The sequence below is a fragment of the Bufo gargarizans genome, chromosome 2 (assembly GCF_014858855.1).
Source record: "Bufo gargarizans isolate SCDJY-AF-19 chromosome 2, ASM1485885v1, whole genome shotgun sequence".
In the NCBI taxonomy this organism is placed as follows: domain Eukaryota; kingdom Metazoa; phylum Chordata; class Amphibia; order Anura; family Bufonidae; genus Bufo; species Bufo gargarizans.
In genome coordinates this window covers 12534858-12606946 of record NC_058081.1, presented here as the reverse complement: position 1 = coordinate 12606946, position 72089 = coordinate 12534858, and the positions used below count along the sequence as shown (strand labels likewise).

Sequence of the window (72089 nt, the reverse complement as noted above, 5' to 3'; positions counted from 1 at the left end):
GACCAAAGCACAGATTTGCACTGGTCTAATGTCCATTCCTTGTGTTCTTTAGCCCAAACAAGTCTCTTCTGCTTGTTGCTTGTCCTTAGCAGTGGTTTCCTAGCAGATATTCTACCATGAAGGCCTGATTCACACAGTCTCCTCTTAACAGTTGTTCTAGAGATGTGTCTGCTGCTAGAACTCTGTGTGGCATTGACCTGGTCTCTAATCTGAGCTGCTGTTAACCTGTGATTTCTGAGGCTGGTGACTCGGATGAACTTATCCTCCGCATCAGAGGTGACTCTTGGTCTTCCTTTCCTGGGGCGGTCCGCATGTGAGCCAGTTTCTTTGTAGCGCTTGATGGTTTTTGTAACTGCACTTGGGGACACTTTCAAAGTTTTCCCAATTTTTCGGACTGACTGACCTTTATTTCTTAAAGTAATGATGGCCACTCGTTTTTCTTTACTTAGCTGGTTTTTTTTCTTGCCATAATACAAATTCTAACAGTCTATTCAGTAGGACTATCAGCTGTGTATCCACCTATTTTCTCAACAACGCAACTGATGGTCCCAACCCCATTTATAAGGCAAGAAATCCCACTTATTAAACCTGACAGGGCACACCTGTGAAGTGAAAACCATTTCAGGTGACTACCTCTTGAAGCTCATCAAGAGAATGCCAAGAGTTTGCAAAGCAGTAATCAAAGCAAAAGGTGGCTACTTTGAAGAACCTAGAATATGACATATTTTCAGTTGTTTCACACGTTTTTGTTATGTATATAATTCCACATGTGTTAATTCATAGTTTTGATGCCCTCAGTGTGAATCTTCAATTTTTATAGTCATGAAAATAAAGAAAACTCTTTGAATGAGAAGGTGTGTCCAAACTTTTGGTCTGTATTGTATATATATATATATATATATATATATATATACATATATACACACTCACCTAAAGAATTATTAGGAACACCATACTAATACGGTGTTGGACCCCCTTTTGCCTTCAGAACTGCCTTAATTCTACGTGGTATTAATTCAATAAGGTGCTGATAGCATTCTTTAGAAATGTTGGCCCGGGGGGGCGGAGCTAGCCACAAGCCGAGATGGACGCCTGATCTCAGAGCTCCTCACAGACGCTACTGCTTTTCCAGCATAACTGGTGCTATATTCCCCTAACATGGTGAAACCTAACAAGGACAGAAGCGACACGGCCTCAGGCACACAAAAATCGAGTCATACCCAAGCGGAGATGGACCGTTTTCTCAAAAAGAGAAGTTTCTCCCCGGCACACAGATCTAAGATGGCGAGGGAGGGTGCAAGAGATGCCGCGCAGACCGAGGATTCGGATGGCGAGAGTTCATGCGCCATGTCGGAAGGAGCAGAGAATGTGGATCTCCCGCTGTCTAGAGCCTTCTTTAAAGGGAGTCTGTCACCACATTTGAGCCTATTAGACAGATCCAATAGCGTTATATGTGCCACCCATAAGTTTAAAACTGTACCTTTGTTGCATATACCGGAGTCTTGTTTCAGCCAAAAATGAACTTTGTAGGTTCTGTAAATGCGCCCTCTCAAGTGCCCAGGGCGGCGTCTCAATCTTCCGAGCCCAAGACCGGACCTCCCCAACGGCTCATAACCCTGCCCTCCGTGTGCCTCTGCCTGCCTGTTTACGCTCCTCCTCTCTCCTTTTCCACTGCGTGGAAAAGGAGAGAGGGGGAGAGTGGGCGGGCAGAGGCACACGGAGGGCGGGGTTATGAGCCGTTGGGGAGGTCCAGTCTTGGGCTCGGAAGATTGAGACGCCGCCCTGGGCACTTGAGAGGGCGCATTTACAGAACCTACAAAGTTCATTTTTGGCTGAAACAAGACTCCAGAATATGCAACAAAGGTACCGTTTTAAACTTATGGGTGGCACATATAACGCTATTGGATCTGTCTAATAGGCTCAAATGTGGTGACAGACTCCCTTTAAGAAGACGTTATATAAAGCGCTACAACCCCTGCACAAAGACATTTCGGACATCAAGACAGAGGCAAAACAAATCGGGGGGCGCGTCATGGCACTAGAAGAAACGCAGGCGGCGATAGTCACTCACGGAGAAGCCGTCCGAAAGTTCCTGCAAGGCCATAACTCCTACATCACTTCTGCTCTTCTCCACTTAGAAGATCAGGAAATTAGAAGCAGGCGGAAGAATGTCCGCATAAGAGGGGTGCCTGAGGATGTTCCCCCCGGGGAGATCACCATCGCGGTTACTGCCATTTTCGCCTCACTAGTGGGAGAGGACAAAGCCTCCCAGATAATAATCGAGAGAGCCCACAGGGCCCTGAGGTCAAAACCGCCTGATAATGGTCCCCCTAGGGATATAATTTGCGGACTTTTAAACTACCTGGACACTGCCTCTATATTAAGGGCCGCAAGAGAATCAAAAGAGATTTTATACAACGGAGCCCGCATACAATTTTACCAAGACTTAGTATCCAGCACCTTGGCAAAAAGTAGGGCGCTAAAACCCGTCACTGAAGCGCTCAGATCGCATAGGCTTCCAGTAAGGTGGCTGTTTCCCTTCGGCCTGGCCACTTCCAAAGCAGGGCAACAGATTGTTATCAGAACACCGCAGGACCTAACGGATGCTTGGGACAAACTTGGTATCGCACCTGTAGAGGTCCAACCTTGGATGCCTGTGCCAGAAGACCTGGGTATCCCTGACTTGCCTGAGATTCTAACATGGCAGGTTGTTAAGAAGCCGAAGTCTCCGAAGAACAGGAAGATCACTTGAGGAACTGTGAAGCATTCCATAATATCTTCTCTACCATCCCATGGTCACCCTGTACTGCTGACCACAGGGGGTCATTTGGCGACCCTCTAACAGTAACTGCTCTAAAGGTTCCACACGTTATGGTCTAACAGTTATACATATGTGTTCTATGATTATCATATGTTCCAGTTGACAGGTTGCACCTGTAAGCTTGCGGTTGGCCCCGAGCTTGCTTGCCATCAATGAAAGATGGTGGGAGGGCCTGGGAACACATCTGCATTTACCCATCGGTGACCTACCCTATATGTAAAAGTCTTAAGTGCTCATAATGACTTTTTTCACCTTATTAGGTTCACCTGTACTTGTTTTCATGTTTTTCTCACCCGTTATTCAATGAGGTGTATTATTCGATATATGCATAAGGCAGCCAGTCTAGATGCCAAAGGTTCTCGTTCCCTCTCAGCCGGGGTGGGGTGTTTCTCCGGGACGGCCCTGCCCTCCTCAATTTCTTTTTGGGGTTGGCATGGTTGGGTCCAAGGAAACGCCACCACCTCAACTACTGATCACACTTCTCGTAAATGCATACACCTTGTTCTTTACCGAAGTTTTTTGTAAAAATTGGTTTTCCCCAGTTATCCACTTCCATAAGGCTCTTGGTATGCAAACAATTTCACTGGTCTTAATGCGGTATGGCTAGCTTAAAAGTCTTTTCCCATAATGTGAATGGGCTTAATGCCCCTCAAAAAAGAAGACATATCCTCAACCTGCTATACAAACAAAAGGCTGACATAGTTTTATGGCAGGAAACTCATTTCCGTCATAGCCACATCCCTTCTCTACCCAAGTCCAAATACTCCCAATGGTTCCATGCTACTCACTCATCAGCCTCTAGAGGCGTATCAATTGCTATTAGCCCATCTATTCCATTCCACCTCATTAAATCTTATATTGACCCAGAAGGCCGCCTTCTCATAATCCAAGGTACCATCTTTAACTTTAAGATCACAATAGCAAACGTCTACACCCCCAATTCTCACCAGGTCCCATGGTTGATTAAAACGCTCAAGAGGATCAAAGACTTCTCTGAGGGTATGCTGATAGTAGGCAGTGATTTTAACATCTCGCTTGACGCCCCCACTAATAAACCCGCCAGCCTGGCTAGAAAACAGCTAGTGAGACTGATGACGGCTTTAGCAGAGTTGCACCTGATTGATGTCTGGAGGACTATACACCCTTCAGAGAAAGATTTACAATTCATACAGTAGGATAGATTATTTATTTTTACCAGATTCCTATATACAATGTGTGCAGGGTACTGAGATAGGGAACTTAGTGGTGTCAGATCATGCTCCCATCAATATGTCTCTCTCCTTACAGTGCCTCCCACATAAGGTATGGTCGTGGAGGTTAAAAACCACACTTCTGGAATCACAAAACCACATAGATGCATTAGGTTACAAATTAGAGAATTACTTCAGATATAATGCCACTCCTGAAACTTCTACCCCAATATTCTGGGAAGCCCACAAAGCCTATATAAGGGGGGAGTTGATAGCTTTGGGTTCATACGTTAAAAAGATATCAACAAAAGAACTATTGTCTTTACTCTCTCAGATACAGACACATGAAAAATTGCATAAACTAACACACTCTGAAGTCCACAAAGAGGCCCTGACAATTTTAAGACGTAAGGTTATAGACCTTCTCAACATTAAAGAAGCCAAGTCCCTTTTACGCTTAAAGAGTAAAATATATGAACATGGGGACAAGGGAAACAAAATGATGGCCCACTTAATTAAAAAGAGGAGGGAGAAAACCTTTATCTCATCAATTAAGCGCGACTCCTCCTTGAGAGTCACTTCCACTCCCCTTATAGCCAAATCTTTTCAGACGTTTTACTCTAATCTATACAATCTCTCTGTGCCAAATACTGATTTAGATCCACCAGGGAAAACCAATATGAAGAATTTTTATCCTCAATTAATGCCCCCTCTCTTTCAGATGAAGAACGACAGACGCTCCTTAAACCCTTTTCCATACCTGAGGTGGATAGGGTCCTTGGCTCTATCCCCATAGGGAAGAGCCCGGGTCCTGACGGCCTCCTTATCATTTATTTCAAGAAATTCAAGGAGCGGTTACTTCCCCACTTCACTAATTTATGTAATTCACTGTTAGAAGGTGCATCCCCAGGCTCCCCAGGCCTTAAGGGCACATATAACTATCTTACACAGAGAAGGAAAGGACCCTGAGGAATGCGGGAGCTACAGGCCTATCTCGTTACTAAATTGCGACTTAAAATGGTGGTCTAAATTACTAGCGTACAGGATTTCCCCTTTACTTAATAAACTTATTCACCCTGAACAAGTAGGGTTTGTCCCGGGAAGGAAAGGGAAACACAATATCTGGAGGTGGATCAACTTAATTTACAACGCCCAAGTCACAAATACACCTATGCTATTATTGGGAACAGATGCTGAGAAGGCATTCAACAGGGTAAGCTGGGATTTCATGAGAGCCACTTTGCTGAAATTTGGATTCCCCCCGATATTCGTCTCGGCCATTTTTTCGCTGTATTCATGCCCCACGGCACAAGTGTTGGTTAATGGGACCCTGTCGGATGCCTTCCCCATCAAAAATGGGACCAGGCAAGGTTGCCCCCTTTCACCCGCCCTTTTCATCCTATGACTAGAAATGCTCCTCCTTAAAATTAGGCAATCAGACAAGATACAAGGCATATCCCTTGGTCAATATCATCATAGGTCTGCAGCATTCGCAGATGACCTTTTAATAGTAATTTCCAACCCTGAGGAAGCACTTCCTACCATTATGTCTTTGTTTGATAAATATAGTGCAGTGTCCAATTTTAAGATCTATTTTTCCAAATCAGAAGCCTTTTCTATCAACATACCAAATAATGTTTTAACTACACTAAACGCTCCTCTGTGTTTAAATGGCCCACATCATCAATTAAGTTTTTAGGTGTAAATGTCCCGGCCAATTTAAACCTTTTGTTTAAACTTAACTATACCCCATTACTCTCTAAAATTAGATCCTTCATCACCTCCCTAAAAGTACCTTATATGTCATGGTTTGGAAGGAAAAACCTTCTTTCTACATTTGTCCTACCCTAATTTCTATATCTATTCCAGGCCCTCCCGATACATATCCCTGCTTCCTATTACTCTCAAATCAGAAGCATATTCTCCTCCTTCCTGTGGAACACTAAGAGGCCTAGACTAGCATATTCTATTCTCTCCCAGAGAAGGCATAAAGGGGGTATATCGCTACCGGATATGGCATTATACAACAGAGCCATTCAATTAGCTAGATGGGCACTCTTAACTAATGACAAAATAAATGCTCCTTTTCTAGATATTGAGAGGGCGATGCTCGGGATACACAGGAATGATATCTTGTTGTCCCAGGAGGCTCCTCTTTCTCTTTGTCCGGAGATGGGCGTACTAACCAAAGATATGCTCCTTTGCCATCGCAACTCTCCAGTAGCCCCCCCTAAAGGGTGTAAATTATCTAAATTAGCCCCGCTTGATGTGCTTCCTTACCTCTCTGATAAGATGGGTGGTAGGGTTAAAAGCTGGTGGCATTCTTTAGGAGGTGTTAGAATAGGTGAGATGATGGAATCTAACCACATTCTGCCTTTGGAAGACATTTTCGCCAAATTAGGTAGAAAACCACCCACCCCAATTCAAATGTGGGATTTTAGAAACACCTGCAAGAAGTATGAGAAAGACCCAGATTTTAAGCTCTCTGAACCAACGTGGCTAGAAAAATTTTCTATAATACCTAATCCCCTGAAGAGGTCACTTTCTATCACGTACAATAATTTATTAACCATGTCCAGTAGAACAAAACCATATTTCTTACGTCAATGGGAAAAAGATTTAGGGAGATGCTTTACTGATGTTGATTCTTCATATATTCTGTCTCATGCAGCTGGGTTCTCCACATGTATTCGCTTTCAGGAAAACTCTTATAAAACTGTCACAAGGTGGCATAGAACCCCAGCGTACTTATCCTCCATAGGTCTTTCCCCCAACAATCAGTGTTGGAGATGTCATGCAGAAGGCGGGTCTATGATTCATATCTGGTGGTCTTGCCCTCTATTAACGCAATTTTGGAAGGATGTTGAGAGGTCTATCAATTCGATCTGTTCCACCTCCATAACACTTTCTCCTGAATTAGTATGGCTATGGATTTCAACACCTGATTTCCGTCCTTCAAAACATAACCTTCTCACACATATGATCGCCACAGCGAAACTGCTTATTCCCACTAAATGGAGGGATACTAACCCCCCAGATCTAAAAATGTAGTATGACAGAATGCATCAACTTCATAGGATGGAGGAATTAATGGGCTGGTCCTATGGCAATAGAATTAAGTACTTAGAGGTATGGTCTCCTTGGAAAAAAGCACAAGAAGTGAGGGATACCGAGATTCTAGACCAGTTAAGGAAATGATAGAGGTTAGGACCGCTACATCACATTAAATGGGATAACTACCTTGATACACTATTTCTTCTCTATATGCTGCACACATCAGTGAACTCTTATGGCAACATCACCCTTTAAGGGTCAATTTTTCTTTTGCTCAACTCCAAGTGCCTTATTCTCCTCTTGTCACCCCCCCTCCCCCCCCCCTCTATATGTTTTTTACTCCCTTTGTTACATTCCCTTTGTTTTTGAATGTACTCTGAAGGTTTACTGAATTCAGGATATGATTTGTCCATATACTGCAACTATTGCAATTTTCAATATTGTACAATCCAAGTCAATTTTATGGAATGTCATATTGTGATCTTCTATTTGCTATACTTGAAATAATACAAAGAGATTTACAAAAAAAATGAAATGTTGGCCCATATTGATAGGATAGCATCTTGCAGTTGATGGAGATTTGAGGGATGCACATCCAGGGCACAAAGCTCCCGTTCCACCACATCCCAAAGATGCTCTATTGGGTTGAGATCTAGTGACTGTGGGGGCCATTTAGGTACAGTGAACTTATTGTCATGTTCAAGAAACCAATTTGAAATGATTCGAGCTTTGTGACATGGTGCATTATCCTGCTGGAAGTAGCCATCAGAGGATGGGTACATGGTGGTCATGAAGGGATGGACATGGTCAGAAACAATGCTCAGGTAGCCCGTGGTATTTAAACGATGGCCAATTGGCACTAAGGGGCCTAAAGTGTGCCCAGAAAACATCCCCCACACCATTACACCACCACCAGCCTGCACAGTGGTAACAAGGCATGATGGATACATGTTCTCATTCTGTTTACGCCAAATTTGGACTCTACCATTTGAATGTCTCAACAGTAATCGAGACTCATCAGACCAGGTAACATTTTTCCAGTCTTCAACAGTCCAATTTTGGTGAGCTCGTGCAAATTGTAGCCTCTTTTTCCTATTTGTAGTGGAGATGAGTGGTACCCGGTGGGGTCTTCTGCTGTTGTAGCCCATCCGCCTCAAGGTTGTGCGTGTTGTGGCTTCACAAATGCTTTGCTGCATACTTCAGTTGTAACGAGTGGTTATTTCAGTCAACGTTGCTCTTCTATCAGCTTGAATCAGTCGGCCCATTCTCCTCTGACCTCTAGCATCAACAAGGCATTTTCGCCCACAGGACTGCCGCATACTGGATGTTTTTTCCCTTTTCACACCATTCTTTGTAAACCCTAGAAATGGTTGTGCGTAAAAATCCCAGTAACTGAGCAGATTGTGAAATACTCAGACCGGCCCGTCTGGCACCAACAACCATGCCACGCTCAAAATTGCTTAAATAACCTTTCTTTCCCATTCTGACATTCAGTTTGAAGTTCAGGAGATTGTCTTGACCAGGACCACAACCCTACATGCATTGACGCAACTGCCATGTGATTGGTTGACTAGATAATCGCATTAATGAGAAATAGAACAGGTGTTCCTAATAATTCTTTAGGTGAGTCTGCAATAAGACAAGGAGGTTTATGTAGTAAAATACAAAGACCTAATATTGTCTGCTTTGGAGGGTTTGTCCAATAACCCCGATCTCACCATCAAGCCCGCAGATTAGGGTGGTGGAATCGTAGTGATGGACACCTCCAAATATATTGGGGAAATCTATAGTTGAAAGATAGTGAGACTTATGAACATTTTCAAAATGACCCTAGATTTTCTATAGTTAAAGATATAGGTAGGTTATTAACTAAAGCTGAGGAATTGAAAATTATTGATAAACAATTGTATCTCCAGTGACTCCATTGCCATATATATTGCCAAAGATTCAAATAAGGTTGGATGATCCTCCGAGGCTTCTAATAATATTAGGCAAGAATTCTATCCTGTCTAATATCGTTTTTTTTTAGATAAGGTGTTGCGACAATATGCTTCAGTAACTAAATCACATATCAGAGACACTGGTGATTTAAAAAAAAAAAAAGGTATCAAAATACCATCGGGGGTAGTTTTGTTATATACATCTATCAGGCATAATAAAGATTTACAAGCTGTAGAAAGGGTCTTAGAACAATCTGTATATACAAATGATACCAAGAGATTCATGTTGGATCTTTTGGAATTGATGCTTACTTGTAACTATTTTTCTTTTCAAGGAAAATTCAATTTGCAGGGGGTGAGCGTGGCAATGGGCTTGAATGTCGCACCCACTTATGCAAATATTTATGTACGCTCGACTGAGGAGCGTTTTCTCTGTGTGTCTCCCCACTTCAGACATGTTCTGTCGTGGTAGAGGTACATCAACGATGTGTTCCTCATTTGGACTGATACATTTGAGACACTCACTGATTTTCATCATTATCTGAACTCCATTGAGGACCAAATCAAGCTTACCTTGACAGCCTCAGTGGAGAGAGTTCAACTTTTGGACACACAAGTATATATAGATAAGAACATTTTACATACCGATAGAAAAAATAAAAGAAACTGATAAAAATACATTGTTACTTTTCACCAGTTGTCATCCGAGGAAAAAGGTGAATTCACTGCCATTCAGTCAGATAGTGAGGGTTAGGAGAATTGTACAAACCGGATTGATTCCCAAAAAGTTGGGACACTAAAAAAATTGTGAATAAAAACTGAATGCAATGATGTGGAGATGGCAAATGTCAATATTTTATTTGTAATAGAACGTAGATGACAGATCAAACATTTAATCCGAGTAAATGTATCATTTTAAAGGAAAAATACGTTGGTTCAAATTTTCACGGTGTCAACAAATCCCCAAAAAGTTGGGACAAGTAGCAATAAGAGGCTGGAAAAAGTAAATTTGAGCATAACGAAGAGCTGGAAGACCAATTAACACTAATTAGGTCAATTGGCAACATGATTGGGTATAAAGAGCTTCTCAGAGTGGCAGTGTCTCTCAGAAGCCAAGATGGGTAGAGGATCACCAATTCCTACAATGTTGCGCAGAAAGATAGTGGAGCAATGTCAGAAAGGTGTTACCCAGCGAAGACTTTGCATCTATCATCATCAACTGTGCATAACATCATCCGAAGATTCAGAGAATCTGGAACAATCTCTGTGCATAAGGGTCAAGGCCGTAAAACCATACTGGATGCCCGTGATCTCCGGGCCCTTAAATGACACTGCACCACAAACAGGAATGCTACTGTAAAGGAAATCACAGAATGGGCTCAGGAATACTTCCAGAAGCCATTGTCAGTGAACACAATCCACTGTGCCATCCGCCGTTGCCATCTGAAACTCTACAGTGCAAAGAAGAAGCCATTTCTAAGCAAGATCCACAAGCTCAGGCGTTTTCACTGGGCCAGGGATCATTTAAAATGGAGTGTGGCAAAATGGAAGACTATTCTGTGGTCAGACGAGTCACGATTAGGGATGAGCGAACTCGAACTGTATAGTTCGGGTTCGTACCGAATTTTGGGGTGTCCGTGACACGGACCCGAACCCGGACATTTTCGTAAAAGTCCGGGTTCGGGTTCGGTGTTCGTCGCTTTCTTCGCGCTTTTGTGACGCTTTCTTGGCGCTTTTTGAAAGGCTGCAAAGCAGCCAATCAACAAGCGTCATACTACTTGCCCCAAGAGGCCATCACAGCCATGCCTACTATTGGCATGGCTGTGATTGGCCAGAGCACCATGTGACCCAGCCTCTATTTAAGCTGGAGTCACATAGCGCCGCCCGTCACTCTGCTCTGATTAGCGTAGGGAGAGGTTGCGACTGCGACAGTAGGGCGAGATTAGGCAGATTAACTCCTCCAAAGGACTTGATTAACTGATCGATCTGCAGCTGTGGGTCATTGAGCTGCTGATACTCAATTGCTCACTGTTTTTAGGCTGCACAGACCGTTTGTCAGTCTCATTTTTCTGGGGTGATCGGCGGCCATTTTGTGTCTTGTGGTGCGCCAGCACAAGCTGCGACCAAGTGCATTTAACCCTCAATGGTGTGGTTGTTTTTTGGCTAAAGCCTACATCAGGGTGAAGCTGTCACACCAAGTGCATTTAACCAGCAATAGTCTGTTCATTTTTTGGCCATATACAAAATCAGGGGCAAGCTGCGCCTGTCACCAAGTGCATTTAACCCTCAATGGTGTGGTTGTTTTTTGGCTAAAGCCTACATCAGGGTGAAGCTGTGACACCAAGTGCATTTAACCAGCAATAGTCTGTTCATTTTTTGGCCATATACAAAATCAGGGGCAAGCTGCGCCTGTCACCAAGTGCATTTAACCCTCAATGGTGTGGTTGTTTTTTGGCTAAAGCCTACATCAGGGTGAAGCTGTCACACCAAGTGCATTTAACCAGCAATAGTCTGTTCATTTTTTGGCCATATACAAAATCAGGGGCAAGCTGCGCCTGTCACCAAGTGCATTTAACCCTCAATGGTGTGGTTGTTTTTTGGCTAAAGCCTACATCAGGGTGAAGCTGTCACACCAAGTGCATTTAACCAGCAATAGTCTGTTTATTTTTTGGCCATATCCCAGTCTAATTCTGTCACTAAATCCATACCGGTCACCCAGCGCCTAAATACTAGGCCTCAAATTTATATCCAGCTAAATCTGTCCCTAGTGCTGTAGCTGGGCGAGTTATTTAGTGTCCGTTCAAGCACATTTCTTGTTCTGGGTTGAAATACAATTCCCAATTTAGCAATTTCATAATTTAGTGGTTCCTGCTATATCAGAGCTATTTGAAATCTATCCCAAAAAGGGTATATAATATTGAAGGTGCACATTGGGTCATTCAGAATAACTTCACACACACCCGCTACTGTGTATTTCCAAGTCTAATTCTGTCACTAAACCCATACCTGTCACCCAGCGCCTAAATACTAGGCCTCAAATTTAAATCCCTCTAAATCTCTCGTTACCGCTGTACTGTTGTTGCTGGGCAAGATATTTAGTGTCCGTCAAAGCACATTTTTTGTTCTGGGTTGAAGTACAATTCCCAATTTAGCAATTTCATAATTTAGTGGTTCCTGCTATATCAGAGCTATTTGGAATCTATCCCTAAAAGGGTATATAATATTGAAGGTGCACATTGGGTCATTCAGAATAACTTCACACACACGCTACTGTGTATTTCCAAGTCTAATTCTGTCACTAAATCCATACCGGTGACCCAGCGCCTAAATACTAGGCCTCAAATTTAAATCCCTCTAAATCTCTCGTTACCGCTGTACTGTTGTTGCTGGGCAAGATATTTAGTGTCCGTCAAAGCACATTTTTTGTTCTGGGTTGAAGTACAATTCCCAATTTAGCAATTTCATAATTTAGTGGTTTCTGCTATATCAGAGCTATTTGAAATCTATCCCTAAAAGGGTATATAATATTGAAGGTGCACATAGGGTCATTCAGAATAACTTCACACACACGCTTCTGTGCATTTCCAAGTCTAATTCTGTCACTAAATCCATACCGGTGACCCAGCGCCTAAATACTAGGCCTCAAATTTAAATCCCTCTAAATCTCTCGTTACCCACCGCTGTACTGTTGTTGCTGGGCAAGATATTTAGTGTCCGTCAAAGCACATTTTTTGTTCTGGGTTGAAGTACAATTCCCAATTTAGCAATTTCATAATTTAGTGGTTTCTGCTATATCAGAGCTATTTGAAATCTATCCCTAAAAGGGTATATAATATTGAAGGTGCACATAGGGTCATTCAGAATAACTTCACACACACGCTTCTGTGCATTTCCAAGTCTAATTCTGTCACTAAATCCATACCGGTGACCCAGCGCCTAAATACTAGGCCTCAAATTTAAATCCCTCTAAATCTCTCGTTACCCACCGCTGTACTGTTGTTGCTGGGCAAGATATTTAGTGTCCGTCAAAGCACATTTTTTGTTCTGGGTTGAAGTACAATTCCCAATTTAGCAATTTCATAATTTAGTGGTTTCTGCTATATCAGAGCTATTTGAAATCTATCCCTAAAAGGGTATATAATATTGAAGGTGCACATAGGGTCATTCAGAATAACTTCACACACACGCTTCTGTGCATTTCCAAGTCTAATTCTGTCACTAAATCCATACCGGTGACCCAGCGCCTAAATACTAGGCCTCAAATTTAAATCCCTCTAAATCTCTCGTTACCCACCGCTGTACTGTTGTTGCTGGGCAAGATATTTAGTGTCCGTCAAAGCACATTTTTTGTTCTGGGTTGAAGTACAATTCCCAATTTAGCAATTTCATAATTTAGTGGTTTCTGCTATATCAGAGCTATTTGAAATCTATCCCTAAAAGGGTATATAATATTGAAGGTGCACATAGGGTCATTCAGAATAACTTCACACACACGCTTCTGTGCATTTCCAAGTCTAATTCTGTCACTAAATCCATACCGGTCACCCAGCGCCTAAATACTAGGCCTCAAATTTATATCCCGCTGAATTTGAATACAATACATTGGGCCAAATAATATATTTGTTGTTGTGGTGAACCATAACAATGAGAAAAACATCTAGTAAGGGACGCGGACGTGGACATGGTCGTGGTGGTGTTAGTGGACCCTCTGGTGCTGGGAGAGGACGTGGCCGTTCTGCCACATCCACACGTCCTAGTGTACCAACTACCTCAGGTCCCAGTAGCCGCCAGAATTTACAGCGATATATGGTGGGGCCCAATGCCGTTCTAAGGATGGTAAGGCCTGAGCAGGTACAGGCATTAGTCAATTGGGTGGCCGACAGTGGATCCAGCACGTTCACATTATCTCCCACCCAGTCTTCTGCAGAAAGCGCACAGATGGCGCCTGAAAACCAACCCCATCAGTCTGTCACATCACCCCCATGCATACCAGGGAAACTGTCTCAGCCTCAAGTTATGCAGCAGTCTCTTATGCTGTTTGAAGACTCCGCTGGCAGGGTTTCCCAAGGGCATCCACCTAGCCCTTCCCCAGCGGTGAAAGACATAGAATGCACTGACGCACAACCACTTATGTTTCCTGATGATGAGGACATGGGAATACCACCTCAGCATGTCTATGATGATGACGAAACACAGGTGCCAACTGCTGCGTCTTTCTGCAGTGTGCAGACTGAACAGGAGGTCAGGGATCAAGACTGGGTGGAAGACGATGCAGGGGACGATGAGGTCCTAGACCCCACATGGAATGAAGGTTGTGCCACTGACTTTCACAGTTCGGAGGAAGAGGCAGTGGTGAGACCGAGCCAACAGCGTAGCAAAAGAGGGAGCAGTGGGCAAAAGCAGAACACCCGCCGCCAAGAGACTCCGCCTGCTACTGACCGCCGCCATCTGGGACCGAGCACCCCAAAGGCAGCTTCAAGGAGTTCCCTGGCATGGCACTTCTTCAAACAATGTGCTGACGACAAGACCCGAGTGGTTTGCACGCTGTGCCATCAGAGCCTGAAGCGAGGCATTAACGTTCTGAACCTGAGCACAACCTGCATGACCAGGCACCTGCATGCAAAGCATGAACTGCAGTGGAGTAAACACCTTAAAACCAAGGAAGTCACTCAGGCTCCCCCTGCTACCTCTTCTGCTGCTGCCGCCTCGGCCTATTCTGCTGCTGCCGCCTCGGCCTCTTCCTCCGCCTCTGGAGGAACGTTGGCACCTGCCGCCCAGCAAACAGGGGATGTACCACCAACACCACCACCACCACCTCCGTCACCAAGCGTCTCAACCATGTCACACGCCAGCGTTCAGCTCTCCATCTCACAAACATTTGATAGAAAGCGTAAATTCCCACCTAGCCACCCTCGATCCCTGGCCCTGAATGCCAGCATTTCTAAACTACTGGCCTATGAAATGCTGTCATTTAGGCTGGTGGACACAGACAGCTTCAAACAGCTCATGTCGCTTGCTGTCCCACAGTATGTTGTTCCCAGCCGCCACTACTTCTCCAAGAGAGCCGTGCCTTCCCTGCACAACCAAGTATCCCATAAAATCAAGTGTGCACTGCGCAACGCCATCTGTGGCAAGGTCCACCTAACCACAGATACGTGGACCAGTAAGCACGGCCAGGGACGCTATATCTCCCTAACTGCACACTGGGTAAATGTAGTGGCAGCTGGGCCCCAGGCGGAGAGCTGTTTGGCGCACGTCCTGCCGCCGCCAAGGATCGCAGGGCAACATTCTTTGCCTCCTGTTGCCACCTCCTCCTTCTCGGCTTCCTCCTCCTCTTCTTCCACCTGCTCATCCAGTCAGCCACACACCTTCACCACCAACTTCAGCACAGCCCGGGGTAAACGTCAGCAGGCCATTCTGAAACTCATATGTTTGGGGGACAGGCCCCACACCGCACAGGAGTTGTGGCGGGGTATTGAACAACAGACCGACGAGTGGTTGCTGCCGGTGAGCCTCAAGCCCGGCCTGGTGGTGTGTGATAATGGGCGAAATCTCGTTGCAGCTCTGGGACTAGCCAATTTGACGCACATCCCTTGCTTGGCGCATGTGCTGAATTTGGTGGTGCAGAAGTTCATTCACAACTACCCCGACATGTCAGAGCTGCTGCATAAAGTGCGGGCCGTCTGTTCGCGCTTCCGGCGTTCACATCCTGCCGCTGCTCGCCTGTCTGCGCTACAGCGTAACTTCGGCCTTCCCGCTCACCGCCTCATATGCGACGTGCCCACCAGGTGGAACTCCACCTTGCACATGCTGGACAGACTGTGCGAGCAGCAGCAGGCCATAGTGGAGTTTCAGCTGCAGCACGCACGGGTCAGTCGCACTACAGAACAGCACCACTTCACCACCAATGACTGGGCCTCCATGCGAGACCTGTGTGCCCTGTTGCGCTGTTTCGAGTACTCCACCAACATGGCCAGTGGCGATGACACCGTTATCAGCGTTACAATACCACTTCTATGTCTCCTTGAGAAAACACTTAGGGCGATGATGGAACAGGAGGTGGCCCAGGAGGAGGAGGAGGAGGATGAGGAAGAGGGGTCATTTTTAGCACTTTCAGGCCAGTCTCTTCGAAGTGACTCAGAGGGAGGTTTTTTGCAACAGCAGAGGCCAGGTACAAATGTGGCCAGCCAGGGCCCACTACTGGAGGACGAGGAGGACGAGGATGAGGAGGAGGTGGAGGAGGATGAGGATGAAGCATGGTCACAGCGGGGTGGCACCCAACGCAGCTCGGGTCCATCACTGGTGCGTGGCTGGGGGGAAAGGCAGGACGATGACGATACGCCTCCCACAGAGGACAGCTTGTCCTTACCCCTGGGCAGCCTGGCACACATGAGCGACTACATGCTGCAGTGCCTGCGCAACGACAGCAGAGTTGCCCACATTTTAACCTGTGCGGACTACTGGGTTGCCACCCTGCTGGATCCACGCTACAAAGACAATGTGCCCACCTTACTTCCTGCACTGGAGCGTGATAGGAAGATGCGCGAGTACAAGCGCACGTTGGTAGACGCGCTACTGAGAGCATTCCCAAATGTCACAGGGGAACAAGTGGAAGCCCAAGGCCAAGGCAGAGGAGGAGCAAGAGGTCGCCAAGGCAGCTGTGTCACGGCCAGCTCCTCTGAGGGCAGGGTTAGCATGGCAGAGATGTGGAAAACTTTTGTCAACACGCCACAGCTAACTGCACCACCACCTGATACGCAACGTGTTAGCAGGAGGCAACATTTCACTAACATGGTGGAACAGTACGTGTGCACACCCCTCCACGTACTGACTGATGGTTCGGCCCCATTCAACTTCTGGGTCTCTAAATTGTCCACGTGGCCAGAGCTAGCCTTTTATGCCTTGGAGGTGCTGGCCTGCCCGGCAGCCAGCGTTTTGTTTGAACGTGTATTCAGCACGGCAGGGGGCGTCATTACAGACAAACGCAGCCGCCTGTCTACAGCCAATGTGGACAAGCTGACGTTCATAAAAATGAACCAGGCATGGATCCCACAGGACCTGTCCGTCCCTTGTCCAGATTAGACATTAACTACCTCCCCATAACCATATATTATTGGACTCCAGGGCACTTCCTCATTCAATCCTATTTTTATTTTCATTTTACCATTATATTGCGATGCTACCCAAAGTTGAATGAACCTCTCCTCTGCCTGTGTGCTAGGCCTAAATATATGCCAATGGACTGTTGCAGTGGTGGCTGACATGAAGCCTGATTCTCTGCTATGACATGCAGACTAATTCTCTGCTGACATGAAGCCAGATTGTCTGTTACGGGACCTCTCTCCTCTGCCTGGGTGCTGGGCCTAAATTTATGACAATGGACTGTTGCAGTGGTGGCTGACGTGAAGCCTGATTCTCTGCTATGACATGCAGACTGATTCTCTGCTGACATGAAGCCAGATCCTCTGTTACGGGACCTCTCTCCTCTGCCTGGGTGCTGGGCCTAAATTTATGACAATGGACTGTTGCAGTGGTGGCTGACGTGAAGCCTGATTCTCTGCTATGACATGCAGACTGATTCTCTGCTGACATGAAGCCAGATCCTCTGTTACGGGACCTCTCTCCTCTGCCTGGGTGCTGGGCCTGAATATATGCCAATGGACTGTTGCAGTGGTGGGTGACGTGAAGCCTCATTCTCTGCTATGACATGCAGACTAATTCTCTGCTGACATGAAGCCAGATTGTCTGTTACGGGACCTCTCTCCTCTGCCTGTGTGTGTGCTGGGCCTAAATATATGCCAATGGACTGTTGCAGTGGTGGCTGACGTGAAGCCTCATTCTCTGCTATGACATGCAGACTGATTCTCTGCTGACATGAAGCCAGATCCTCTGTTACGGGACCTCTCTCCTCTGCCTGGGTGCTGGGCCTAAATTTATGACAATGGACTGTTACAGTGGTGGCTGACGTGAAGCCTGATTCTCTGCTATGACATGCAGACTGATTCTCTGCTGTCATGAAGCCAGATTGTCTGTTACGGGACCTTTCTCCTCTACCTGGGTTCTGGGCCTAAATTTATGAAAATTGACTCTTACAGTGGTGGGTGACGTGAAGCCTGATTCTCTGCTATGATATGAAGACTGATTCTCTGCTGACATGAAGCCAGATTGTCTGTTACGGGACCTTTCTCCTCTGCCTGGGTTCTGGGCCTAAATTTATGAAAATTGACTCTTACAGTGGTGGGTGACGTGAAGCCTGATTCTCTGCTATGATATGAAGACTGATTCTCTGCTGACATGAAGCCAGATTGTCTGTTACGGGACCTTTCTCCTCTGCCTGGGTTCTGGGCCTAAATTTATGAAAATTGACTCTTACAGTGGTGGGTGACGTGAAGCCTGATTCTCTGCTATGATATGAAGACTGATTCTCTGCTGACATGAAGCCAGATTGTCTGTTACGGGACCTTTCTCCTCTGCCTGGGTTCTGGGCCTAAATTTATGAAAATTGACTCTTACAGTGGTGGGTGACGTGAAGCCTGATTCTCTGCTATGATATGAAGACTGATTCTCTGCTGACATGAAGCCAGATTGTCTGTTACGGGACCTTTCTCCTCTGCCTGGGTTCTGGGCCTAAATTTATGAAAATTGACTCTTACAGTGGTGGGTGACGTGAAGCCTGATTCTCTGCTATGATATGAAGACTGATTCTCTGCTGACATGAAGCCAGATTGTCTGTTACGGGACCTTTCTCCTCTGCCTGGGTTCTGGGCCTAAATTTATGAAAATTGACTCTTACAGTGGTGGGTGACGTGAAGCCTGATTCTCTGCTATGATATGAAGACTGATTCTCTGCTGACATGAAGCCAGATTGTCTGTTACGGGACCTTTCTCCTCTGCCTGGGTTCTGGGCCTAAATTTATGAAAATTGACTCTTACAGTGGTGGGTGACGTGAAGCCTGATTCTCTGCTATGATATGAAGACTGATTCTCTGCTGACATGAAGCCAGATTCTCTGTTACGGGACCTCTCTCCTCTGCCTGGGTGCTGGGCCTAAATTTATGACAATGGACTGTTGCAGTGGTGGCTGACGTGAAGCCTGATTCTCTGCTATGACATGCAGACTGATTCTCTGCTGACATGAAGCCAGATTCTCTGTTACGGGACCTCTCTCCTCTGCCTGTGTGTGTGCTGGGCCTAAATATATGCCAATGGACTGTTGCAGTGGTGGCTGACGTGAAGCCTGATTCTCTGCTATGACATGCAGACTAATTCTCTGCTGACATGAAGACAGATTCTCTGTTACGGGACCTCTCTCCTCTGCCTGGGTGCCGGGGCCTAAATATCTGAGAATGGACTGTTCCAGTGGTGGGTGACGGGAAGCCAGATTCTCTGCTATGGAACCTCTCTCCAATTGATTTTGGTTAATTTTTATTTATTTAATTTTTATTTTAATTCATTTCCCTATCCACATTTGTTTGCAGGGGATTTACCTACATGTTGCTGCCTTTTGCAGCCCTCTAGCTCTTTCCTGGGCTGTTTTACAGCCTTTTTAGTGCCGAAAAGTTCGGGTCCCCATTGACTTCAATGGGGTTCGGGTTCGGGACGAAGTTCGGATCGGGTTCGGATCCCGAACCCGAACATTTCCGGGATGTTCGGCCGAACTTCTCGAACCCGAACATCCAGGTGTTCGCTCAACTCTAGTCACGATTCAAAGTTCTTTTTGGAAATCTGGGACGCCATGTCATCCGGACCAAAGAGGACAAGGACAACCCAAGTTGTTATCAGCGCTCAGTTCAGAAGCCTGCATCTCTGATGGTATGGGGTTGCATGAGTGCGTGTGGCATGGGCAGCTTGCATGTCTGGAAAGGCACCATAAATGCAGAAAAATATATTCAGGTTCTAGAACAACATCTGCTCCCATCCAGACGTCATCTCTTTCAGGGAAGACCCTGCATTTTTCAACAAGATAATGCCAGACCACATTCTGCATCAATCACAACATCATGGCTGCGTAGGAGAAGGATCCGGGTACTGAAATGGCCAGTCTGCAGTCCAGATCTTTCACCTATAGAGAACATTTGGCGCATCATAAAGAGGAAGGTGCAACAAAGAAGGCCCAAGACGATTGAACAGTTAGAGGCCTGTATTAGACAAGAATGGGAGAGCATTCCTATTTATAAACTTGAGAAACTGGTCTCTTCGGTCCCCAGACGTCTGTTGAGTGTTGTAAGAAGAAGGGGAGATGCCACACAGTGGTGAAAATGGCCTTGTCCCAACTTTTTGGGGATTTGTTGACACCATGAAATTCTGATTGAACATATTTTTCCCTTAAAATGGTACATTTTCTCAGTTTAAACTTTTGTTATGTTCTATTCTGAATAAAATATTAGAAGTTGGCATCTCCACATCATTGCATTCAGTTTTTATTCACGATTTGTATAGTGTCCCAACTTTTTTGGAATCCGGTTTGTAGATGTGAATGATCATGCAGAAAAAGCAGATGAACAGAGTTAAATGGATTCCAAGAGAGAGATTGCTAAAATCAGGACATAGACATAAAAGCAACAGACTACTATTTGAACAACATATAATTAATTGAGTGCATTGATAGAAAAAATATTGAGAAAACATTGGGGTACATTGAGGAACAGCTTTCCTGGGATAGCTGCCTTCAAGGATCCTCTAATGATGTCATATAGAAGATTGAGAAGTATCAAGGACAGAATAGTTACATCAGATATAGGTAGTGGGGAAAGTATGATACAAATGTTTCTTAAACCTAAACACACGGGATGTTTTCGGTGTTTGGGGGGTGTGAACAGTAACTTAATGCAGAAAGATTTGTTTTTTATACATCCAGTCACGGATGCAATATTTAAAATCAAACAGTACCTTACCTGTGATTCCACATGGGTCATCTATGTATTACGGGGGAGAGATCGGGATGTGAGCGTTTTATACAATCATCTGGCAATGAAATGTATATAGTTTTGGGGTGCTTTTTCCTTCAGTGGAACAATAGAGCTTCAGGAAGTGCAGGGGCGTCAAACGGCCTCTGGTTATGTCCAGATGTTGCAGAGAGCATTCCTCATGACTGAGGGCCCTCGTCTGTGTGGTAACGACTGGGTTTTTCAACAGGACAACGCTACAGTACACAATGCCCACAGGACAAGGGACTTCTTCCAGGAGAAAAACATTCTTTTAACACTCTTTTGGTCCATCCTGCGTGTTCCCCTGATGTAAATCCAATTGAGAACCTTTGGGGATGGATGGCAAGAGAAGTTTACAAAAATGGACAACAGTTCCAGACAGTAGATGGCCTTCGTGCGTCAGTCTTCACCACTTGGAGAAATGTTCCCACTCACCTCATGGAAACGCTTGCATCAATTTCGGCAAATCGACCAAATTTAATTTTTCAAAACTTCGCTCATCACTAATCCACCATTCCATTAATATCGCTTTTCAGAAATGTTTATTAACCACCTCCCGACCATGTAACGCACGGATGCGTCCGAAAGGTGGTTGATCTATTCCTCCTGGACGCATCCGTGCGTCATCTCGCGATAGCCGAGATTTCCTGTGAACGCGCGCACACAGGCGCGCACGCTCACAGGAACTGAAGGTAAGCGAGTGGATCTCCAGCCTGCCAGCGGCGATCGCTCACTGGCAGGCTGGAGATGTGATTTTTTTAACCCCTAACAGGTATATTAGACGCTGTTTTGATAACAGCGTCTAATATACCTGCTACCTGGTCCTCTGGTGGTCCCTTTTGTTTGGATTGACCACCAGAGGACACAGGCAGCTCTGTAAAGTACCACAAAACACTACACTACACCCCCCGTCACTTATTAACCCTTTATGAACCACTGATCACCCCATATAGACTCCCTGATCACCCCCCTGTCATTGATCACCCCCCTGTCATTGATCACCCCCCAGTAAGGCTCCATTCAGAGGTCCGTATGATTTTTACGGATCCACGGATACATGGATCGGATCCACAAAACACATGCGGACCTCTGAATGGAGCCTTACAGGGGGGTGATCAATGACAAGGGGGTGATCACGCATATAGACTTCCTGATCACTTCCCTGTCATTGATCAACCCCCTGTCATTGATCACCCCCCTGTCATTGATCACCCCCCTGTAAGGCTCCATTCAGACGTCCGTATGATTTTTACGGATCCACTGATACATGGATCGGATCCGCAAAACACATGCGGACGTCTGAATGGAGCCTTACAGGGGGGGGTGATCAATGACAAGGGGGTGATCACGCATATAGACTTCCTCATCACTTCCCTGTCATTGATCACCCCCCTGTCATTGATCACCCCCCTGTAAGGCTACATTCAGACGTCCGTATGCGTTTTGCGGATCCGATCCATGTATCCGTGGATCTGTAAAAAATCATACGGACGTCTGAATGGAGCCTTACAGGGGGTGATCACCCATATAGACTCCCTGATCACCCCCCTGTCATTGATCACCCCCCTGTAAGGCTCCATTCAGACGTCCGTATGTGTTTTGCGGATCCGATCCATGTATCCGTGGATCCGTAAAAAATCATATGGACGTCTGAATGGAGCCTTACAGGGGGGTGATCACCCATATAGACTCCCTGATCACCCCCCTGTCATTGATCACCCCCTGTAAGGCTCCATTCAGACGTCTGTATGCGTTTTGCGGATCCGATCCATGTATCTGTGGATCCGTAAAAAATCATATGGATGTCTGAATGGTGCCTTACAGGGGGGTGATCAATGACAGGGGGGTGATCACCCCATATAGACTCCCTGATCACCCCCCTGTCATTGATCACCCCCTGTAAGGCTCCATTCAGATATTTTTTTGGGCCCAAGTTAGTGGAAATTTTTTGTTTGTTTTTGTTTTTGCTTTTTTCTTACAAAGTCTCATATTCCACTAACTTGTGTCAAAAAATTAAATCTCACATGAACTCACCATACCCCTCACGGAATCCAAATGCGTAACATTTTTTAGACATTTATATTCCAGACTTCTTCTCACGCTTTAGGGCCCTAAAATGCCAGGGCAGTATAAATACCCCACATGTGACCCCATTTCGGAAAGAAGACACCCCAAGGTATTCCGTGAGGGGCATATTGAGTCCATGAAAGATTGAAATTTTTGTCCCAAGTTAGCGGAAAGGGAGACTTTGTGAGAAAATACAAAAAAAATCAATTTCCGCTAACTTGTGCCAAAAATAAATAAATTCTAGGAACTCGCCATGCCCCTCACGGAATACCTTGGGGTGTCTTCTTTCCAAAATGGGGTCACATGTGGGGTATTTATACTGCCCTGGCATGTTAGGGGCCCGAAGCGTGAGAAGAAGTCTGGGATCCAAATGTCTAAAAAAAACCTCCTAAAAGGAATTTGGGCCGCTTTGCGCATCTAGGCTGCAAAAAAGTGTCACACATCTGGTATCGCCGTACTCAGGAGAAGTTGGGGAATGTGTTTTGGGGTGTCATTTTACATATACCCATGCTGGGTGAGAGAAATATCTTTGTCAAATGCCAACTTTGTATAAAAAAATGGGAACAGTTGTCTTTTGCCAAGATATTTCTCTCACCCAGCATGGGTATATGTAAAATGACACCCCAAAACACATTCCCCAACTTCTCCTGAGTACGGCGATACCAGATGTGTGACACTTTATTGCAGCCTAGGTGGGCAAAGGGGCACACATTCCAAAGAGCACCTTTCGGATTTCGCCGGCCATTTTTTACACATTTTGATTGCAAACTAATTCTCACACATATGGGCCCCTAAATTGCCAGGGCAGTATAACTACACCACAAGTGACCCCATTTTGGAAAGAAGACACCCCAAGGTATTCCGTGAGGGGCATGGCGAGTTCCTAGAATTTTTTTTTTTTGTCGCAAGTTTTTGACCCACAGGTGGGTCAATAGTGGTGACAGGTCCTTTTAAAAGAATATCTGTAGCCGTGGACCTAGCAGTCTCCTTGAAAAAGTGTTCCTTACAGATAGAGCAAGTTCTCTGCTCCCCGAGGCCCTAAGGAGCAAAAGCAGATGGTTGTGCTCCTCACTCATCACTTGTTAATCTAGCTCTATCCTCTCTTGACAGGAAGTAGGACCAGCCCAAGAGGAGAGGAATGGAATGGTTAGCCCAACCATTCCTCATCTGATTGTGTACACTGTAAACATTACATAGCATGGAAAAACATAACATAAAACTGTATTACAAACCAAACATTGCAGATACACCCAGGTCTGAGGTACGGCACATCCATTTGCTGGCTTTAGAATGTTATAATTTTATGCCTTAACACTATGAAAGTTTAATTTAGTATTGTGTATTTTGAGGTAATATAAATAGCTCTCATTGCATGGAGAACTGCATTCTTTTTTAACCTTCAACTTTTTTACAAACATATTTGCATATCAGTATAATCATACTTAAAACAGAAAATTCAATTCAACTTATACAGTCATGTGAAAAAATTAGGACACCCTTTGAAAGCATGTGGTTTTTTGTAACATTTTTAATAAAAGGTTATTTCATCTCCGTTTCAACAATACAGAGAGATTAAAGTAATCCAACTAAACAAAGAAAACTGAAGAAAAGTCTTTTCAAGATCTTCTGTAAATGTCATTCTACAAAAATGCCTATTCTAACTGAGGAAAAAGATAGGACACCCTCACATGTATTCCCTCTTAAATTGGCTCAGATCTCACACAGGTATATCACACCAGGTGCACATAATTAGTAGATCGTTACTCTGCATGTTGAATGAGGCTTGCCCTATTTAAACCTCAGACATTTAGTTTGGTGTGCTCCTGACTGTTGAAGTGAGAGTGAGCACCATGGTGAGAGCAAAAGAGCTGTCAGAGGACTTCAGAAAAAAGATTGTAGCAGCCTATGAGTCTGGGAAGGGATTTAAAAAGATCTCAAAAGATTTTGAAATCAGCCATTCCACTGTCCGGAAGATAGTCTACAAGTGGAGGGCTTTCAAAACAACTGCCAACATGCCCAGGACTGGTCGCCCCAGCAAGTTCACCCCAAGAGCAGACCGCAAGATGCTAAAAGAGGTCTCCAAAAACCCTAAAGTGTCATCTCGAGAACTACAGCAGGCTCTGGCTACTGTTGATGTAGAAGTACATGCCTCTACAATCAGAAAGAGACTGTACAAGTTTAACTTGCATGGGAGGTGTGCAAGGAGGAAACCTTTGCTTTCCAAGAGAAACATCGAGGCCAGACTGACATTTGCCAGAGATAAAGTTGACAAAGACCAGGACTTCTGGAATAATGTTCTTTGGACAGATGAGTCCAAAATTGAATTATTTGGACACAACAGCAGAGGACATGTTTGGCGTAAACCAAACACAGCATTCCAAGAAAAGAACCTCATACCAACTGTGAAGCATGGAGGTGGAAGTGTCATGGTTTGGGGCTGCTTTGCTGCAGCAGGACCTGGTCAGCTCACCATCATAGAATCCACGATGAATTCTACTGTGTATCAGAAGGTGCTTGAAGAACATGTGAGACCATCAGTTAGAAAATTAAAGCTGAAGCGGAACTGGACCATGCAACATGACAATGACCCAAAACATACTAGTAAATCAACCAAAGATTGGCTGAAAAAGAAGAAATGGAGAGTCCTGGAATGGGCAAGTCAAAGTCCAGATTTGAATCCCATTGAGATGCTGTGGGGTGACTTGAAAAGGGCTGTACGTGCAAGAAACCCCTCAAACATCTCACAGCTGAAAAAGTTCTGCATTGAGGAGTGGGGTAAAATTTCCTCAGACCGATGTCGAAGACTGGTAGATGGCTACAAGAACCGTCTCACTGCAGTTATTTCAGCCAAAGGAGGTAACACTCGCTATTAGGGGCAAGGGTGTCCTATCTTTTTCCTCAGTTAGAATAGGCATTTTTGTAGAATGACATTTACAGAAGATCTTGAAAAGACTTTTCTTCAGTTTTCTTTGTTTAGTTGGATTACTTTAATCTCTCTGTATTGTTGAAACGGAGATGAAATAACCTTTTATTAAAAATGTTACAAAAAACCACATGCTTTCAAAGGGTGTCCTAATTTTTTCACATGACTGTATAGCATTAGACACGAATTAAAGACATTTCAGTTAAGCTGTGTGAGGGGAATAAGAGAAATGCCTAAAATAACTATAGGCTCCAGGTCCATTCAGTTGGCTATTGTGTTGGACATAAGAGTGTGTGATAACAGAGTCTATTGATTTCATGTAAAATTTAAGAGGTCAATAACCACCTGAAAGAGATGGTTCAATGTTGGTGGATTGACTTTTAAAATATGGGAAATATTTTCATGGGTGGTAAATCAGTTAAAAATAAAGTAAAGGCTCCTGAGTAACAGACGGTCTACCCCGGGCACGTTTGGCTCCAGATCTCCCACTGCTGCCACCCTACCGGCTCACAGTAACGCTGTCACCCTGCTGCTGTCTCACGGGCCTGCAGCCACACTCTCCCCCTGATGATGATGATGATGAAGCCTCCTTTTCACCTGGCTCCCACTTGCGATTGGCTAAATCATCATCCACTACTGTCTGCTCTTCACTTATGTCACCCTCACCAGCCTCATGGCCGCGTCCCTAACCGCTCTCAACACCTGCTCCCATACAACTGTCACCATCACTACTTGCATGCCTACAGGAGGACACAGCGGACCTTCCTACAAACAGTAGCTGCTGACCTCAGTAATAGATTATTCAATATCAATGTGGACACCACAATAACAGTTATATACACAGGTTATTCACCCCAAAATGAGAATTAAGGCCTAATGGGATTTCTTATCTATGATATCTGGTAGACACCACTCTATCGGTTATATTACACTGCTTATTCACCCCAATATAAGAATAAAGGAGTTAAATATTGCTTATGTATTAAACAAGGTGGGCTCTGTGCAATTACATAGTTCAGTGCCCTTCACAGAGGGTCCCTTCATATTACAGAGCCTGCACTGTGCTGCATTCTCCCTATGCCCTCTCCTTACTGTGTCTGAAAGCTCTCCCTATGATCTCCCTACACTGTCTCTTCACTGTCAGTATCCCAGATTATCCTATTAAAAGCTTTTTAAAACTGGGCGGTATTAGGATTTTTATAGGGCTGTGACATCACAGGGTCTGGCTGTCTGCTGATTGGCTGGCAGCACGGCATTATGGGAGATCCCTCATCCCCAGGCTTCTTACTTTCATTTTGTAACATGTGCAGCAGCCATTTTAGAAAAAAATCTGATTTGTTACCATGAAGCGCAAGGAATTTAGATTTGTAAGAAATTATATTTTTCCTGAAATTCATATCAAATTCCACTTTGTTTACTTCTATTCACTCAATACACACATGGAGTACTGTGTACAGTTCTGGGCTCCAGTAAACAAGGCAGACATAGCAGAGCTGGAGAGGGTCCAGAGGAGGGCAACTAAAGTAATAACTGGAATGGGGGAACTACAGTACCCTGAAAGATTATCAACATTAGGGTTATTCACTTTAGAAAAAAGACGACTGAGGGGAGATCTAATTACTATGTATTAATATATCAGGGGTCAGTACAGAGATCTCTCCCATCATCTGTTTATCCCCAGGACTGTGACTGTGACGAGGGGACATCCTCTGCGTCTGGAGGAAAGAAGGTTTGTACACAAACATAGAAGAGGATTCTTTACGGTAAGAGCAGTGAGACTATGGAGCTCTCTGCCTGAGGAGGTGGTGATGGTGAGTACAATAAAGGAATTCAGGAGGGGCCTGGATGTATTTCTGGAGCGTAATAATATTACAGGCTATAGCTACTAGAGAGGGGTCGGGTATCCAGGGAGTTATTCTGATGCCTGATTGGAGTCGGGAAGGAATTTTTTATTCCCCTAAAGTGGGGAAAATTGGCTTCTACCTCACAGGGGTTTTTTGCCTTCCCCTGGATCAACTTGCAGGATAACAGGCCGACCTGGATGGACAGATGTCTTTTTTCGGCCCTATGTACTATGTTACTATGTAATACTAATAATGAATTTAGGCTTAAATCTGTTTTCTTTTATTTCTGTCTCCAGTCCATTTTTTTTTTGATTAATTCATTTTTCTAGTAATGCTTCAAGGGTTAACAACCACATAAACCTTATTTTTTTAATACTCAGAATCTGCAGTTTACAGAAACGATTTGGATTTAAACCTAGGACTCCAGTGCCGCAAGTCACCAATGCCAACTGTAGTGTCCCACTAGGTAGGAGTGGGCACTACACAAGGGTCAATTGGGTCACGTGTTACTCCTGCTCATAAGGGACAGTGATATTATATTTATCTATGCATTGTAATGTATTTTCTGTGTGTTTTACATGTGTTGTTTCCCCTGTTATATGCTCAGCAGGCCTATTGGGGTGTAGTTAGACATCCCAGACACTAGAGGGAGATAGGGAGCCCCTAGTATAAATGTCCAGGCCCAGACAGGGAGGGGTTAGGTCATAGTCAGGAGTCTGTGGAGACAGAAGTGGGAAGGCACAAGCCAGAGATATGCTGAGGGCCTCCTCCTGACATGCAGCTAGACAGTCCTGGTTTCTAGTTGCCACCAGGAGGTTAGTGGTGAAGTACAGCCTGCCTGGAAAACCCAAATCCAGCTAGCACAGATGAAGTAACCCCAGTAATAGGAATGTGCCTCCTGGGAGAAACCTGCAGCCACTTTCAAACCCAGCAGTGCCAGTACAACCAGCTCAGATAAGTAAGCTGATGGGCAGAGGTACTACACAATAAGAGTAAGGGTCAATACGGGAGGAAGATTAAGTACCATGGATTAAAGCCAGCATTTAGGCATCCGGGCCTTGGGATACAGCCAGCCAGAATAGCTGTGGGATAGTGCAGCCTGGTCTGTGAAGCATTGATTATTTACCCTCCGAGTATCTTGCAAGATTATTACCTGCCAGTATTGAGATAAGCCTGCTTGTGGAGCATTGTTATAAAGAGACTGCATCATTATAAACTGTATGAACAAAGTTTGGACTGTTCCCAAGTAAAGCAACGTTTGGTTTACCATACCATCTGTGTCCCTCAATTACTACTGCTATAAATCGGTGTGCCACCGTTACAGGCACTGGCGTCATGATCCTTAAAGGGACCTTGCCCCAGGCACTCAAAATACCTGCAACATCCAGGGCACCTCATCCACCATCAGGCCTGGTCCCTACATCCAGAGTGTGCCCCAGAGGAACTTGTGTCTACCTCTCCTTCACTGTCGCATGCCTGCTCAGGGTTCTCCTCTAAAAAGTGAGTAACCCCCGATTGCCCATAACCGTGACCTCACTTCGCAATACCCTGCAGGTCTGGCGTGCTGCACAACCACTGAGCGATTGTACTGCAAATAGATCTGAAGAGGACAGAATAGTATATGTCACAAAGCAGGTATGGCCCCAATGTGGTGTTATCCAAGAGGTACCCTTGGTATTCCCCCTTTAACTTCTACACAGGGATCTAGATTCTGCTTCAGGGGAACCACCAGGCTGTTATCTCTTGATGTAGTTTCTGTTTAGTGACTGTTGATGGGTCAAAAGACACTGGTGTGTGGCACCAAGGGCCATGCAGTATCGATGTAAGCATACGAGCTGATAACAGGGCAGGCAGAATACAGTCATGGTCTAGGCAGACAGCATGGGGTAAAAAAGAAAATCAAGCAGAGGTCAGATCAGGCAGCAGAGGGTTAAATCTGATAAACAAACAGAGGTCAAGCATGGGAAATCAGAATGGTTTATAGTGCATAAACTTGCAAGCTAGAGAACCTATTGCTCAGGCACACTCCCTCAGGGGTAGGCGCCTCAAATACCCTAGGAAGACAGATTAGGGTGTGGATATGCTGGCCATTTAAAAGGCAAAGAAAGTGTGTGGAATCCTACGGACAGACTAAGCTACTGCAGGCCAGATCAGTAGGTCCTAGTCAGTGTGGAGTGGATGGAGCATTGCTACGTTAGAGTTTGTGCTTTTCAGAAAAGAAAGGAGTCACTGATAAGCACAGAGTGCAGGAGCTCTGGAGTGGCAGAGGTGGTAAGAGTTTCAGCACATGTGCCCCCTTGGAGCATGGAAAATTGGGCACAGACCACTGGGCTCATAGTCTTTATGGGATATAGATGTCAGAATGGGACAGTGAAGTCTAGCGAGGCCTTTGAAGGGATAGAGAGGTCTGGATAAGAAAGACAGTTTGGAGAGGACAGTAAGAACTGGATGGAACACAGCATTTTCGAAGAAAGAGGAGTCTGAAAGAAACATAGGCATTAGGCATCATCATGTGTTTGGCCAGCTTTCATCTGCCATCTACTAGATCCTGCCTAATAGATATTTCTATAAGTTTAATTTTTATTTTGAAGTCTAACATAGTTGTTACATTTTAACTTTTTACTAAAGAAACTTTTTGTGATCTCTTGACAACTAATTATCAGAAGTTTCCTACTCAGTGAGATGAAGCCCAGGAGACACATGAGGTAATGCCAAAAACTTTCCATAGAGTTGTTTCTATAAGCCATTCCCTTTACTGTCTGTGTATATATATACAGTATAAACATGTGTCTGATCACTTCACACAAGATCTCTTCGTTGGGAAGAATCTGCATTTTATTATTTTATTGGTGTTTTATTTATTGATGGATTAAAAAATTGAGAATCAGTAAACAGCTGAAAAATATGATGGCAGGAACATGGAGACATTTAATGTAAGTACAGATTCATTGTACAGTATTATTATTATTATTATTAGTAGTAGTAGTAGTAGCAGTAAGAATAGTAGTAGTAGTTTATGTCTATGATGTTGATGTTTTTATCTTCACTATCAGTATACAAATTATGTAAAATCTATTCTTGTAGTACAATGATCATACACTTAGATACTATATGACGAAAGTGAAGAGAAGTAAAACCCAACTCGTGGCTGAGGCTCCAGTGCAGGATGAACCCTGTACAATAGCTTCTGCTCCTCTAGTAGGACGGCTGCTCATCTCACCATAGTCTTATATACATTGCTTCTGCTGCACTGTATAAGGACATCCTGCTTCTCCATGCACTTGGTTTCTTCATCAAGTCTATTGTAAACTCTGAACCACATTCCATATTGCGTACAAATGGCTTAAAGAAATAACCAAGTCCCCCCCAATATATAAACTGTTTTCTATGTGTGCTCCTGGCTGCAGATCTCCACTGATCAGCAGCTTCTTATAGTTATAATTAGAGATGAGCAAATCAAAATTGATGAAGTGGAATTGAATCCGAATTTCAGGAAAAATTTGATTTGCACCGAATCTGAATTTCCTCGCGCTTCGTGGTAACAAATCTCATTTTTTCCTAAAATGGCTGCTGCACATGTGAGGACATGGAGCAAGGAACTTTGTGAACGCAGGATCACCCATAATGCCATGCATGCAGCCAATCAGCAGTCAGCCAGCCTTGTGATGTCACAGTCCTATAAATAGCCTCAGCCATCTAGGATTCTGCCATTTTCCAGTGTACTTAGTGCAGGGAGAGAAGTCAGCAGGCGCTAGGGACAGTGCTAGGAAAAAGTAATTGTGCTAAAAGAACAATTTACCAGTGCAGGGAAAGATTATTCAAGGTGTAGGGAAAGGATATGGAGGAATCATTCCACAGCGTTTATGTAGAACAGGATTCAGTAGGGGAGGTTACAGCCTGGGGAATAGGAACAATCCTATTACACCTTGCTGCACTGACTGGGGATATTATACAGCTCTGTAATTCCATCAGACCGGTCTTCTTATTGGGGAGCCAGTGCTGTGTGATACAGCCATTAACAGGGTTTATTACAAGGAAATATTTATATGTTTTATGTGCCCTTGTGCGGTGCAGTTATATGATCAAAAGCATTTTTTGGCTTGTATTAGTTGGAAAAAAAGGGCTCATTAGCCGTTGTGTGGTGAAGTGTGAAAATTATAGCCCTTTTTGTCGTGTATAAGTGGCAAAATTAAAATATATTTTCCGTTCAGTGGTGCAGTTATTTGTTCTAAAGCCCTTTTTGTCATGTATTAGTGGCAAAAGAAAAATATATTTGCTGTTTAGCAGTGCAGTTATATGTTCTAAAGCCCTTTTTGGTGTGTATTAGTGGGGAAAAAGAAAAAGGGCTTATTAGCCGTTGTGTGTTGAAGTGAGAAAATGACAGCACTTTTTGGTGTGTATTAGTGGCAAAAAATAAAATAAAAATTGCCGTTCAGCGGTGAAGTTCCATTGTACTACAGCCATTTACAAGATATATTAATAGAATAGATATGTACGTCCAATTAGCCGTTCTGCTAATCAGCCACTCGTACACCGCAAAGCACACCCTCCTTGAGCTGCAGCACGGTATCCCCCAACATAGGCTGATATGCAACATTTCCACCCGTTGAAATTCCACCCTCTATATGTTAGACCAACTATACGAACAGAGAAAGGCCATAAACTATTTCTTGATGATTCATGCGGACAGGAGTACTCCCCTGTGTAACTTCGTTGTCATCCAGTGACAGCTCATGCGTGACACCTGCCGTTTTATCAGGCCCTTTGTGTCGAGGACGTTATTTGTCAGTCGCCAGGACTATGGGATGAACAACGTCATTCCATTGCTTCATGTCCTGGAACAGATGCTGGTAAATCTGGCTGGTCAGGAGACTAGAGATATGGCGCCTAGAAAAAAGGCGTCAGAGTTTAATACATTTTCTGTCAAGATCTCTGTTTACAGTCAGTGAACAGAAACATAATTTATCGCAAGGATATGCAAACACCTACCAATGGGGTGTTAACCACCAGAAGTAGGTCATCGGCATGAAGGAGCACTAATTTTCATAGCTCGAGGTATCCTCCCAGAAGCTTGACCTCTGCACATCGACGGTCTGCATTGCGAAGCTTGTCTAAAAGAAAAATCCTGCAGTGCACCCCCTTGGAGGAAACTCTTGATCCTGAACAGGCTGCTTTGCTCCTTCAAAAACAATGGACTCTGTACAGCGTGACACCGATGTATAATTTCTCATACACCAGACTGAAAGAGTACTCCAAACACCTGTCTGCCCACATAGCTGCCGAAAAGCAGAAGGGTCTTGTCATTAAAGTGGGCTAAGAGCTGAACCTAAAAGCCAAGTTTGCCTGTATACCTGGACTCAAAGGAAAGGACAGAGATCCACTGTTTGTGCTCATACAGATTTCATCTAAGCCTCTACTCACCAAGACAAGCACAGAGGACCGGATTGTGTGGACAGGTTGGTTCTGCGGGATATACACAGAGGACAATCTATTGGAGGTGTTACCAGAGACATTTACTTCCCTCCCGCTATTCCTGTATAATGGCTCTGAGGCGCTTGCGGCTATTGTAGGGACATGGTTCCAAAGAAACTCAGTTCTCTGGACCTTACGTGGCTAGCAGCGATGCGGACCGGGTATGACGTGTCTGGTTCAGTGTTAGCCACAGAGCTTGTTTTCTCTCTGCCCGTAAAACCTTGCATGGACATTTCTTATGCCATCCACACAGAGGACTTCAAGACTTTATGGAATGATGTTCATAAATCAAAGAACGAGGTTACGTTGGAGGAAGTGGACAATTTATTCCAATGTCTTTACTCACATTTCTTCAGACACTTCAGAATCCACTTTTCAGCATCCCAGCTCGTCAAGGTGACGACATCTGTGGCATCAGCAGATTGTGAAGGAAAAGTTCCTTAGTAAGGACTACCTAATCTGAATGCTGGGATTCATCATGGAGCTAGCCATCAATAACATCCAATATTGAACACATAGATTACTCTCATCTCGGACCCTGTCCACAATGTTCGGGACCCCCGGACATCTTACATGTCTTAGACATGATCCCTGTGGTGCTTACTACATGTTATACCGCTTCTCACAGTTCTGTTACAGCGGCTGTGAGACCTTCACATACTAAGGCTTATTTATGAAGATTTTCGTGTGTTGCCTGTACCGACCAGCTACCTTCCAGCTGTGATTGTGTAGCCTGCACTGTAGGAATGAGCTGGAGTCGGCTTGTTTGCTGGACTGTCCTCCAGTTATCAGCCATAACCCCCCACTGGTTGTCAATCCATTCTTGTTGATGAAGCACTTTTAGTTTTCAGTTTGTCTTTTAAATCTTGTGGTTTTGTCCCTTCTGTGCCTGCTGTGTCCTGTTTGTTAAATTAATAAATAAATTCTCCCCTGTTTAAAAAATAATTTAATTAAAAAATAAATAAATAAATAATTCTCTTGTGATTTGGTAGCCAAAAGCAGGAGTGGGTACAAAACACAGAAGACATGCAAATATTACATTCACATGTAGTCTCTGTTTTGGATCTAGTCCTGTTTTTCTGGGCATTAGCAATACTGATGGATTACTGACCAAATGCTGACCGAGTGAAGGCGTATGCTGAACAGACAGGATCTGTTTTTTGTGGGTTATTGTTCTGACGGATCAGAGGAAGGGCAAATTAATCAGTGACCTCAACACAAACTTACTGCTGACCCCCTCTCCACTCTGTCGGGGGCTCTACTTGTATAAGCGTTTAATAGAACAGGTTCTGTAGACATCTATGTGGAATCAGCTGATGATGTAAAAGGAGTGCGCTTCTTCTTGACGCTACATTGACCGGTAAGGCTGAGTTCACACTTAAGTTATTTGGTCAGTTATGGCCCTGTGACTGCCCAAATAAGTGAAGTGTGCAGTGATGGTGACGCCTGTCATCTGCATGTCATACGGACTCACAGTATTATATCACTACCACAGCAGACTCCCTATGCGTGTTACTGCAAGGCACAGTGTTCTACACCGCTATAAAGGCTCTCTGCAGCCAGGAAATAGCTGTTTATTAACACAATTCAATGCAAATAAAATCGGATTGAAGCAAATTTTTTCCAAAAATTTGGCAAACTGGCTGACTTTGTAAAACAAATTGCTCATCTTCAGTTACAATGTAGAGAAGAGATTATAAACTGAAGGGGTTCTAAGAATTACCACTAGATGAAAGTGCAGACTCCTAATAACATGTGCAGAATGTGACTGATGAGGTCTCCTCGGTTTCTACTGACTCCTTCTTCACATCAGCAGAAAAATCCCCCTCAAAAACAAGAATTTCTAGCCAGTAAAGTGGAAAAAAATGCACTGGTGTTGCGTAATGGACAATGACAATTAAAAAAGTCTAAAATAAGTAAAAACGACACATATAATGTAGATCAGGATGTGACATATTTAATTTGCTCTGTTATAGACACTATAATAATAATGGGGGATGAAAATGACAATGTATATGCCATAGATTGTATAGGACAGCGCACAGATATAGCAGCCATTACTAGAGATGAGCAAAATTTAGAAAAATTACACATTAGAAATTTGATTTGTTATGAAAGATTTTGTCACAAATTGCTATAAATCAGTTATACCCATGCCACGCTGTCTACAGCCACACAGAGCGGCTGTGCTGCGGGCGAGTTGTGGCCAATTAACCTTCAGCTGCCATTTATTTAATAATGAAGACTACACTGTATAGTCAGTCTTCATTGTTAATGGCCATGCACCCCCTTTAATGCACCTTTAAACAGGGACTGTTGCTGGTATGGGGTTTGGCTGGTTAGGTGGGAGCACAATATGTTGGCATATCCACTTCTTTAATGCCATAGCTCTCCTGCCCTACAGGTGGGAGCCTTTCTTATGCCATATGCATTTCCTCCTTTTCCACATCACCTAATGTCAATGAGAATATGTCATCTGGTGCTTCCAGCTCCTACTCTCTTTGCATCTTGCTGAATTTTCTAGGACATGGAGACTTTGAAAGATGATTTGGAAGAAGTGAAGCCAGAAAAAGGTGAGGATGTTCATAATTAAGACCTGGCCAGTATTGGTTGGCAGACTGGATGGTATTGGCTGGCATGCTGGCACTGGAATAATGAAGGCTTCTATCATATTGATATTGAATTACATACCTTAGTTTATGGCTGATGTAGGAATAAATAGCTCTCACTGCAGTCTCCCTGCACTCTCCTTGTACTCTCCCTGTAGTCTCCCTGTAGTCTCCCTGCACTCTCCTTGCACTCTCCCTGCACTCTCCCTCTCCAATATTATTCTATTAAGCGTTTTCAGCAACATTGTCTCTAGTGCATGAGCGCTTGCCACATCTCTACTTATGTTCATCTCATAGGACCATGACGGAGACCACACAGGATGAGGGTTTTATAGGGCTATGTCCTAAAACCCTTTATTGGCTTGTTTTACTGGCACAAAAAAGTATTTTCCGTTGTGTGGTGAAGTGAGAAAATTACAGCCCTTTTTAGGCATGTATTAGTGTTAAAAAAGAGCTTTTTTGCCGTTGTGTGCTAAAGTGAGAAAATTACAGTTTTTTGGGGGTGTTTACATTTCCTTTTTATTTATTTATTTGATCTAACAGTATGTCAGACAGAGAAGTGCCAGGCCATGCACAGGGGAGTCGCAGAGGCCTAAATGTTTCTGGCGCAGGCACAGGTTGCAGCAGAGTAAGGGGTGTGTCAGCAGGGGTCGCAGCGAGAGGCCTGAGCTCCCGGTGTCAACTTGCAGTCGTGTCTTGACCAGCAACCCTGCCATTCTTGAATGGTTGAATCGGTCATCCACTTCGTCCAAAGTGACATCAGACACCCCCAGCCAACAGTGGGTGGGTTCCTCTGACATGAAGCTTAGTTGGCATGGCCTGGGAGCAGGCCCTATGCAATTACCTGTCCTCAACCTGCCCCTGTCCTTTTCTGTTCCCTCAACAAGAGAAGTATTGTATGCTGTGAGATCAGCTCCATTATACAGTGACGGCGAGCTACTAGAGGCCACTCATCAGCTACTGGCCAGCCAAGATCTGGAGGAGACATACGCCACTTCCTCCACTAGGTGGGCAAGTAGTTATGGGGAGAGTGGCGTGGGAGCAGTTGTTGAGAGTAGTCAGGCTCCTGACCCAGAGATGGTTGAGAAGGACATCAGTGACGTGTAGACAGTACTCGATGATGATGACAGCAGAGCAGACAGCAGAGGAGCAAGCAAGTCGCTCGTGTGGCCGGGAGTCAGCAGGGTTGCAGCAGTAGGAGGTCGGTAGCCAAACCTGCCCAGGGAAACCACCCGCTTCGTGGGAGCCTACCTGCCCTGAAAGTAGCGGTGCAGGGGTCTATGGAAAAAGTGGCGGCAGCACTCATTCAGTGCGTTGTGTTGGGGGTAACATCACTTACTCGTCGGTGTGGCAGTTTTTTGTAAAGCCGATGGAAGAGGTGAACGTGGCCATATGTAGAATCTGTGGGCAGAAGGTAATGAGTTGCCAGGGTGCCAATGTTGGTACTATGGCCCTACATGAACATATGCAGCGTCGCTATAAAGTGGCCCGGAAGAACTGGGGCTCTGATGTGGTGGTCCAGCCTGCCGCAGCAACCACTGCATCACCTAGTGGCACGCAACCGGTTTCAGGCAGTCAAGGCTCCACCACCTCAGCTAAAGGGAGCTGCATGTGCTTCCTATCATCTGCTGGTCCTGATGCTCCTGATCCTCCTCCTACTCCTCGTCAGTTGTTCCATCAGCAATCGATCACCAAAGTGATTGCCAAGAGACAACAGTAAGCGTGCACTCATCCAACGGCGCAGAAGCTGAATGTGCTCCTGTCCAAGTTGCTGGTGCTGCAGTCCCTCCCTTTCCAAGTAGTGGACTCTGCACCTTTCAGTCCCAAGCCGCCATTTCTTTGCCAAAAAGCCAGTACCAGCACTGCACACCTATGAAGAATAGAAGGTGGGCCAGTCCTTGAGTCTGTCGGTGCTGCCAAAGTGCATGTAAGAGCCGACATGTGGAGCTGTAATTACGGTTAGGGTCAAAACATGTCCTTTACGGCCCACTGGGTTAATGTGGTTCCTGCACATCCACACCAAAAACTTGGCCAGGTGACGCCGCTTCCGCCTTGACGTTCTCACGCCGTTGGTCCTGCGACAATGTCCGCCTCTGTCTCCTCATCCTCCAAGGTGTTCTCAACCTTCATTGCAGGGGCAATTCACAGGGCCACTTTAGCATACCACATGTGCAGGGTGCTGTGGTGTCATGCTGTTCTGCACCTCGCTTGCCTGGGCAAACGGAGTCACGCAAGGGATGTACTGCTCTATGTCCTTTAGCAAGAAACCAAATCCTGTCTTTCTCTGTGATAACTGAAAATCGGAAACATGGTGACCGACAACGAAGAACATTGTGTTGGAGCTGCGTCAAGGAGGGCTGAGCCATGCGGCCTGCATGGCACACATGTTTAATCTGGTTGTCAAGCAGTTTCTGAATCCTCCAACCATCTGCAAAACATCCTTAAAATGGCCAGGAAACTTTGCACACACTTCAGCCCCTTGTAAACCCCAAAGCACACCCTCCTTGAGTGGCAGAACTGCATCCCCCAACATAGGCTGATATGCGATGTTTCCACTCATTGGAATTCCAACCTCCATATGTTGGACCGACTGTATGAACAGAGAAAGGCCATAAACGATTTCCTGATGATCCAAGCGGACAGGAGTACTCCCCTGTGTAACTTGATGTCAGCCAGTAGCAGCTCATGCGTGACACCTGCCATTTGCTCAGGCCCTTTAAGGAAGCCACATTATTTGTCTGTTGTTAGGACTACGAAATGAACAATCTTATTCTACTGCTTTATGTCCTGGAACAGATGCTGGCAAATCTGGCTGGTCAGGGCACAGGAGACGTGGTGCCTAGATCTCACGTCCACATGAGCCCTGTGGGGGCTGAACTGGAGGAGGAGGAGAAGAAGGAGGAGGACATCGGAGCACAAGCAATATGTAGCAAAATGGGTGGTTTTTCTACACAGGGGACAGGAGAGGAGGAGAAGGAGCAGCTAGAGAAGCTACAGGGCGATAAGGAAGACGAGGCAGAGGACCCAGACACACCATGGCAGTATGCAGTGGAGATGAAGGCAGGGAGTCCCTCTGAGTCAATTGTGCAAATGGCCTGCTGCATGCTCACTTGCTTGGATAGTGACAGCTACTGTTCATCGTGAATAGTCTAATCACAAATTTTCATCACAAATATTGGTGCTTCGAGAATTTGCGAAGATGCAGAATATAGCGCTATATATTCGTAATCACGAATATTCTAGATTTTTTTTTTCAACAGTAACCTCCCTTCTTGCTTATGGGTTAATGAGAAGGCTGCAATATCTTTGTCAGAGCTTAGCAACATCCCTAGCAACCAATAGGAAAGTTGCCTACCCCTTACTACAGGGAGTGCAGAATTATTAGGCAAGTTGTATTTTTGAGGATTAATTTTATTATTGAACAACAACCATGTTCTCAATGAACCCAAAAAACTCATTAATATCAAAGCTGAATATTTTTGGAAGTAGTTTTTAGTTTGTTTTTAGTTTTAGCTATTTTAGGGGGATATCTGTGTGTGCAGGTGACTATTACTGTGCATAATTAATAGGCAACTTAACAAAAAACAAATATATACCCATTTCAATTATTTATTTTTACCAGTGAAACCAATATAACATCTCAACATTCACAAATATACATTTCTGACATTCAAAAACAAAACAAAAACAAATCAGTGACCAATATAGCCACCTTTCTTTGCAAGGACACTCAAAAGCATGCCATCCATGGATTCTGTCAGTGTTTTGATCTGTTCACCATCAACATTGCGTGCAGCAGCAACCACAGCTTCCCAGACACTGTTCAGAGAGGTGTACTGTTTTCCCTCCTTGTAAATCTCACATTTGATGATGGACCACAGGTTCTCAATGGGGTTCAGATCAGGTAAACAAGGAGGCCATGTCATTAGATTTTCTTCTTTTATACCCTTTCTTGCCAGCCACGCTGTGGAGTACTTGGACGCGTGTGATGGAGCATTGTCCTGCATGAAAATCATGTTTTTCTTGAAGGATGTAGACTTCTTCCTGTACCACTGCTTGAAGAAGGTGTCTTCCAGAAACTGGCAGTAGGACTGGGAGTTGAGCTTGACTCCATCCTCAACCCGAAAAGGCCCCACAAGCTCATCTTTGATGATACCAGCCCAAACCAGTACTCCACCTCCACCTTGCTGGCGTCTGAGTCGGACTGGAGCTCTCTGCCCTTTACCAATCCAGCCACGGGCCCATCCATCTGGCCCATCAAGACTCACTCTCATTTCATCAGTCCATAAAACCTTAGAAAAATCAGTCTTGAGATATTTCTTGGCCCAGTCTAGACGTTTCAGCTTGTGTGTTTTGTTCAGTGGTGGTCGTCTTTCAGCCTTTCTTACCTTGGCCATGTCTCTGAGTATTGCACACCTTGTGCTTTTGGGCACTCCAGTGATGTTGCAGCTCTGAAATATGGCCAAACTGGTGGCAAGTGGCATCTTGGCAGCTGCACGCTTGACTTTTCTCAGTTCATGGGCAGTTATTTTGCGCCTTGGTTTTTCCACACGCTTCTTGCGACCCTGTTGACTATTTTGAATGAAACGCTTGATTGTTCGATGATCACGCTTCAGAAGCTTTGCAATTTTAAGAGTGCTGCATCCCTCTGCAAGATATCTCACTATTTTTGACTTTTCTGAGCCTGTCAAGTCCTTCTTTTGACCCATTTTGCCAAAGGAAAGGAAGTTGCCTAATAATTATGCACACCTGATATAGGGTGTTGATGTCATTAGACCACACCCCTTCTCATTACAGAGATGCACATCACCTAATATGCTTAATTGGTAGTAGGCTTTCGAGCCTATACAGCTTGGAGTAAGACAACATGCATAAAGAGGATGATGTGGTCAAAATACTCATTTGCCTAATAATTCTGCACGTAGTGTATAATGGCAACTTTGTATTAAAAAAAATGGGAAAAGTTGACTTTTAGAGAGATATTTCTCTCACCCAGCATGGGTATATGTAAAAATACACCCCAAAACACATTGCACTACTTCTTATGAGTACGACAATACCACATGTGTGACACTTTTTTGCAGCCTAGTTGGGCAAAGGGGCCCACATTCTAAAGAGCACCTTTAGGATTTCACAGGGCATTTTTAACACATTTGGATTTCAAACTACTTCTCACGCATTAGGGCCCCTAAAATGCCAGGGCAGTATAACTACCCCACAAGTGACCCTATTTTGGAAAGAAGACACTCCAAGGTTTTCCCTGAGGGGCATAACGAGTTCCTAGAATTTTTTATTTTTTGTCACAAGTTAGCGGAAAATGATTATTTATTTTTTATTTATTTTTTTCTTACATATTCTCATATTCCACTAACTTGTGACAAAAAATAAAAAGTTCTATGAACTCACTATGCCCATCAGCGAATACCTTAGGGTGTCTACTTTCCTAAATGGGGTCATTTGTGGGGTTTTTCTACTGTCTGGGCATTGTAGAACCTCAGGAAACATGACAGATGCTTAGAAAGTCAGAGCTGCTTCTAAAAGCGGAAATTCACATTTTTGTACCATAGTTTGTAAACGCTATAACTTTTACCCAAACCATTTTTTTTACCCAAACATTTTTTTTTATCAAAGACATGTAGAACAAGAAATTTAGAGAAAAATTTATATAGAAATGTGTTTATTTTTTGAAAAATTTTACAACTGAAAGTGAAAAATTTCATTTTTTTGTGAAAATTTCGGTAAATTTCGACTAATAACAAAAAAAGTAAAAATGTCAGCAGCAATGAAATACCACCAGATGAAAGCTCTATTAGTGAGAAGAAAAGGATCGATCATCAGCATCTGATCGGCGGTGGTCCGACACCCGGGACCCCCGCCGATTTTCTGTTTGAGAAGGCAGCGGCGCTGGCAGTAGCACCACGGCCTTCTCACTGTTTACCTCAGGTCTAGTGACATCATGACTAGTATCACTGGCCTAGATACAGGTCAGCTCCATTCAAGTGAACACCAGTCGAGTGATACTAGTCGTGACGTCACTGAGCCTAAGGAAAACCGAGAGAAGGCAGCAGGAATCCTGGATCGGCAGGGGTCCCGGGTGTCGGACCCCCGCCAATCAGATGCTGATGATCTATCCAGAGGATAGATCATCAGTTTAAAAGAACTGCCGAACTCCTTTAAGTAATGTCAGAGCCAAACCCTTATTTTTGATATTGGAGTACTCCACAGGATTGGCGCATAGCAAATGTGGTGCCAATATTCAAAAAAGGTCCAAATACAGAGCCCGGAAACTATAGGCCGGTAAGTTTAACATCTGTTGTGGGTAAACTGTTTGAAGGTTTTCTAAGAGATGCTATCTTGGAGAACCTCAATGAAAATAAGAAAATAATGTCATATCAGCATGGCTTCATGAGGGATCGGTCATGTCAAACAAATTTAAACAGTTTCTATGATGAGGTAAGTTCTAGACCTGACCGCGGCGAATCAATGGATGTCGTATATATGGACTTCTCCAAAGCATTTGACACTGTACCACATAAAAGGTTAGTATATAAAATGAGAATGCTCGGACTGGGAGAAAACGTCTGTATGTGGGTAAGTAACTGGCTCAATGATAGAAAACAGAGGGTGGTTATTAATGGTAAATACTCAGATTGGGTCACTGTCACTAGTTGGGTACCTCAGGGGTCAGTATTTGGCCCTATTCTCTTCAATATATTTAATAATGACACTAAACTGTGTAAAGTAATTAACACAGAAGAGGACAGTATACTGTATATATACTACAGAGGACAGTACACTGTATATATACTACAGAGGACAGTACGCTGTATATATACTACAGAGGACAGTATGCTGTATATATAATAATGAGGACAGTATACTGTATATATACTACAGAGGACAGTATACTACTACAGAGGGATCTGGATAGACTGGAGGCTTCGGCAGAGAAGTGGCAGATGAGGTTTAACACTGACAAATGTAAGGTTATGCACATGGGAAGGAATAATGCAAGTCACCTGTACATACTAAATGGTAAAGCACTCGGTAACACTGACATGGAAAAGGATGTAGGAATTTTGGTGAACAGCAAACTAAGCTGCAAAAACCAGTGTCAGGCAGCTGCTGCCAAGGCCAATAAGATAATGGGTTGCATCAAAAGGGGCATAGATGCCAGTGATAAGAACATAGTCCTACCACTTTACAAATCACTAGTCAGACCACACATGGAGTACTGTGTACAGTTCTGGGCTCCTGTGAACAAGGCAGACATAGCAGAGCTGGAAAGGGTCCAGAGGAGGGCAACTAAAGTAATAACTGGAATGGGGCAACTACAGTACCCTGAAAGATTATCAAAATTAGTGTTATTCACTTTAGAAAAAAGACGACTGAGGGGAGATCTAATTAATATGTATAAATATATCAGAGGTCAGTACAGAGATCTCTCCCATCATCTATTTATCCCCAGGACTGTGACTGTGACGAGGGGACATCCTCTGCGTCTGGAGGAAAGAAGGTTTGTACACAAACATAGAAGAGGATTCTTTACGGTAAGAGCAGTGAGACTATGGAACTCTCTGCCTGAGGAGGTGGTGATGGTGAGTACAATAAAGGAATTCAAGAGGGGCCTGGATGTATTTCTGGAGCGTAATAATATTACAGGATATAGCTACTAGAGAGGGGTCGTTGATCCAGGGAGTTATTCTAATGCCTGATTGGAGTCGGGAAGGAATTTTTTTCACATAAAGTGAGGAAAATTGGCTTATACCAGCCATTATATATTTTTTTGCCTTCCTCTGGAACAACTTGCAGGATAACAGGCCGAACTGGATGGACAGATGGCTTTTTTCAGCCTGTGTCAGATGCTACAGAGAGATCTAGGCCTCACCGGTACCATTATCTACCTTTCCCCGATCTGCTGTAATCTCAGAAAACCCTTTAATTAATGAATGGTTTTAAGGTTGAGAGATTTAGGCTGACAACATATGGTTCATTGGTCCACACTCAGTGGATGTGGCCGTCACATTGCTACTAATTTAGTCTCATAAAGTACAGCCTGGCTTAATATACTGTATTTTGAAATGTACTTTCTTATTGTACTTGCAGACAAATCTGACTGTGGTCGCAGAATTTTTCCTCTTAGGATTTCAAGGCAACCAACTTTTCAGAAATGTTCTATTCCTTCTGTTCATTCTTGTCTTTGTTGCCACAATAGGTGGGAATCTCCTGATCATCACCCTTGTGTCCACCAGCAAGAACCTCCACACTCCAATGTACTACTTCATCTCACAACTGTCCATAAGTGACATCTTATTATCCACAAATATTGTTCCCAAAATGCTCCACATCCTACTGAATAATGGGGCGAACATCAGTTTTATTGGTTGTTTTACTCAGTTTTATTTTTTTGTTAGCACTGATACATTTGAATGTCTTCTTCTCACTGTGATGTCTTATGACAGATATGTGGCCATCTGTAATCCTCTCCATTACGCCTCTGTCATGACTAATAGGTGTTGTGTCTCATTGATCCTTACTTGTTGGTTGTTGGGTAATTTTGATTCATTCATTGTCACCATAACACAATCAAGGCTGAACTTTTGTGGGTCAAATATCATTGACCATTTATTCTGTGACTTTCTCCCCTTACTAGAACTTGCCTGTTCTGATACCTTCATTGTTCATTTACAGATGTATGTTTTGGGAATTCCAATTGTAATTATCCCAACCACAATCATTGTAGTGTCTTATACTTATATTGTTATAACAGTCTTAAGGATCCCATCCAGTACTGGTAGACAAAAAGCCTTCTCCACCTGTAGCTCCCACCTCATTGTGGTCTCCATATTTTACTGGTCTATGTTCAGTGTCTATATTCTTCCATCAAGAGGACAAACATCAGATATTAATAAAATCTTGTCTCTGCTGTATACTGTATTTACTCCATTTATTAACCCCATTATATACAGTCTGAGGAATAAAGACATTGAAAAAGCCGTACAAAGAACATTCCATAAACTTATGTAATAAGTATTCATTGACACTAAGCATGTCTAAAATATAGCCATATATTAGGTTTTTTTATTTCTAAAAATATAAACCTTCATTTGAAAAAAATAAAACACAAAGACTATCTCATTTCTTTTCTACAAGTTTTTGATGTAATTTGTGTTTGGCCGAACTTTGGTGCTCGATCAACACTAGATGTAATGTCTCTTTAGGCCTAGTTTACAATCTACTTTAGCCGCATTAATGAACTCTGTTTTTCCCAATTCTTGACATTCAATCCTAGCCCACATTACTTCTCTTAGGTAAGTTCGGATTTTTTAGTAGAATGAGAAATGTTAGACTAACACTAGAGACAATTATTTATTTCATCTTTTGTTTCTTTAATCACATTCCCAGTGGCTCAGAAGTTTTCATACACCAAGTTAACTGTACTTTTAAAGAGCTTGGGAAATTCCAGAAAACAATTCCATGGCTTTAGAAGCTTCTGTTAGGCTAAAATTATCATTATGTGAGTTAAAATTGGAGGTGTAACTGTGGAAGTGTCGTAAGGCCTACCTTCAAGGTCTACTCACCACCTTGCCACAATGGAAGGCACATTGTAGTCATGCTGCAATTGAATAAATGCTTCCTGCATATCACACATGATAAATTTAGTTGTGCAACACCTTCCGAAAAAGTACAGTAGGTTGTAGAAGATACTGGCCATGGCCAGGAGACTATCCTCACATTTCAGCCATTTTTATTGGGCTAGGAACACCCTTCTGGAGATACAGCTACAGAATGGTCTGCCATTGCTCCTCTTAATCCGCGACGATTCAACACTCCGGAATTCCATCTTGCATCTGTACGAGCAGTGTAAAGCGGTGAATGATTTTGTACCTCAGCAGGGAGCATGTGTTGTCTTGAGTTCAGGCAGTGGCAGCTCATCAGAGATGCCTGTTGTGCACTCGGGCCCTTTCAAAAAGCCATTGCATTTGTCAGTCTGGACAACTGAATAATGAACATCCCCCTGATATTTGTCTTAGAACAGATGTTCACAATGATGCAACAATGAACAATGTCGTAAGAAGATCAGCTTCATTATATTGCTGGAATACCTGTAGCTATTGGGGACCCACACTGAACAAAGTACCATGGAGGAGGAAGTGAAGGATGAGAATGAAGAGCTACCACAGGAGGAGGAGAAGGAGGATGATACAAACTTGTGCAGGAGGATGAGACTAATAATGATGACACTGGCCATGATGATTAATTAATTAATTATCTGTGTGAGGGGGTGCTTTAAAAAACTGGGTCCTCAGACACACTGGCGAGCATGGCGAGCTGTATGCTTGCTTGCTTGCTTAGATACTGACAGGTGTATTATTCACATAAAGCAGTCTGATGATTACTTGATAGCCATGCTTTTAGACCCTCGCTATCAAAATGCTTTTTTACCAGGATACACCATGTACACATGTTGCCACAACTTTCAGTGAGTAGCCACCTTCTGCCAGCATGTCTGACCAGGAGGCCCTCTCCATCCCCTGGAGATTCATCTACTTCCTACCATCTCCACTACCACAACCAGCAGGAACTACAGCAGCAACCAGTTCAGTATCATCTATAATGATGACTAGAGATTAGCACATTTTTCAAAAATTTTATTTGCCTTTTCGCCAAATTTTTGGGGGGAAATTTGGTTTGATCCAAATATATTTGTGGCAAATCGCTTTATAAAATGGCTATTTCCTGGCTGCAGATAGCCTTTATAGTGGTGTAGAACACTGTGCCTTGCAGTAACATGCATAGGGAGTCTGCTATGGTAGTGAAATAAGACTCCATATGAGTCCATATGACATGCAGATGACAGGCGTCACTCTTAGAATCACTGCATAATTCACCTTTTTGGCAGTCATGGGGCCAAAACTGACCATATAACTCAAGTATGAACTCAGCCTTACAGGTCGATGTTAGCGTCAAGAAGAAGCGCACTCCCTTTACACAGTCGTCAGATGATTCCACATAGATGTCTACAGAACCTGTTCTATTAAATGCTTATACAAGTAGAGCCCCCCTAACAGAGTGGAGAGGGTGTCAGCAGTAGGTTTGTGTTGACGTCACAGATTATTTTGCCCTTCCTCTGATCCCTCAGAGCAATAACCCCCCAAAAAACGGATCCTGTCTGTGGAGAATCCGCATTCACTGGGTCAGCATTTGGTCAGTAATCCATCAGTATTGCTAATGCCCAAAAAACAGGAGTGGATCCAAAACAGAGATAACACGTGAATAGAATATTTTCATGTCTTCTGTGTTTTGTACCCACTTATTTAAAATAAGCCTGTGCAGGTCTCACAGCCACTGTAACAGAACGGTAAGAAGTGGTATAACATGTAGTAAGCACTACAGGGATCATGTCTAAGACGTCCGGGGGGTCCCAAACATTGTGGACAATGTCCGAGATGAGAGTCGTCCATGTGTTCAATCCTGGATGTTATTGTCCGCGATGAATCCCAGCATTTGGATTAGGAAGTCCTCAGGCTCGGACTGGCCCACAGGGATACAGGATAATCCCCCGGTGGGTCCCTGAGCAAGGTGGGCCCCTAGTCTCCTAACCCCTGCACAAGTGGCACATAACACTGTAATTAGACTTACTGCACTACATACATATATTCAAATTACAGCACCTCAAACAGCCTATATTCATATAAAAAAACATTTTTTTAGCATGTTAGATTTTGTATTACATTTGAATGTATTTGTACGGTGGGCACCCATAATACATTTTACTGGTAGGTTCTAGGTACCCCAGTCCAACACTGTAGTCCTTACTGAGGAACTTTTTCTTCACAATGCGCTGATGCCACAGATGCCGTCACCTTGACGAGCTGGGTTGCTGATAAGTAGATTCTAAAGTGTCTGAAGAAATGCAAATAAAGACATTGGATTACATTGTTCATTTCCTCCAACGTGATCTCGTCCTTTGATTTATGAATATAATTTCATAAAGTCTTGAAGTCTCTGCGTGGATAGGATAAGACATGTCCATGCGAGGTTCGAAGGCCACATAGAAAACAAGCTATGTGGCCGACACTGTTCCAGACACGTCATACACGGTCCACATAAGGTCCTGAGAACTGATCACCAGCTGACCAAAACAACAGTCAAAGTTTCTTTGGAACCACGTCCCTACGATAGCCATGAGCGCCTCAGAGCCGTTATACAGGAAGAGTGGGAGGGAAGTAATTATCTCTGGTAACACCTCCAATAGATCATCCTCTTTGTACGTCCCGCAGAACCAACCTGTCCACACAACTGGTCTTCTGTGATTGCCTTGGTGAGTGGAGGCTTGGATGAAATCTGTATGAGCACAAACAGTTGATCTCTGTCCTTTCCTTTGAGTTCAGGTAAACAGGAAAATTTGGCTTTTAAGTTCAGCTCTGAGCCCACTTCAATGGCAAGACCCTTCTGCTTCTCAGCAGCTATGTGGGCAGACAGGTGCTTGGAATACTCTTTCAGTCTGGTGTATGAGAAATAATACATTGGTGTTATGCTGTAGAGAGTCCATTGTTTTTGAAGGAGCAAGGCAGCCTGTGCTGGATCAAGAGTTTCCTCCAAGAGGGTGCACTGCGGGATTTTTCTTTTAGACAAGCTTCGCAATGCAGACCATCGACGTGCAGAGGTCAAGCTTCCGGGAGGATACCACGAGCTGTAAAAATGACTGCTCCTTCATGCTGATAACCTACTTCTGGGGTTAACACCCCATTGGTAGGTGTTTGCATATCCTTGCTATAAATTATGTTCCCGTTCACTGACTGTAAACAGAGATCTTGACAGACAAATGTATCAAACAGTCTCTAGTCCCCTGACCTACCAGATTTACCAGCATCTATTCCAGGACATGAAGCAGTGGAATGATGTTGTTCATCCCGTAGTCCTTGCGACTGACAAGTAATGTGGCCTTCTTCAAGGGCCTGAGCAAACGGCAGGTGTCACGCATGAGCTGCCACTGGCAGACATCTAAGTTACACAGGGAAGTACATCTGTCCGTTTGGATCATCAAGAAACCGTTGATGGCATTTCTCTGTTCGTATAGTCGGTCCAACCTATGGAGGGTGGAATTCCAATGGGTGGAAACGTCGCATCAGCCTATGTTGGGGGATGCCGTTCTGCCGCTACTGCTCAAGGAGGGTGTGTTTTGCTGTGTACGACTGGCTGAAGTGCATACAGTTTCCTTGCCATTTTTACGATGTCTTGGAGATGGGTGGAAGACTTTAGGTACCGCTTGACAAACAAATTGAACACGTGTGCCATGCAGGGCGCATGGCTCAACCCTTCTTGACGCAGCGCCGACACCATGTTCTTCCCGTTGTCGGTCACCATGGTTCCGATTTAGAGTTTTCGCAGAGAAAGCCAGGATTTGATTTATTTATGAAGGACATGGAGCGGTTGCTCCCCTGTGTGACTCTGTTTGCCCAGGAAAACCAGGTGCAGAACAGTGTGAGATTGATGAGAGGGGTCGCACATGGCTTGCATTCACTACATGCCTCCAACATAATTCTTAGATCTCTACATGAAAATAATGTATTTGAGAGGGGCATAGTTGGAGATATTTATAGTGTCCCACTCAGTTATGGTCGTGGGCACTTCAAACTTCTGTATATATCATGTCAATGTATTGCTGTGTAAACTGTAAATTCCTTATAAGAGGCTGTTTTAGAGGAGAGTCTCATTACATCTATTCACCCCTAGGCGGTGCTGCCACCACTTTTATATATACAGTATATATAAGAGGGTTTGCTAATACAAGGGAGAAAGGTGGAAGAGCAGGAAGGAAGCTAGTTTTGTGTGAGGAGGTGTAGCTGCCATTTTAGCATTTTAGCCCCTTGGCTGTGGCCAGGCTGAGGGAGCACGTAAACCAGCCTTACAGCTGCCTAGCACAGACCAGAGTTGCTTATGGATATAGAGTCAGTCTAGTGGAGAGAGAAGCAGCATTAACTCATGGGCTCCACAAACACCAGTGACCGGGAGAAGACTAAAAGCGCTTGTACACAGCTGGACGACAATACGTGTGGTTGTCTATTACCACATTCCTCTATGGACATTGTGGAACAGAGTTTAGGAAAGCATCCTGTACAAAGAGTGGAGCAGAGGTTTTTGCCTGCCATTAGGGAGACCACCCTGTGGGTTGCTGATTACAAGTAAGAAGTTCTTATATCCAGTACCTGGCTGCTAGACTGTGGACATAGTGTGGACAGATAGAAGAAGGAATCAGCATGTTTACAATAAAAAAAAAATCACCAATTACAGGGTGATGGATTTCGCTTCATACAAAAGAAAGTCTCTAATCACCCATTAATTTCCCTCCCAAAAAAGCCTGTTTCACGTAAAAAAAATTCACGACTACGTAATTCAGTCCATATAGCAAAAGAAGATGTGAAGTCACCCATCAATTTTCCAAAAATTAGCCTATTCCACATAAAAAATGTCACCAATGAAAGAAATGCTCCAATCACCCATCAAGTTTCTCCAAAAAAGTAATTTGGTCCAGACCACAAAAAGGGATTTACCACATATAACTGCACCGCTGAACGGCAATAGGCCCTCATTTATTTAAATTTTTACACTACACAAAGCTTTCAATCATATAACTGCACCGCTGACTGGAAAATATACTTTTGGTTTGCCACTAATACACGGCAATATAGGCTTTACCACAGATAACTGAACCGCTGAGCGGCAAATATATTTTTTCTTTTTACGGTAATACACGCCACAAAAGGCTTTAAAACATATACGGTAACTGCACCGCTGACCGGCAAATATATTTTGGTTTTGCCACTAATACATAGCAAAAATGGCTTTAGAACAGACTGAAGGAGCCGGCTTCGCTCGGGTAAATTTAATCTATTTCATTTAATGTTTGTGTGTGTCGTTAAAAGATATCAACACTATCAACTATAACAGTGACATCTACAGCACCCTGCCCCCAAAACAGTGACCTCCACAGCACCCACCCCTTAACACTGACCCCCCACACAGTGGCCCGTCCCTTAAAATTGGACCTCCACAGCAGCCCACCCCCTTAACTTTGACCTTTACAACAGGCTTCCCCTTTAACGGTGACTTTCACAGCATACCACCCCCTTGACAGTGACCTCCACAGGGGCCCCTTAACAGTGGCCTATACTGGATCGGGTGCGTGTCCTTTTGAACAGCTCACTCTAAGACAGCAGCACTATACTGTCTGAGTGTGAGCTGCAGGGAGAAAGTCACCCTCCCTCCCACCACTGCAGCTGACAGAAATTGATTTTTACCTTCATTTTTTCAATCCCCTTCGGCTCAGGAGTGGGAGGTGGCGTGGCCTAGCCAGATCTGGGCGTGGTTTAGCGGGACCTAGATGTTGATTTTTAATTTCATTTTTTCAATCTCAGTCTGAGGAGTGGGAGGGGGCGTGGTCTATTGAACAGCACACTGTAAGACAGCAGCACTGTGCTGTCAGAGTGTAAGCTGCAGGGAGAAAGTTACCCTCCCTCCGACCCCTGCAACTAACAGTAGTTGATTTTTACCTTCATTTTTTAAATCTCTGTCGGCTCAGAAGTGGTAGGGGCGTGACCTAACTAGATCAGGGATGTGTCTTCGTGGGACCTGGGGTGGGGTTTTAAGTCTTTTGAGTGTGGACACATTGTGGCGGGGGGGCGTGTATGGGCTCCTTTCTGCAAGAGTGACGCCCCTCTGGGCACCTTACTGGCTCATTTGCATACTAAATAAACGGTATTTTCAGAGGATAAAAACATCTATTGCTGGAACAAAGGCACATCTTGAAATAAGGTACTAAGTGCTATTAGGGCATAGCTTTACTTCAATAGCGATTATCCTGGTGACAGATTTCCTTTAAAGCTCTCCTACAGCAGTGAAGATAAATGGCTGGGTTGTTATGGAAACCTGGAGTAAAACTGTGTATGTGGAGGCTGGAGGACCTGCGAGCTTCTATTGGCTGATAAGGGTCATGTGACCAGGCTTCTATTGGCTAATGCAATTTTTGTGAATATCTCAGGAACGGTACGTCCTAGAGAGCTGAGACCCGGTCTAAAACCTTCCTGGACACCTGATGTACCTGTGTGCCAAATTTTGTGATTGTAAATGTGACGGTACGGATTCCTCTAGCGGAAACACACACATGCACTCAGCTTTATACATTATATAACAATATATTTTACTTTTGCCACTAATACACGACAAAAGGAGCTGTAATTTTCACACTTCACCACACAACGGCTAAAAATCCCTTTTCCTACCACTAATACAAGCCAAAAAATGCTTTAGAACATATAACTGCACCTCATAAGGGCAAATAAGACGTATAAATATTTCCTTGTAATAACCCCTGGTAATGGCTGTATCACACAGCACTTGCACCCCAATAAGAACTGTTTGCTGGAATTACAGAGCTGTATAATGGCGATTTGGATCCCCAGTCAGTGCAGCAAGGTGTAATAGGATTGTTCCTATTACCCAGGCTGTAACCTCCCCTACTGAACCCTGTTCTACATAAATGCTGTGGAATGATTCCTCCCTATCCTTTCCCTACACCTTGAATAATCTTTCCCTGCACTGGCAAATCACCTTTTTCTGCACAATTAAATAGTTTTTTCTACCACTGTCCCTAGCGCCTGCTGACGTCTGTTCCTGCACTAAATACACTGGTAAATGGCAGAATCTATGATGGCTGCCGCTATTTATAGGGCTATGACATCACAGGGCTGGCTGGCTGCTGATTGGCTGTATGCATACATGTCAATCTGGGTGATCCCGCCTTACCAGAGTTCCTTTCTCCATGTCCTCACACGTGCAGCAGCCATTTTAGGAAAAAATGTGATTCGTTACCACGAAGCGCAAGGAAATTTGACTTCGGTGCGAATCGAATTCCACTTTGGCAGCTCCGATTCGCTCATCTCTAATGATGACTGTATATATATCACTTTTATAAAAATAAATACGGCAAAAATTTGTGAGGATTTTCACACACCTCCGACTGAGACCGATGAATATATCTGCCATTGAAGAAAGTGACCCAATATTCTACTGCCATTGTCTGCCAGCCTACCATCATGTCCTTACGGTATGGCTGCTGCTGCCACTGCCATAACTGCTACTTCCTGTTGGTACAACTACTGGTACTACTACTACTACTACTGGTACTACTACTACTACTACTACTACTACCCCAAAACAGCTGTGCACACATTTACTCCTGTTCTGTCTGTTCCATGCTGTGCTGCTGTTGCTGCCACTGCTATTACTGCCACAATTACCCCTACATACCCTCCCCTTTGCACACCCGCACTGTTCTGCTGCTGCTCCCAAATTAAAGGGGGAATTCTTCCAGGTTCTTTCAGTACAATGCACAGTTTCTTTTTAGAATTAAAGGGGTAATCTCACTTCAGCAAATATATCATAGACATACAGCTAATACAGGGCACCTACTATTGTCCATATTGTCTCCTTTGCTGGCCTGATTCACTTTTCTATTGCATTATACATTGCTTGTTTCCAGAGGTCAGGGCCACTGTTGCAGTACAGATACAAGGTGACTGGGACAGAAGCTGTTGTGTGGAGAGTCAACACTTTCTCCTATAGTGTTCAAGCATGGCCACCGCTGCTGGATGTTAGAGTGAGTGTAACCCCTTGAAACAAGCATTCTGTAATGAAATAAAAAATGAATGAAGCCAGCAAAGAAGGCAATATGGACAATCACAATACATTAATAAGTGCCTTGTATTAACTTTTTCTACATGATATATGCCAATTGCTGAAGTGAGACAATCCATTTAAGAACTGTGCAGTTATAAATACGGGCAGGCAGTCTACCCCTGTTAGGTCATAATCTTTTGGCGCTTGTGCAGAACAAGTCACTGTTTCTTCTGACATTAACATGTGTATTGATAAACAGTGACAGAGATCTCCCTCCTGTTAGGCCATAATCTTTTTTTAAATCCAAATCCGAAAAGGTTCTCGAATATATTAAATCTTTCGAATCTCAAATCCTACGAATCCTGTACATAAGAATTGTGTGAACGGTGTAAGAAACAAAGTGATCTGTAGATGACACACTATTATGGGGGATCTGTGGATGACACGGTTATGGGGGATCTGTGGATGACACTGTTATGGGGGATCTGTGGATGACACTATTATGGGGGATCTGTGGATGGCACTGTTATAGAGAGTGGGATCTGTGGATGACACTGTTATAGAGGGGATCTGTGGATGACACTGTTATGGGGGATCTGTGGATGACACTATTATGGGGGATCTGTGGATGGCACTGTTATAGAGAGTGGGATCTGTGGATGACACTGTTATGGAGGGGATCTGTGGATGACACTATTATGGGGATCTGTGGATGGCACTGTTATAGAGAGTGGGATCTGTGGATGACACTGTTATGGAGGGGATCTGTGGATGACACTGTTATGGGGGATCTGTGGATGACACTATTATGGGGGATCTGTGGATGACACTATTATAGAGAGTGGGATCTGTGGATGGCACTGTTATAGAGAGTGGGATCTGTGGATGACACTGTTATGGAGGGGATCTGTGGATGATCATGCTATGGGGGATCTATGGATGACACTATATAGCATCTTATGCACAAATCCCCCCCATAACAGCTCCATCCACAGATCCCCATAACAGCGCCATCCACAGATCCCCTTCCCCAAACAGAGCGCCATCCACAGATCCCCCTCCCTATAATAGCGCCATCCACAGATCCCCCTATAACAGCGCCATTCACTGATCCCCCATAACAGCGCCATCCACAGATCCCCCTCCCCATAACAGCGCCATCCACAGATCCCCCCATAACAGCGCCATCCACAGATCCTCTTAACAGCGCCATACACAGATCCCCCTCCCCATAACAGCGTCATTCCACAGATCCCCCTATAACAGTGCCATTCACAGATCCCCCACAACTGTACACTAATCACTCTAAATGTGAACAGTCTATACACATCAATTGAACATGAAAAGTGCATTCAGGCCACAGCTAGATTGTTGTTCACCCATTCCAAACTCCACCAGATACAACAGGAATTCTGCATCGAGCTATTGACAATAATATTAACAAAAAATTATTTTATGTTTGGTGACACATACTACAGTCAGAAAAGGGGTACCGTTATGGGATCCAATGTGGCCCCACCATATGCAAACGCCTACATGATAGCCTTTGAGGAGGACCACGTATACACCCACCCCTTGTTTAATCAATTTTCAGTAATGTGGCTACGCTTCATCGATGACATTTTTTGCATATGGAGGGGCACCATCACCACCATCGAGGAGTTTGTACAGGATCTTAATGCTGTCTATCCAGAATTATGTTTCACCATGCAGACAAGCCAGGAGGAAATAAGTTTCCTAGACACAACAGTCAAACTCGATCCAGCAGGCAATATAACATTAGATCTCTATAACAAACCAACCGACCGTAACAGCCTTTTACATTATAACAGTTGTCACCCCAGGGCCACAAAAAACTCTCTTCCCAAATCCCAGTTTGTACGGGTCAACCGCATTGTCACTGACACGAATGTGAAAACAGTTAGACTCAAAGAAATGAAAGAAGAATTTCAAACAAGAGGTTATCCACAGACTCTCCTAGATTCCACATTGAATAACATCACCGAGGGAGCCCAACTATGCAAAAAAGAAAATAAAAGATTAGCCTGCGTAACAACATACCACCCCCTGGCCGCCAAAATCCATCAGGCATTGAGGAAACATTGGTCGGTACTTTCTAAAGCATATCCCAACATCTCGGAATTTAGTGAACCCCCACTTACTTGCTATAAGAGACCCCACAACGTCAGAGACAAATTGGTCAAGGCCGATATAGGGAGCCTCACCAAGCTACCTAAACAAACTTTTCTGAAAAGCCAACGACAAGGAACATTCTCTTGTTTACATTGTGCGCAATGTTCAAGCGTCATTAGAGGCGAACATGTTACCCACCCAAGAACTGGACGACTATACCAGATCAAGGGTTTCTTCACGTGTGAATCCAGTTTTGTAGTCTATGTATTGAAGTGCCCATGCGGCTTGGCGTATGTGGGAGAGACAACACAACATGTACGCGATCGAGTAAGTAAACACAAATCCACCATTAGACTCGGACACACGTTGCTACCTGTCCCACACCACTTTAGCGGAAAAAAACATCAGGTATCCCAATTGTGCTTCCAAGTATTAGAGCAAATCGATCATCCAAGACGCGGCGGCAACCGGATTACGCATCTAAAACAAAGAGAGGCATACTGGATCCACACACTCGGAACTCTTTCACCACACGGCCTCAACCGGGAATGCGATTTTTCTATCAATGTCTATTGTAACTGTAAAGATTATTGGTTTTACATGTAATTAACAACATCTTCATTTTCCTTTGCAGACCCGTTGAAATCACGACTTGCGAGGGTGAGAAAATCTCCCCCCCTTTCCTGCCTTCCCCCCCTTTCCCCTCCCTTCCCCTCTCCCCCCCCATTCCCCCCCCCTTTTTCCCCCTTTTCCCCCCTTTTTTCCCTTCCCCCCCCCTTTTTTCCCCCCCTTTTTTTCCCTTTCCCCCCCTTGTTTCCCTTTTCCCTTTTTCCTTTTTTCTTCCACCCTATCCATCACTCATTACGACAGGGATACTATAGATTATCCATATATCAACAGGTCTCCATTACTGATCATTATACAAAATATTATGGAATGTTATGTTATGTATTGCTGATGGTTCTTATGTGCCTATTCATCCCAATCATCGGAACTACCACAGATTAATTGACATCTATTATACATACCACTGATATTTATTAATCACATATAGATTGGGCCCGCACTACTGACAGGTCCACATACCGATGGGCATTTATTTAAGCCTTTCTTTCATCCCCGCCCCCAGACAACACAATAGATGCACGGCCTGAGCGACTCGCGCATGCGCAACAGTACGTACTGGACGGCTGGCCTGCGCACCTGATACGCAGGTGGAACGCACGTGCGTTCCACCAGCGTCATGTGATCCAGACGCACCATGTGATCGGCATAGCAATGGCGCCCACCACCACCATAAAAAGCGCACAGCCAGCGTCCATCAGGTGCATCCAGTGCACACAGCTGTAAGACAGCATCTCAAGGTAATCACAGGACTCTTACCCTATGTTCATTCCCTAGATTATGATGTTTAAGATGATGTTCCTCTAGACTCGATAAGGTTACCCAGGCTACTCAGGTTATGTCAGTCATTGTACTTACTGTGTGTTTTAATGGTTCTCCACCCAGGGGATCTGCCCAATGGACTACATAAGGCATTGACCACATATATATAGATATTATTCCACATGACCACATGACCCATTAGGTGGATCACTTATCCCGCATATTTGGTCACATTGACTTATGTGTTTTACATTGGGCAACACCCCGCAGGTGCATTTATGACACTGGAACCTATAGCATACATTCCTTTTTACTTACAGCATCTTTTCAGGTATACTTGTTTCAACCATATTGCTGGCATCAATGTGTTCACTCTCGGTTCACAACAAGCTGTCAATTGTTTTTAGAATATGCTCATTGTATATATTCTTTCCCCTATGTTCAATATATGTATATAGTAAATTCTCTCTATATAATCTTTCTCGTCAAACCAAGATCCTGATACATATACCATGTGACTTATACCAAATATACATTATTTTCTAGATTTAAGACCGCTGAATAAGGACTTGACAGGCCGAAACGTCTGGTCATTTTTCTGAATATCTTGGTCAAATGCCAACTTTGTATAAAAAAATTGGAAAAGTTGTCTTTTGCCAAGATATTTCTCTCACCCAGCATGGGTATATGTAAAATGACACCCCAAAACACATTCCCCAACTTCTCCTGAGTACGGCGATACCAGATGTGTGACACTTTTTTGCAGCCAAGGTGGGCAAAGGGGCACATATTCCAAAGTGCACCTTTCGGATTTCACCGGTCATTTTTTACACATTTTGATTGCAAAGTTCTTCTCACACATTTGGGCCCCTAAATTGCCAGGGCAGTATAACTTCCCCACAAGTGACCCCATTTTGGAAAGAAGACACCCCAAGGTATTCCGTGAGGGGCATGGCGAGTTCCTAGAATTTTTTATTTTTTGTCGCAAGTTAGTGGAATATAAGACTTTGTAAGAAAAAAATAAAAATAAAAAATAATCATCATTTTCCGCTAACTTGTGACAAAAAATAAAAAGTTCTATGAACTCACTATGCCCATCAGCGAATACCTTAGGGTGTCTACTTTCCGAAATGGGGTCATTTGTGGGGGTTTTCTACTGTTTGGGCATTGTAGAACCTCAGGAATCATGACAGGTGCTCAGAAAGTCAGAGCTGCTTCAAAAAGCGGAAATTCACATTTTTGTACCATAGTTTGTAAACGCTATAACTTTTACCCAAACCATTTTTTTTTTGCCCAAACATTTTTTTTTTTATCAAAGACATGTAGAACTATAAATTTAGTGAAAAATTTATATATGGATGTCGTTTTTTTTGCAAAATTTTACAGCTGAAAGTGAAAAATGTCATTTTTTTGCAAAAAAATCGTTACATTTCGATTAATAACAAAAAAAGTAAAAATGTCAGCAGCAATAAAATACCACCAAATGAAAGCTCCATTAGTGAGAAGAAAAGGAGGTAAAATTCATTTGGGTGGTAAGTTGCATGACCGAGCGATAAACGGTGAAAGGGGTGTAGTGCAGAAGTGTAAAAAGTGCTCTGGTCATGAAGGGGGTTTCAGCTAGCGGGGCTGAGGTGGTTAACTTTTAATCAGGTTCAGCGCATCTTTATTACCTTACAATGACGCTCCAGTAACAGGCAGAGCGGGCGGCAGGGTAACGTCACTCTCTCTGTTGACACGCCTGCTCTGCCCACTTTATGAATGAAGCAGGCGGAGCAGGCGAGTCACGTGAGTAAGTGACATAACGCTGCTGCCCGCTCTGCCTGTTAATGGAGCTTCATTATAAGGTAATAAAGATGCGCTGATTTAAAGTCAAAGTAAACCGCCCTCTCACATAGCAACAAATCGGCCGATTATTCGATGACGGGATTCGTCGACAACGAATCCTGTTATCGAAAGTCGGGATTCGAGTCCACGAATCCCACAAATCCAGCAAGATTCGAGGGATTTGTGGATTCGATGTCCCACCTCTAGTCATAATCTTTTGGCGCTTGTGCAGAGAAAGCCACTGTTTCTTTTGACATTAACATGTGTATTTACAAACAGTGGCAGAGATCTCCCCCCTATTAAGGAATAATTTTTGAATGATTAGTCCCAAAGAGCCATTGTTTTTTTTTATTTTTATTTTTTATTAACACTATGTGTTATTAACTAGTGATAAGTGGCAGAGGCGATATTCAAATTCGCAATATTTTGTGAATATTTTTGAGAATATTAGTCATAAATTAGCAAATTTGAGAATTTGTAATTATATTCTTGATTGCGAAAATGGTCAATGTAATATGTGCATATTACGCGCACAATACAGGCGGGGGTCACTTTTGCTACATTTTTTAAGCTGCTTGAAGTTTCCTGAGACTGGAGAAAATGGTTGGCACGGCAGAACATTACAATAGCTTTATATGCAGATAGAGTGCTCCAATATATTCGCGATTGCAAAAATCAGCAATTAACCACTTGCCGCACACGTAACGCCGATAGGCGTCTGGGCGGCAGCGCTCTCAGGGCTCTACGACGCCTATTGGCATCATCTCGTGAGACCCGAGATTTCCAGTGAACGCGCGGTCACAGGAGCGCGCGTTCACAGGATCGCGCAGTTCACAAGTTCAACTACAGCCTGCCAGCAGCGATCATTGGCTGGCAGGCTGTAGATTTTTAAAATAACCAATGAAATGGGTATGTCAGATGCTATTTTGTAAATAGCGTCTGATATATCTGCTACCTGTTCCTCTGGTGGTCCCTTTTGCTTGGATCGACCACCAGAGGACATAGGCAGCTCTGTAAGTAGCACCAATCACCACACACACACACACACATTACACCACCCTGTCACTTATTAACCCCTTATTAACCCCTGATCACCCCATATTAGACTCCCTGATCACCCCCCTGTCATTGATCACCCCCCTGTAAGGGTCCCTTATCACCGCTAGGTAGTTAGCTACTTGCTAGGTAGTTTAGAGCCCAGCCCACCGCAGTCGCAGTGATTAGTCGCTGATTAGCGTCATCGCTGTTGCTAATCAGCACTAGTACTATAGAGTATCTGTAAGTGATCAAGACTGATCGCAATCAGATCTATATCAGTACATTAGGGTCACCTTAGGCTCTACAAAAAACGCAGTGTTCGCCCGATCAGGCCTGATCTTGTGCGCACACTTGCGTTCAGTTCGCCCCACCACAGTGACAGAATTTTTTTTTTTTCTGATCACTTCAAAAACACCGTAAAATTGCTGCAGAACTATAAAGATCACTTTTGAGATTTCTGGATCTTTATTAGCGATCGCAGCTTTACTTTTGCAAGCACTCCTTTTTACTAGGTAGGTTTGCTCTTTTTCCTGGGTAGTCTCAGAGGAATACCCTCTAAATTTAGTGAGCTCAAAATGTCAAAGGGGTATTCCACTGAAGAGGCCTACAGGATTCTGGCCGTGATGGATGAAAGCGATGGGGACGCCTCACCCACTGAATCAAGTGGTTCAGAATATGAGCCTGTAGACAGCAGTGGCACTCTAACCGCTAGGGAAGATGGCGAGGTTGAGGTCCCTGCTATGGTCAGGCGTACCCGATCCCATGTCGGTATTCTGCATACCCCGCGTGATGAGCCTCATTAGCAGCAGAGTGGTGCTAGCGCTGATCTTTTTTATGGTGCGGCATACACCAGCAGCGCAGCACATCCTGGACCTTCTACCAGCACTGCCGTATTCCCTGGTGAAGTGGCGAGCACCAGAAGGGCAGTTCAAGCTGGTACGGTGGCACATGCAGTAACTCCCCCATCGCAGCCACCACGCTCACAGGCACGTAGAGCCCTTAGTCTCCCAGAGGTGCTGGCAAACCCAAATTGGCTCTCCCCTGCTTCCGCCGCACCCGTATTGCCCCCTTTCACCGCCCAGTCTGGAGACAGCTCATTTAGGATCAGCCCTCAAGTTTTTTGAGCTGTTCTTCACCGCGGATCTCTATGACTTAGTTGTGGCAGAAACCAACTGCTATGCAACACAGTATATAACCGCCAATCCGGAAAGCTTCTATGCCCAGCCTTTCCGGTGTAAACCAGTCACAGTTTCCGAATTTAAAATATTTTTGGGCCTTATCCTCAGCATGGGTCTAACAAAAAAAAATGTATTGCGGTCCTATTGGTCTAAAGACCCAATACATTACATGCCCATGTTCTCTGCTGCTATGTCCAGGGCACCTTTTGAGGGCATCATGCGCTTTATGCATTTTACTGACAATAAAACCTGTCATCCAAGAGGCCTCCCTGCTTATGACCGGCTCCACAAAATTCGGCCCTTCATAATCCATTTGTCATCCAGGTTTGCAGATGTGTATACCCCCAACCAGATAGACGAGTCCCTTGTACATTTTACCGGTCGCCTTGGCATCAAAAAGTACATCCCCAGCAAGCGCGCCCGGTATGGGGTCAAACTGTATAAGCTCTGTGAAAGGGCCACAGGCTATACATATCGTTTTAGGGTCTATGAGGGAAAAGACTCAAAACTGGAGCAGGTCGGATGTCCTGACTACCTGGGGAGCAGTGGCAAGATTGTCTGGGACTTGGTGTCACCCTTACTCCACAAGGGGTACCACTTTTCCTTGGACAATTTTTACACAAGCGTGGCCCTTTTTCGGCACTTACATATAGTCGGAATTCAATGCTGTGGCACCGCACAATCTAGTCGCCGGGCTTCCCCCAACGGCTCATTAATACCCGACTTGCACGGGGGGAGAGGGCTGCCTTGTGTGACCAAGAACTGCTCGCGGTGAAGTGGAGAGACAAGAGGGACGTTTACCTTCTGTCCACCATTCACGCAGACACGACTGTACAAATTGAAAGGGCAACTGAAATCATTGAGAAACCCCTCTCTGTCCACGACTATAACCTTCACATGGGAGGGGTGGACTTCAATGACCAGATGTTGGCTCCCTATTTAGTGTCCCGCCGCACCAGACGCTGGTATAAGAGGGTGTCTGTTTATTTAATTCAATTGGCTGCATACAATAGTTTTGTTCTCTACAGTAAGGCTGGGAGAACAGGATCCTTCCTAAAATTCCAGGAAGAGATCATTTCGGAACTCCTGTATCCAGGAGGGTCCGTGCCCCAAGTCCCTGAAGTAGTTAGTGGGCAGACACTTCCCGAGTGTCTATCCTGGTACCCCAACTCACCATTCCCCAAGAAAAAGATGTGTCTGTAGCAGGGGTGGAATAAGGCGTGACACCACCTTTTTTTGTCCTGACTGTCCTGACCAGCCTGCCCTATGCATAGGGGAGTGTTTCCGCAAGTACCACACACAGGTACACTATTAGTGTAGGGATTGCGTGACACAGGACAGGCACACAGGGGTCTTAGGGCCCTTTCACACAGAGCTGCTACAAACCTCTCCTTTCACCTGGGACAAAGTGCATAATGTACTTCGCCACATCTCTGGGCGATTTGCGCTTTGCACATTGTCCCATGGGGAAGGAGAGGTTTGTCCTCTAAAGGTAAAAAAAAAAAAATCACAGGTAAGCAAAAAAGTTAGTGTTCTGTTTCAAATATTATATAAAGTTTATAGACGTTGACGTTACAAAATTTATTGCGTTGCGGGCAGTTTTTTTTTGTGTGTTTTTTTTTACCTTCTAGGTGGACCAAGCGATCAAGCAGCTGCAGCACTGATGTGCATTCTGACAGAAGCATTGCGCTGCTGTCAGATTACACAAAGTCGGTGTATGTGGCTCTGCAAAACGAGATATCTCCTCTGCAGTAAAAAAGATACGTTTACTTTGGCAAACATTTTTTATAAAAAAAAATAAAAAAATTCTGGCAATGATTTATTCACCCACATCGATTGATGTGAATGGAGAAATCGGGTTTGCCAGGGCATACGAGCTGAAGTGGGTTTGGATGTTGGGCGGAGCTCCTATGTCCTGGCAGACGCCATTCCCCTTATTTTTTTTTTTGCAAATTTTTTTGCAGAAATTTTTTCATCCACATTGATCGATGCGAATGAAGAAATCTGTACCGTTCATTTTTTCTTTCAGCCCAGAGGCTGAATGGAAAAAAAAATCTCATTACCTGTATGCTCAATATAAGGAGAATAGCAGAAACTCCTAATGCTGGCCATACATGTAATGATTGTGGAGACCCTCAAATGCCAGGGCAGTACAAACACCCCACAAATGACCCCATTTTGGAAAGAAGACACCCTAAGGTATTCGCTGAGGGGCATATTGAGTCCATAAAAGATTGAACTTTTTGTCACAAGTTAGCGGAAAGGGAGACTTTGTGAGAAAAAAAGAAAAATATCAATTTCCGCTAACTTGTGCCAAAAAAAAAAATCTTCTATGAACTCGCCATGCCCCTCACGGAATACCTTGGGGTGTCTTCTTTCCAAAATGGGGTCACATGTGGGGTATTTATACTGCCCTGGCATTTTAGTGGCCCTAAAGAAGTCTGGAATCCAAATGTCTAAAAATGCCCTCCTAAAAGGTACTCATTGGAATTTGGGCCCTATTTGCGTACCTAGGCTGCAAAAAAGTGCCACACATGTGCATAGAAGATAATTTTTTTTGGCACCAGTTAGCGGAAAAAGATTTTTTTCTTTTTTTCTTTTTTTTTTCTTACAAAGTCTCATATTCCACTAACTTGTGCCCAAAAATTTAATTTTACATGAACTCGCCATGCCCCTCATGGAATACCTTGGGGTGTCTTCTTTCCAAAATGGGGTCTCATGTGGGGTATTTATACTGCCCGGGCATTTTAGGGGCCCTAAAGCGTGAGAAGAAGTCTGGAATCCAAATGCGTAAAAAATGCCCTGTGAAATCCTAAGGGCTGTTTCACACGAGCGGATGCCGTGCGTGGCATCCGCTCCGTGAATGACAGCCAAGACCCGATGCAGACTGCAGAGGCACGGAGCATTAACATGACTGATAATGCTCCGTGCCTCTCTGTGACCTCTTTACTACAAAATCACAGTGACAACTTTATCTCACTGTGATTTCGTAGTGAAGAGATCACAGAGAGGCATGGAGCATTATCAGTCATGTTAATGCTCCGTGCTTCTGCAGTCCGCATCGGGTCTTGGCTGTCAGTCACGGAGCGGATGCCACGCACGGCATCCGCTCGTGTGAAACAGCCCTGAAGGTACTCATTGGAATTTGGGCCCCTTACAGAGAAATAACTCTGTAAATGACAACTTTTTCCATTTTTTATACAAAGTTGTCAATTTACAGAGATATTTCTCTCACCCAGCAAGGCTATATGTAAAAATACAACCCAAAAAACATTGCCCTACTTCTCCTGAGTACGGCGATACCACATGTGTGACACTTTTTTTACAGCCTAGGTGCGCAACGGGGCCGAAAGTCCAACGAGTACCTTTAGGCTTTACCGGGTTGCTCACAATTTAGCCCCGCCCAAAATGCCAGAACAGTAAACACACCCCACAAATGACCCCATTTCGGAAAGTAGACACCCCAACGTATTCACTGAGGGGCATAGTGAGTCCGTGGGAGATTTTTTTTTTTTTTTTTTTTGCCAGAAGTTAGCAGAAATCAAAACTTTTTTTTTTTTCCTCAGAAAGTGTAATTTTCCGCTAACTTGTGAAAACAAATTAAATCATACATAAACTCACCATGCCCCTCTCCGAATACTTTGGGGTGTCTTATTTCTAAAATTGGGTCATTGGGGGGTATTTATACTATCCTGGCATTCTAGCACCTCAAGAAACATGACAGGTGCTCAGAAAGTCAGAGCTGCTTCAAAATGCGGAAATTCACATTTTTGTACCATAGTTTGTAAACGCTATAACTTTTGCGCAAACCAATAAATATACACTTATTGGATTTTTTTTTTTATCAAAGACATGTAGCACAATAAGTTCTGACATAAACTTGTATAGAAATGTAATTATATTTAAACAATTTAACCAGAGAAAGTTAAAAATACACTTTTTTGAGAAAATTGCGGTGTATTTTGATTAATATTAGAAAAATGAAAAATCCCAGCAGCAATCAAATACCACCAAAAGAAAGCTGTATTTGTGAGAAGAAAAGGAGGTAAAATTCATTTGGGAGCCAAGTTGCATGACCAAGCAATTAACCGTAAAAGTTGTGAAGTGCCGATTTGTAAAAAAGGGCCTGGTCACTAGGGGGATATAAACCTGTGGTCCTTAAGTGGTTAATGATGCGCATATTTTGACGCAATACGTGCAACTTCACATTTTAGCAGGTCTGACTACATATTACTGATTGGTGCACTAAGTATTGTTGTGACATCACAGCACTATGTCTGTAGCATGTGTGTATGGACAGCAGAACCTATCAGCTCCACTATATCAGGATATAACCTACTCTGACTATCTGTATTATACACTGAGCAAAAATATAAACTTAACACTTTTGGTTTTGCTCCCATTTTGCATGAGCTGAACTCAAAGATTTGAAACATTTTCTACATACACAAAAGACCCATTACTCTCAAATATTGCTCACAAATCTTTCTAAATCTGTGTTAGTGAGCACTTCTCCTTTGCCAAGATAATCCATCCCACCTCACGGGGATGTGAACTCTCCTTTACATAAACACTAATCAATAGTAACCAGAAAGCGGTTTAAGTTTTTCGTTATTTTTTTGAGCAATGCATATTCCTAGGGTGCATTCCCTTGTCTTTCAGCTCAGTTTTTGCAACAACAATCACATCATACCAGAGGTTTATGACTCTCCCAGAGAGTGTCAGTACATTAAGGTAATATTGCAGTTGAACCAAAGGTTCTGCTAGGCCATCTGAGGTTAGGGCTAACATCACAACTAGAGATTTTTTCAAAAATTCTATTCGCCAGTTCGCTGAATTTTTTTGGGGGAAAATTGCATTCGATCCGAATATATTTGCGGCAAATCACATTAAAAAACGGATATTTCATGGCTGCAGAGAGCCTGTAAAGTGGTGTAGAACACTGTGCCTTGCAGTAACACACATAGGGAGTCTGCTGTGGTAGTGATATAATACTGTGAGTCAGTATGACATGCAGATGACAGGCGTCGCTCTTAGAATCACTGCACACTTCACTTATTTAGGCAGTCACAGATAGCTTAAGTGTGAACTGTGTCTAACAGGTCGATGTTAGCGCCAAGAAGAAGCACACTCCTTTTATACCGTCGTCAGCTGTTTCCACATTGATGTCTACAGAACCTGTTCTAGTAAACACTTATACAAGTAGAGCCTCCCTGACAGAGCGGAGAGGGTGTCAGCAGTAAGTTTGTGATCATTGATTATTTTGCCCTTCCTCTGATCTGTCAGAACAATAACCCACAAAAAACGAATCCTGTCTGTGGAGCATACGCCTTCACTTAGTGTCACGACTGTGACTGATCCAGACAGGTCTGGGAGGAGAAGGTCGCAGCGACTTGCTACTCGCGATAGCTTGTGAGTTTGCTCCGTGGTTCAGGGTATGTCATCCGGGTATTGCCTTGTGAACCTTTTTGTCCTGACTGGGAGTTTGTAGGCATCCTTCTCAGGTGAGTCCTGTCTGCCACTCCCAGCTACAATATTAGTTTCAGTTTCACTTGCAGTCATTGCCAGATATAGTCCTTACTTCCAGTGCTATTCTGACCTTTGAAGGAGATCGTTTGACGGTATTGCTGTGGAGCTCTTGTCTGGCGTGGACTGTCGTTATTGGGATCACCTTCTCTGCTCGTGACTGGATAAGTCTATCTCTGCTGTAGATTGTTTGCTTGTTGCTGTCTTCCCCTGTTGTTCTCCTAGACATGAGTGATGGTGACTAGTGCTCCCATCTGCCTTTCCCCAGTCTAGTCTTGTTAGGGTGACTGAGGGTTTAGGCATCCTGCTCACTGCACGGGTTCACACCCCGTCTAGGGTATCAGGGCAGACAGGTGCCAGCTTAGGGTTAGTCAGGGGTGGCCGTTCTATTTCCCATCCGTAGATAAGGGTCCCCCTTCCCCTCCGTCTGGTGCGACACGACTGCTGCTAGCGGTCGTGACACTTGGTCAGCATTTGGCCAGTAATCCATCAGTATCGCTAATGACAAAAAAAAACAGGAGTGGATCCAAAACAGAGATGACTCGTGAATGGAATATTTGCATGTCTTCTGTGTTTTGTACCCACTCCTGCTTTTGGCTACCAAATCACAAGCCAATTCTGATGGGACAATGCAGGCCTTACAGCTGCTAAACAGTCAGGATCCGTTGTGCGTCTCCTTTTTCCTTCCTTCTGACAGATCAGAAGAAGGGTCAAATAAATTATGATGTCAGCCAGGCCAGAAGGCAAAAAAGTGGACCAGTCATGAAGTGGGGAGGGTAGGAACCGCATGAGGAGTACACAGAGTGGCCCTATGGCATAGTGGTGAGGTAAAAGCAGCATGAAGAGGCCACAGAGTGGCAAAATGACAGTGTGGAGGTGGCAGCAGCATGAGGAGACCACAGAGTGGCACAATGACACAGTCTGGAGGTGGCAGCAGCTGTAGGTGGCGGCAGCTTCATAAAGCCGCAGAGTGGCACAATGACAGAGTCTGGAGGTGGCAGCAGCATGGGGAGACCATATAGTAGCACAATGACACAGTCTGGAGGTGGCAGAAGCATTAGGAGGCCGCAGAGTGGCACAATTACAGAGTGTGGAGGTGGCATCAGCATGAGCAGACCACAGAGTGGCAGAATTACAGAGTCTGGCGTTGGCGGCAGCATCGGGAGGTTGCAGAGTGGCAAGGTAAAATAGTGTGGAGGTGGCAGCAGCATCAGGAGGCCAGAGAGTGGCAAGGTGAGATAGTGTGGAGGTGGCAGCAGCATCAGGAGGCTAGAGAGTGGCAAGGTGTCATAGTGTGGAGGTGGCAGCAGCATGAGGAGACCACAGAGTGGCAAGGTGACATAGTGTGGAGGTGGCAGCAGCATCAGGAGGCCACAGAGTGGCAAGGTGACATAGTTTGGAGGTGGAAGCATCATGAGGATGCCACAGAGTGGCAAATCAACAGATTGTGGAGGTGGGAGGCAATACCAGTACCCTCTGAAGATGGTGGGTGAAAGAAGGAGCACTTGGCATCAGATGTACAGCATCAGGCGGGTGGCAGCATCAGAATAGTGAGTCATGTAGCCAGAAGAAACCGATCTCTTTTGTCAAAGTGTTAGTGTGGCACCATGGATGATCTAGTCTGATGTATCAGGAATTGCTGGGTAGAAATCTGTGGCCGATCCACACATGATTCATCTTGACAAATGTCAGTCTCTCCACATTTTGGGTGGACAGGCGAGTTATTCTTGGGGTAACTATGCACCCTGCTGCACTAAACACCCTCTCTGATGCCACACTACAGGCTGGGCAGGACAGCTTTTCCCTGGAAAACTCGGCCAGTTGTGGCCACAAATCCAGTTTGGCTGCCGAGTAGTACAGCGGATTTTCAATTACAGCTGGCAGGGTGCACTCCAAGTATGCCACCACCTGCTGGTTCAGGTTCTGCTCCAGGTCTAGATGCTGCTGCTGGTGAGTATTTTTTTTTTCACTAGGCGGGTAAAGAAAGCTGTTCATCAGCGACTTTGGACAGACTGCTGCTGATAGAGCTGGTACTGCTCCTGCCCCCCACCCCTCCCCAGTAGCCATGGCAGTGGAACGGGAGCACAGAGAGGCCCCCCCGGTCAGCCCTGAGAGAGTATGGACGATGGCGCAGATAGGCAGCCACCAACTGTCTACATAGGATGTCTCTATAGTAGTTCAGTTTGTCCTCCCTCTCAGTGGGTGTAAAAAAATTGAACCTTAATCAGTATTTTGTACAAACCGGATTCCAAAATAGTTGGGACACTAAACAAATTGTGAATAAAAACTGAATGCAATGATGTGGAGATGGCAAATGTCAATATTTTATTTGTAATAGAACGTAGGTGACAGATCAAACGTTTAATCCGAGTAAATGTATAATTTTAAAGGAGAAATATGTTGATTCAAATTTTCACGGTCTCAACAAATCCCAAAAAAGTTGGGACAAGTAGCAATAAGAGGCTGGACAAAGTAAATTTGAGCATAACGAAGAGCTGGAAGACCAATTAACACTAATTGGGTCCATTGGCAACATGATTGGGTATAAAAAGAGCTTCTCAGAGTGGCAGTGTCTCTCAGAAGCCAAGATGGGTAGAGGATCACCAATTCCCACAATGTTGCGCAGAAAGATAGTGGAGCAATATCATAAAGGTGTTACCCAGCGAAAAATTGCAAAGACTTTGCATCTATTATCATCAACTGTGCATAAGATCATCCGAAGATTCAGAGAATCTGGAACAATCTCTGTGCGTAAGGGTCAAGGCCGTAAAACCATACTGGATGCCCGTGATCTCCGGGCCCTTAAACGACACTGCACCACAAACAGGAATGCTACTGTAAAGGAAATCACAGAATGGGATCAGGAATACTTCCAGAAACCATTGTCAGTGAACACAATCCACTGTGCCATCCGCCGTTGCCAGCTGAAACTCTACAGTGCAAAGAAGAAGCCATTTGTAAGCAAGATCCACAAGCTCAGGCGTTTTTACTGGGCCAGGGATCATTTAAAATGAAGTGTGGCAAAATGGAAGACTGTTCTGTGGTCAGACGAGTCACAATTCAAAGTTCTTTTTGGAAATCTGGGACGCCATGTCATCCGGACCAAAGAGGACAAGGACAACCCAAGTTGTTATCAACGCTCAGTTCAGAAGCCTGCATCTCTGATGGTATGGGGTTGCATGAGTACTTGTGGCATGGGCAGCTTGCATGTCTGGAAAGGCACCATCAATGCAGAAAAATATATTCAGGTTCTAGAACAACATATGCTCCCATCCAGACGTCATCTCTTTCAGGGAAGACCCTGCATTTTTCAACAAGATAATGCCAGACCACATTCTGCATCAATCACAACATCATGGCTGCGTAGGAGAAGGATCCGGGTACTGAAATGGCCAGTCTGCAGTCCAGATCTTTCACCTATAGAGAACATTTGGCGCATCATAAAGAGGACGGTGCAACAAAGAAGGCCCAAGACGATTGAACAGTTAGAGGCCTGTATTAGACAAGAATGGGAGAGCATTCCTATTTCTAAACTTGAGAAACTGGTCTCCTCGGTCCCCAGACGTCTGTTGAATGTTGTAAGAAGAAGGGGAGATGCCACACAGTGGTGAAAATGGCCTTGTCCCAACTTTTTGGGGATTTGTTGACACCATGAAATTCTGATTCAACATATTTTTCCCTTAAAATGGTACATTTTCTCAGTTTAAACTTTTGTTCCGTGATTTATGTTCTATTCTGAATAAAATATTAGAAGTTGGCACCTCCACATCATTGCATTCAGTTTTTATTCACGATTTGTATAGTGTCCCAACTTTTTTGGAATCCGGTTTGTAGAAGCAGGTATATCGCACCCCTCAATCAGTATTTTTTGGAAACAGGTATAAAGAACACCTGAATCAGTATTTGGTGGAAGCAGGTATATTGTACCCCTCAATCAGTATTTTGTGGAAGCAGGTATGTCACACCCCTGAATCAGTATTTTGTGGAAGCAGGTATGTCACACTCCTCAATCTGTATTTTGTGGAAGCAGGTATATCAAACACCTTAATCAGTATTTTTTGGAAGCAGGTATGTCACATCCCTCAATTAGTATTTTGTGGAAGTGGTATATCAAACTATTTAATCAGCATTTTTTGGAAGCAGGTATGTCGCAGTCCTAAATCTGTATTTTGTGAAAGCAGGTATATCAAACCCCTTAATCAGTATTTTGTGGAAGCAGGTATGTTGCATCCCTTAATCAGTATTTTGTGAAAGCAGGTATATTGCCCCCCTCAATTAGTATTTTGTGGAAGCAGGTATATAGAACCCCTTAATCAGTTTTTTTGTGGAAACAGGCCACTTTATGGTGACACTGCAAAGGTTAACTCAGGGCCGTGGTGCCAACATTGGCACCTTGGCACTGCTTCACATTATGCTCACATATTCTACATATCGCCATGTTCACCTCCTCCGGCAGCTTAACAAAAAACTGCCACACAAGCAAGTAGATGATTTTACCCCTAACACTACGCACTCACTGACTACTACCACTGCTGCTTCAGTAAACCTGTGCACCACTACTTTACTGGCAGGTAGGCTCCTGTGAACCGAGTAGTCTAACCCGGGCACATTTGGCTATCGACCTTTACTGCTGCCACCATGCTGACTTCCGGCCCTGCTAGCGACTTGCTGGCTGAGCCGCTGTGTACTGTCTGCAAGTCACTGATGTCCTCCTCAATGGTCTCTTGGTCAGGAGCCTCACTACTCGCAACACCAGCTCCCATGCCACTCTACTTATCACTGTTTGCCCACCCAGCAGGGGGATGCGGCGGATGTCTCCTCCACATCTTGGCTGGTCAGTAGCTGCTGACTGTCCTCTAGTAGCTCGTCCTCGCTGTATAATGGGGCTGAACCCACAGCATATAATACGGTACTTCTGTGGCTGAGGGAATAGAAAAGAACAGAGGCAGGTTGAGGACAGGTGAGGGCACAGGGTCTGCTCCTGGGCCATGACAACTAATGGCTGTGTCTGACGAAACCACCGACTCTTGGTGGGGGTGTCTGATGTCACTTGGGACAAAGTGGACGACCGAGTCAACCATTCAAGAACCGCTGGGTTGCTGGTCTAGACACAACCGCTAGATGACACTGGGAGCTCAGGCCTCCCGCTGCGACCCCTGCTGCCACGGTCTCTTACTCTGCTGTGACCTGTGCCTGGGCTAGAAACATTTAGGCCTCTGTCACTCCCCTGTGCAGGGCCTGGGACTTCTCTGTCAGATATAATGTTAGATCAAATAAATAAATAAAAAGTAAATTGAAACAACCCAAAAATGTTATTTTCTCACTTCACCACAAAACACATAATAAGCCCCTTTTATTCCCACTAATACGCGCCAAAAAGGGCTTTAGAACATATAATTGCACCGCTGAATGGCAAATATATTTTTCTTTTTCCACTAATAAACTCCAAAAAAGGCTTTATAACATATAACTGCA

At 44.2% G+C, this 72089-nt stretch overlaps 1 protein-coding gene and 2 pseudogenes across 1 annotated transcript; 2 read left to right on the top strand and 1 right to left on the bottom strand.

Moving 5' to 3' along the window:
- Positions 1–32741: 32741 nt before the first annotated feature.
- Positions 32742–33749, top strand: LOC122926410 (annotated as a pseudogene).
- Positions 33750–35765: 2016 nt separating this feature from the next.
- LOC122925446 (olfactory receptor 1009-like) lies at positions 35766–44874 on the top strand. The gene is made up of 2 exons (XM_044276805.1): positions 35766–35819; positions 43954–44874. Exons 1-2 carry the CDS (start codon positions 35766–35768, stop codon positions 44872–44874), a joined length of 975 nt encoding a protein of 324 aa, XP_044132740.1.
- A 2789-nt stretch (positions 44875–47663) lies between these two features.
- On the bottom strand, positions 47664–57398 carry LOC122925445 (annotated as a pseudogene).
- Positions 57399–72089: the final 14691 nt, after the last annotated feature.

Bases quoted from the DNA above. Each gene is read 5' to 3' on its own strand.
- LOC122925446 (XM_044276805.1), top strand. From the start codon at position 35,766: ATGGAGACTTTGAAAGATGATTTGGAAGAAGTGAAGCCAGAAAAAGGT. The intron at 35,820-43,953 runs GTTCATAATTAA...TTGTACTTGCAG, and splicing joins AGCCAGAAAAAGGTGAGGAT to ACAAATCTGACTGTGGTCGC.